The 72,089-nt window shown below is 34.1% G+C and overlaps 4 protein-coding genes across 7 annotated transcripts in view; 1 reads left to right on the top strand and 3 right to left on the bottom strand.

Moving 5' to 3' along the window:
* The first annotated feature begins 23,734 nt into the window (after nucleotides 1-23,734).
* On the top strand, nucleotides 23,735-34,427 carry LOC122307291. Of its 3 annotated transcripts, XM_043120069.1 has the most exons (10): nucleotides 23,735-24,079; nucleotides 24,279-24,364; nucleotides 24,787-27,765; nucleotides 27,854-27,940; nucleotides 29,311-29,463; nucleotides 29,816-29,979; nucleotides 30,062-30,209; nucleotides 30,682-30,804; nucleotides 30,927-31,014; nucleotides 33,766-34,427. In XM_043120069.1, exons 3-10 carry the CDS (start codon nucleotides 24,814-24,816, stop codon nucleotides 33,978-33,980), a joined length of 3,930 nt encoding a protein of 1,309 aa, XP_042976003.1. In that variant the 5' UTR covers nucleotides 23,735-24,079; nucleotides 24,279-24,364; nucleotides 24,787-24,813; the 3' UTR covers nucleotides 33,981-34,427. The 3 variants fall into 3 exon arrangements, with proteins under 3 accessions (XP_042976003.1, XP_042976004.1, XP_042976002.1); XM_043120070.1 differs by lacking the exon at nucleotides 24,279-24,364; XM_043120068.1 differs by having other exon boundaries at nucleotides 24,279-27,765.
* Nucleotides 34,428-43,756: 9,329 nt separating this feature from the next.
* On the bottom strand, nucleotides 43,757-49,049 carry LOC122307290. 2 transcript variants are annotated; one of them, XM_043120066.1, is made up of 4 exons: nucleotides 48,777-49,049; nucleotides 47,502-47,568; nucleotides 45,936-46,040; nucleotides 43,757-44,128 (listed from the first exon to the last, which is right to left on the bottom strand). In XM_043120066.1, exons 1-4 carry the CDS (start codon nucleotides 48,836-48,838, stop codon nucleotides 43,916-43,918), a joined length of 447 nt encoding a protein of 148 aa, XP_042976000.1. In that variant the 5' UTR covers nucleotides 48,839-49,049; the 3' UTR covers nucleotides 43,757-43,915. The 2 variants fall into 2 exon arrangements, with proteins under 2 accessions (XP_042976000.1, XP_042976001.1); XM_043120067.1 differs by having other exon boundaries at nucleotides 45,950-46,040.
* A 1,549-nt stretch (nucleotides 49,050-50,598) lies between these two features.
* Nucleotides 50,599-53,731, bottom strand: LOC122307289 (sm-like protein LSM5). Its single transcript, XM_043120065.1, has 4 exons — nucleotides 53,543-53,731; nucleotides 53,329-53,452; nucleotides 51,195-51,267; nucleotides 50,599-50,931 (listed from the first exon to the last, which is right to left on the bottom strand). The coding sequence occupies exons 1-4, from the start codon at nucleotides 53,577-53,579 to the stop codon at nucleotides 50,899-50,901; spliced, it is 267 nt and encodes an 88-aa protein (XP_042975999.1). The 5' UTR covers nucleotides 53,580-53,731; the 3' UTR covers nucleotides 50,599-50,898.
* Nucleotides 53,732-69,502: 15,771 nt separating this feature from the next.
* Nucleotides 69,503-72,089, bottom strand: part of LOC122308290 (transcription factor IIIA-like) — a 3,097-nt gene continuing 510 nt past the window's right edge. The window contains exons 3-6 of the mRNA XM_043121535.1: nucleotides 70,827-71,115; nucleotides 70,414-70,649; nucleotides 70,147-70,290; nucleotides 69,503-70,051 (exon numbers count right to left, since the gene is read on the bottom strand). Of these exons, the coding sequence (XP_042977469.1) occupies nucleotides 69,881-70,051; nucleotides 70,147-70,290; nucleotides 70,414-70,649; nucleotides 70,827-71,115 (840 nt within the window). The 3' untranslated portion in view covers nucleotides 69,503-69,880. The remainder of the gene's footprint in view (nucleotides 70,052-70,146; nucleotides 70,291-70,413; nucleotides 70,650-70,826; nucleotides 71,116-72,089) is intronic.

The following is a 72,089-nucleotide window of genomic DNA, read 5'->3' as shown; positions in this document are numbered from 1 at the left end:
GGAGGTGGCACACATACTTAAGATGATCTGGATTAATGAATCATTGAAGTTGCTCAATGTAAACTTCTTCTAGTAAATGTCCATGTAAAAAAGTATTAAATAAATCTAATTATCTTATATTCTACCAAAACTACACAGCCAATGCCAACACCAACCTTACAGAGATGAGTTATATAACAAGAGGAAACATTTAAAAAAAAATCGATGCCATCAATTTGTTGAAGTCCTTTTGCTACAAGCCTTGCTTTGTAGGGTTCACTGCTACCATCTACCTTTCGTTTTACTTTGTAAACCCATTTAGTCTAAAGGATGTTATGACGTGAAGGTCAGGGGTATAGAGTCCAAATATGATTAGCTAAGAGTGCAATATGTTCATCTCACATAGCATGGCACCATTCAAGGAAAGTAGCAACAGCATTGCACCACTCAAGGAAAGTAGCAACTTGAGAATAAACGTGACCTCAGGAATAGTAAGCTGTGAATGAAGGGATGTTATTGGATATTTAGAAGAGTAAAATAATTTGAAGTTGAGAAATTGTTTTGGACGGAGAAAGTCTATTTGTGTGCGTGTGATCATGCAGGTATGGAAAAGTAGAGATAAAAAAGATAAGAGAGGAGATGCAAGTGGTATTATGCCGGAAGATGTTTAAAATTAAGCATTATTTGATTAGGGAGATAAAGCAGTAGGTATGAGAGCAATATAAAAATGGGTAGATAGTTTGATTCATATGAGTTTAAATTTAAAATGGAATTAATAGATAAGGATGGAAGGGATAAGGATAAATTTAGATTGATGGAAGATGAAGGTTGCATGTGAGAAGGAGTTTGTTGTGGAAATGATTGCATAGGGTGCATGAATAGTCACCTTGTTAGCTGCTTTTTTAGAATATAACTAGGTTGGCCTTTGTTGGGAGTGTGTTCCATATGAGTCCAAGGGAGAGCTTGAGTCTTTCATAGACACTTTACTTCCAAATCTAAAGGGTTGTCAACGACGGTTGTGGCGATGAGGGAAATAGCTCTATGTCTCTGTCAGGCAAGTCTTTGGGATGGAAAAGAGGGAGAGGGACTGGGGCACGGGGAAGAGAAAGGAAATAAAAATCAAAAAATAAAAAGACTTAACTGACGTGGCTAAGTGCCACGTCAGTTTATGTGATCCATTTGTGTCCCATTTTTGTTTGTTGGCCATTTCTTATTCAGCGGTGTAAGCAAATAGTGGCGGAGCCACGTTGGGGTAAAGGGGGCCAGAAATTTGAAAAAAAAAATTACATATGTTAATTCTTTTAATTTAATAAAATAATATTAATTTATCATGTATTGGCCCCCCTATAAAAATTATTTTAGTCCCTCTATTAAATTTAATATGATATAAAAATGAAATAAATAAAATACATCTTATATAAAATAAAATACATATTTTTATTATAAATAAAATTAAAAAAAATTATAACTATAACCGGTAGTATTTCTAACCTCTTTTCATTTCCTAAAACATTTCAATCTCTATGTTATAACTTACGGCAATCTGTTAGACTACCATTTATTGATTTACATACTGTATTACCTTCACACATGGCACAATAATACTTCACATCTCATCCTTCACATTTTTTTCTCCATTTTCCAACATCATAACACCTATTGTCCTTTACATTTTATTTTCTCTATTTTTCAACATTAAAGCGATTCAAAAGAAGAAGAAAATAAGCAAGCTTTACCTGTGAGGCGTGACCACTGACTGACTGACCCATTTCCATTTTCTTGATTTCCAAAGGATCAAAACTTTTTTTAGTTCTCACCTTCTCGCATGACCGAATCGCGATTCACAACCTCGCTCTCGCTCTCGCTCCATTGCATTTCCAGACAAAAGGTTCACCTGAATCATCCATTTTGGCTTTTGATTTTTAAAGCTTCCACTAGAAGCCTTCTGATTAAATAGTCAAATTGTCAAATGCTTAAAACTAAAAAATGGCCTTTTGTCTCGGTTACTTTGTTAACTTTTTTTAATTTTTTTTTTTTTTTTCTAATCCTCGATAGTTGATACTAGGCCCTCATACTCACAGCCTCACTACAAATTCAAAATATTATTTATTTATTTAATAGATTAATACTTTTAGTAAATTAATTATTATTTTTTCTATATAGCAAACTAACATTTTGTTTTTTAGTAGATTAACAGACGTATTTGATAGTCCCTACCAGACTGCCAATTCCCATCTCACGGTCCCAAGTAGCATCATTTTCTTACACCTTGCTCATTTATCTGCACGCGGGTATGTCTTTTTCTTTATAAAAATTTTATATTAGTATATCATATTATCTATATATATTACATATATTAATTGTGTATGGTTGTATGTATTGATTTAAGTTATTTTTTTTATAACATTATGTGTTTTAATAACTTGTTTGATTTTCAATTTTAAATTGTTTGAAAATTTGAGACTTCATTGTTAAAATTTATAAAGTTTATCTAAGTTTCTAACTTTATTTTATATGTTTCAATTTGATTTTAGATTTAGATTCATGAATGATGTCTAAATTAAAAACTATTGATTCATTCTTAAAAAGAAAAGAAGTTGATCTTCCAAAAAATTCTTCTAAAATTTCAAGGATTGAACCTGAGAAAAATTCTGATCTTAACTCTCTAATTTTGGAATCTGAAGGAATTCATTTTACATCGTCAATACTGAATTCTAAAGAGATTGATATATCTTCTTTACAATAAGATCCGGAATTACACCCTTCTATATGGGATTATCCAATCAATTAGTGTGATGAAATAAGAAGAGCTTATTTATAGATGGGTCCATATCAAATGCGTCTCTCAAAATATCTATTTTCTAGTATTGTAAAGCAACCTTGTCGCTTTCAAGCTTCATGGTTCGTAAAATTTGGATCTTGGTTAGAGTATTCTCCATCAAAGGATGCTGCATCTTGTACCTTGTTATTTTTTTACAAGGAAAGCATCTCAACGTTCTACATGGGATGTATTTACTGTCATGGGATTTAGAAATTAGAAGAAGATTAATAATGAAAAATATTGTGCATGTTTTAATCATATTAGAAATGATCATTGTTCTTATCATAATAATGTTGTGAAATCTTTTAGCGATTTATTGAAACAATCACAACATATTAATAAAGTAATGATGCACAAAACTTTGAATAAATTCTCAACAATTGACTCCGAGTAAAAATATCTATTGATGTTGTTCGATGGCTTGTATATCAAGGATGTGCCTTTAGAGGTCATGATGAGACCCTTAATTAAAAAAACCAAGGTAATTTTTTAGAGATACTTAAACTCTTGGCTTTATATAATGACAAAGTTGGAAAACTTATTTTGAAAAATGCTTCTAAATCCTCAAAGTATACTTCACCCTAAATTCAAAAAGAGATTTTAGAAGTTATTACAAAAAAAGTAAAAAATAAAATTCGTGAAGATGTTGGGGATTCTTGATTTTGTATTATTGTTGATAAGGCACGAGATGAGTTCAAGAGGGAGCAAATGATTATAATCTTGAAATTTGTTGATGTTGATGGTTTTATACAAGAATGATTTTTTGATCTTATGCATGTTAAAGATACATCAACATTGATTCTAAAGAATGAAATATCTGCAGTTCTTTCTCGTCATTGTCTTGATATTCAAAATATTTGTAGATAAGGATATGATGGTGCTAGTAATATGCGTGGTGAGTGGAACAGATTGTAAGCATTATTTCTTAAAGATTGCTCATATGTATACTATATTCATTGTTTTGCTCACCAATTACAATTAGCATTAGTTGCTGCATCCAAAGAAGTGGTTTCTAATCATGAGTTTTTCTCAAATTTAAACTTTATTATAAATGTGGTGGGCATTTCATGTAAATGTCATGATGAATTGCAATCTGCTCAGGCAACACATATTGCACATATGATAGCCATTGATGAACTTGAAAGTAGAAAATGAGCTAACCAAATTGGCACTATCAAACGAGCCGGTGATTCTCGTTGGGGTTCTCATTTTTATTCTATTTTTAATCTACTGCAAATGTTTGAAGCCACTTTCTCGATACTTGAAACCATAATAAAAGAATGATTCACTTACTCTCAACGCGGGGATGCGAACGTTGCTTATAAAATAATTACCTCATTCCAATTCATATTTACTTTACATTTAACTAAGGAAATCATGGGTATTAACGATGTTCTTTGTCAAGTTTTGCAACAAAAATCTCAAGATATTTTGAATGTTATGAATATAGTTTCTACTACAAAATGACTTATTCAAAAATTGAGAAATGAAGGTTGAAAAAATCTACTTGAGAATGTTGTATATTTTTTCAAGAAATTTGATATTGACATTCCAGAATTGAGCTCTCGATATGTACAAGCTTGTGGTTGTCATCAACTAAATCACATTACGATAGCGCATCATTATTATTTTAAAATATTTAATGTTACTATAGATTTTCAAATGCAAGAGTTTGACAATAGATTTGGTGAAGGAACGATAAAGCTTTTGACTCTTAACTCAGTTTTGGATCCAAAATATGGGTATAAATCCTTTAATATTGATGATATATGTTGTTTTGTGGAAGAGTATTATCCTCTTAATTTTTTTAAGAATAAGAAAATCAATTTAAGGTTTCAATTGAAATATTTTGAAGTTGATATGTTTAATAATTCGATATTTTAAGATTTGAGATCCATTGTAGATTTATGTTGAAGATTGGTAGAGACAAAGAAATCAAATACATATTATCTTATTGATAGATTGGTTAGTTTAATTTTAACTCTTCCAGTGTCTACAACAACCAGTCAACAAGCATTTTTAGCTATGAAGATTGTTAAAACAAGGTTTCTCAACAAGATTGAAGATAAATTCTTAGCAAATAATTTAGTTGTCTATATTGAAAAAGAAATAGTTAAGAATTTTGATTTAGATTCTATACTTGATGATTTTGTTTATTTAAAAGAATGCAAGTTATAATTTTAGACATTCTGTATTTCTTTTGTTTAATATATTTGTATGGATATCTTTATATTATTTTAATGATATATTGTTATTGACATATTAAATACTTTTTTAATGCATAAGTTGTATTAAACGTATTTTATTTTTATTGTAAATCTTCCTATCAAATTATTATATGTCGTAAAAAAAATTATATAAAAGTAGAATAAAAAAAAAATTATATATATATATATATTGTTCTAGCTTTGTTTGGCCCCCTAGAGTAAATTCCTAGCTTTGCGACTGGAAGCAAATATAATAAAGTGAAGTTTGGTCCAATAGATCATATTGTATTATATTGATGGTATATATTTACAAAGGATGTAAATCTACCGTTAAGATAAATCAACTAGAGATTAAAAAAAAAAAATTTAAATACGATATCTTGTAAGGATAGATTTATACGGTAACCTTCTTCTCACTAGCCTTCTCATCATGATTATTCGAGTAATCCTTGGTATCTGATATGGGAGACTTGCGAACATTCCCCACAAGCAAATGGGTTTTCACAAACCATGAGCTTGGTCTTGAGAAAAGAAAACCGATTAGATGTCAAACCCTTGGCAAAAATATCAGCGACTTGATCATTGTTAGAAATAAATTTAATGCACACATCCTTATTAATCACTTTCTCACGAATAAAATGAAAATTCAACTCAATATGTTTTGTTCATGCATGGAATATATGATTAGAAGTAAAATCCATAGCACTAACGTTGTCACACCAAATAATAAGAGAAAATTGTAAGGGGATCTGAAGATCTCTAAGAATCGTATACAACCGGTAAAGTTCAACCACTATAAAGGCTAATGCACAATACTCCGCTTCAGTGTTAGACCGAGATAACACTAGTTGCTTCTTAACAGACCACAAGATAAGAGATGATCCTTGAAAAACACTATATTCTATTGTCGAACAACGATTATTAAGGTCACCAGCCTAATCTGAGTCATTGTAAGCTTGAAGAGTAAGGCCACTACGAGTGTAATATAAGCCATGATCAATTGTGCCCTTGAAATAACAAGAAACATGCTTATCAAAAGCCTAATGAGCAGAAGTAAGAGCATGAAAATATTGACAAAGTTGATTGACAGTGAAAGCAATATCAGGATGTGTTAAAGTGCAATACTGTAAGGTACATATAATTTTTCTATACTCAATTGTATTGGATAAAGAATTACCAGTATTAACACTTAACTTTCACTAGACACAAATGGAGCACTATATGACTTTTCCTTCACCGTACGTGCATGATGTAAAATACCTAATATATACTTGTTTTGGCATAGATGAAGTCCATGTGCATCCCTAGTAGCTTGAATGCCAAGAAAATAGCCAAGAGATCCAAGATCCTTTAAAAAAAATCTAGTCTTGAGCTTGATAATTAATGATAAGATAAGTAAGGCATGTGTACCCATGACCAATAATTCATCAACATAAATCAAAATATATAAGTAAGCTTTATCAAGATAAAATATGAATAATGATTTGTCCACCTGCGAAGCCACAAACCAGAGATTATGAAGACATTGAGATAGGTGAGTATACTAAGATCAAGGTACATGTGTCAAGCCATATAATGCTTTATGAAGACAACAAACGTACTCAGGATAATTTGGATTAATGAATCCTTGGAGTTGCACAATGTAAATATTTTCCTAAAAATATTTATGTAGAAAGACATTAAATACATCAAATTTATGTCTTATATTCTATCTATATCACACATCCAATGTCGAGACCAATCTCACAATAACGAGTTTAATAATGGGACTAAACGTCTCTGAAAAATCAATGCCATTAATTTATTGAAACATTTTTGTTGCAAGCCTTGCTTTGTAGCATTCAATGATGCTATCTACCTTTTGTTTTACTTTATAAACCCATTTAGTTTAAATGATGTTATGATATAGAGGTCGAGGGCATAGAGTCCAAGTATCATCAACTAAGAGTGTATGATATTCATCTCATATAACTTGGCACCACTTAGGGGAAATACCATGTTGAGAATAACACGTGGCCTCAAGAATAATAAGATGTGAATCAAGGGCTATGACTAGACATTTAAAATTAGAGTAAAATAATTTAAAGTCAGAAAATTGTTTTGGATGGAGACAGCCTGTTTGTGTACGTGTGATCATGCAGGTATGGGTAGGTGGAGATAAAGATTAGGAATGTTTATCTAAGCTGGGTAAAAATCAAGCCCAAACCATAACATGGATAACTAGGTTCCTGGTTATGTTTTTGGCCCAGTCTGGACCGAAACCCGCATTTCTAAATCGGAATGAACCCGACCCAGGTATTGAGTTTTACACCCAAAACTCGGTTGTAAAACCCGGTACCTAGGTTTAAATAACTTAAAACCAAATGCAATCCCAATTTTCAATTCCCAAATACACTGCCCACGATCCACTAGCCACTAGCAAGACTCCAATCCCAAATGCAGATGTCCTTCTCTCACTATCTCTCTCACACACAGACACCCACACCAAAACCCTAGCCTCCTCTATCGATTGAAGTTCCGCTCCATCGTCTTCATCCTTGTACCCTGATCGAAGTAAGTTTTTCTCATTCTCTCTCTCGCTCCATCATCTTACATATCTATTAGTAATTAGTTGTGAAACTAATTAGTGTATGTGATTAGTTTTTGGACTAATTTGTTTCAATGTTTCAACTTGTGAATATTCATCAAGTTTTTATTTTTATAAGCGTTACTTTAATAGATATGTAACCGTGAGCCAGTTTCTTCATTTCATGGAGAAATGTTAAAGGAAACTACCGTATGTAACCTCTCCCACAACCCCATTTAGATGGAATCATTATTGGGTAAAGGATTTTTATTTTGAGAAATTTTAAATTGCAGATTTTGCTCGTTTGATGGTGTTAAATTGCATAGAAATGGAAAAACTACCAACTGTTTGTGAAAAATTCTTAACGAAAATAATATTCCATAGATAGTTGTTTTTTAGTTTTTTATTTAACTATAAATTACTTTATTAAGGGGTTTTTCTTCTCATATTTTGCCTTTTTTTCATATATATGGTCAAAGTTTGTATATATGTAAATCTCTTGATTCTGCATACCCAATGGGAAAAACCTACTATGTTGGATTAAAATATTTCACTCATTGCTTCTAGTTTGAATAAGGGATTATAGTTTTTTCTAATAAGGAGTCATGGTTATTATCAAAATGTTTTCACGCCTTTACATCTGAAAATTAACAGGACTATTGCTTAGTTTTATATCTGTTCAGAACATTTCTTCAAATTGTGTTTTACATGATTGATAAGTGGCTATATCGTTGTTTTTCATAATTTATAGGAATTTAGGATTTTGCAATCGCATGTGTGTATACTGCGTGGATCAATGCATCCATTATTGAAAAAGTTTGACTAAATTTCACATTCTACAGTAGAAATGACATTTCTATAGCATTAAATAATTATCCTTTTGAATTCATAATGTAAGTGTAGGACATAGGTTGCAAAAAAAAAAAAAAAAAATCAACTAAGTATAACCTTAACTAGTTGGATTCTTTACTGGTAAATGATTTGCAGTGTATTTATTTTGAGTATGCAATTAGTATGAAATTGGTATGAATTTGTAAAATGTGAAATGGGTATGAATTTGTGAAATGTGAAATGGATATGAATTTGTGAAATGTGAAATAGATATCAATTTGTGAAATGTAAAATTAGGGAAGTTATTTTGGCTACTTCTCAATGGGAGTTCTCTCTCGATTCATTTCCTTTTCTTCTTTATTCAAATGCTGATCCTTTAGATTAATGTGTCTGGGACTGATATACACGCCATGAAACAACATAGTTCCCAAAAGCAGTTTGGAACTATTCTAAATTTTAATAGTTACATTAGTTAAATCTAAAATAAAAACTGTTGACATGAAGGATGCTCAGTTCCCTTACATCATTGTGACTGTGATATTCGTGTCATTCATACTCTAACTAACCTTCAAAGTTTAATGAAGAGTCTTACTTTGGATTTTTGTCTTTTTAGCATCTGTTGATTCTTCTTGTCTTGCCGGTGTCTGTGATAGCCATTGTACTTGTCGTAGCCTCATTAAATGTACAAGCAACTTTTGGTCTATGGAGATGAGCTGCTATATACCTTAATATATTTGTTAAAAATTTACTTTTAATCTCAATTCATATTACCTTAGAAAATGTTTCAAGATCTTGCACTCATTTTTGTGCTGGTCTTTAGCATGTTGAATTAATAGAAATCAAAATTTAGAATTAAGTCTTACTTGAATGATTAGTGATCTTACATATGATACATGCACTTGGATGATCGAGTTGAAGCAATTTCTTCTTTTCTTTTTTGGTAGTTTGGATCATCTATATCTCATTATATGTAGCGTCTTGGTTATCATGGGAATAGAATGATCAAAACATTTCTAGTTTAGATGTTTCTTTTAAGTTCAGAGTTTTGAATCTGAACCTGTTTGGTTTTCTTAAGTTTTCATTAGTTTTTTTATGTGAAGTTTTGTCTTACCATGTTATATTCTTTTCCTTTCTTTTATTATTTCTTTGTCATTGTATTTTAAAATAGAAAATTAAATGAAATCAATTTAGACTTAAAGCATGAAAGTCTCACTCTTTTTATGTATTTTATTTTTAATATTTTATTTCATTTGATTTGAATTAGCAGATTTGTTTATATGTATGTTTGGTTATTTGTTTTTTGTGTTTGATTTTTTATTCTACTATATTTTGTTACTTAATTACATATAGAAGAAGATTCTGTGAGTTGTAACATTGATACAACTTAAGGGTTGGTGGTGACTCATTTTCTCTTCCAGTGGATGTGGAGGAGCATGGGAGTCTTCCAACCCGTTCATCCATATATACAACAGCTTACCTATTTCATCTCACTTTTACCCAAACAATCCAAGAAAACACTTAGTAACCATTCAGTGGTTTGGGAACACTTTACGAAAGTGCTACCTATTAACTCCAATAACCCAAAAGTTCAGTATAATCATTGTAGTAAGTAGTATAGTTGCCACTATAAGAATGACACTTCTTCTATGAATCACCACCTTTATAATGTATATGAAAATTCCCCTCTTAGGATTAAAGGAGCTGGAAAAAGAAAATTCTCTAGTGGTAAGAGGGATGTGGAAGGAAGATTATGTAGCCCACAAGGTCTAGCAAAGTATGACGCTGAAAAACTTAAAATGTGAACCACTAGCTTTTCATTAAGTGTGAATTGTCATTTAGGCTAGTGAAGTACTTAGGACTTATTGAGTATGTAGTTGATTTAGAATCTCGATTTATTTTGTCATCCTGACTCACTCTAAAAATTGATTATATTAAGTTGTATAACGAGGAGAAGATATAGCTAAAGAAATTATTAGATGGTCAAAGAATTTGTCTAACCATTGATACCTGGACATTGGTGCAAAACATGAACTACATGTGCATTAATGCACATTTTATTGATTACAATTGGAGATTGTATAAGAAAATATTAAAGTTTTGCCAAATTCCCAATCATAAGGGTGAAACTATTGCGAGGGTGTTAGACTTGGGGTTGTACCATTGAGAGATTAATAAGATTTTAACCATTACAGTTGATAATGCCTCCTCTAATGATATTGTTGTTGATTACATAAGGATGAGGATAAAGGATAGTGATTGTACCATACTGGGTGGTGAGTTCATTCACATGCGGTGTGCTGTCCGTATATTGAATTTAATTGTTAATGACGGTTTAATTGTTAATAACAATAATTAGAGAAACTGTCAAATATGTGAAGTCTTCACAGTGAAGATTTTCCAAATTCAAGCCTTATGCAATAGAGGAAAATATTAGCAGGAGGATGCTTTGCTCGGATATTTCCACTAGATGAAACTCCACATATTTAATGTTAAGCACCGCTGTAAAACACAAACTAGCTTTTGAACGCTATTAAATGTATGTGGATAATGAATTCATGAATCTCAACAGTGATAATCGGAAAAAAGCACAAATTTTTGTAGAGTTACTGAAAATATTTTATGATGTTATATTGAATATTTTTAATTTTTTGTATGTGACAGTTAATGTCTATTTATAAGAACTGTGCACAATCAAAGATACATTAATTAATATGTGCATGAATAATAATAACAATTCTAGGACCATGGGCAAGAATATGAAAATTAAGTTTGAAAAGTATTGGGGTACCACAGATAAGTTCAACTTGATAATATATGTTGATTTTATGCTTGATCCACGATACAAAATGTTGTCAATGAGGTTTTGGTTTCGACGATGCAAAATGGATGAGTCAGGGGATAAGATAGAGGCCAAGGTTAAACTCTTGTTAATCCACTTAATTAAGCAGTATAACAAATTTCATGTGGCTAATGGGGGGAGTTCTAATGTGGCTCAAGGGAGGCCAAGCACTATTTCTACTTTTTCTAGTAGCTCGACTAAATTTGATATCAAGCTAGAAAAATACATTAAGGAGCAAGGGTTTATAGAGTTTAAATCAGAACTAGATAGGTATTTTTCGGAGGGATGAGCACACCAAAATCACCCAGTTTTGATATCTTGGATAAGTGGAGAGTTAATGCTATCAATTATCTTGTTCTTGCTGAGGTAGCTTATGATGTGTTAGCTACCCATATTTTCATTGTTGCCTTGGAGTTCGCATTCAATACTGGAGGATGCATCTTAGATCCTTTTAGGAGTTCATTGTCTCTAGAGATTGTCAAAGCTCTCATTTACATTCAAAATTGGTTAAGGACCAAACATGTCAACATTTGGGAGTTGGAAGAATACATAGGGTTGATAAAGTTTGAAGGTAAGTTTGAAACTTGAAATATTTTTTAATATCTATTTAACTTAGTTTATTATACATCTAACTCTTTTTTTTAATATTTTTTTAGATGATTATCTAGTTTTATCTTCAACCGAGACTGCTATGAGTCAGCCTTCCCAATCATGACGAAAAAAACTAAAGTAAGTGTATTACTTATGTGTGCATTATATTGCATTGTTGTATGCTTGTGTATTTGGGACATTACAATACCTTGCTTGATTTACATGTTTTTAATGGTGGAATTGTGCCCCAAATTCCATCAAGGAAGGAATAGAAGTTGGTAATATACTAATTTATGTGAGGGCTTTATTACTTAATCTTGTTTATTCTCTAACTCCCCCTCTCTCTTTCCTCCATTACTTCCCTCCCCCCTTCCCCCAACCAACAAAAGAATGATGGGGATAGCTACTTTTTCTTTGATAAGAAATCATTTTATTAAGAAGAGACAAATGCTTCAGTGATAAGGAAGAAGAGGTACTCCTAGAACATAGATTTGTTATTCTACTTAGGTCGCCATTACTTAGAGCTTGAACTGGTACTTCGAGTGACTATGACAGAAGCTTAAATAGAATGGATATTGATATTTCTCCTATTGTTGAACTACTTATGGAGTTTCAATTTTCTCAAAGATGCTCATGATTCTCTTGACTGCAGATGGCAATGTGCTCATAAAATAATTATCTGAATATCATTATATATTAATTTATAGTGATATATTGTTGTAAATCTTAGTTAGGTATTACTCATGTTTACCTTCCATGTACTTCTCTATGCCAATTATTATAACTAAAACTTCTTAGATTACCTATCAAAAGAATTTGTTCTTTTTACAGTGGTGCTTTTGATCACTTGTTACTTCTTGCAATTCATTCAAACAAACTATGTCATTCATATAAGCTTTCTCTATTGTGCTGCTAGATAGTTGGGGGTTCTGTACTGCATTGTAGTTTATCAGTAAACCATTCAGCAGTGACCCCTCATAATTCATGAAAAAAAGAATTATGTGTTACTATTTGTTCTGTTTGCTCAAATGCATACTATTTCATACCAAAGATAGTCATTTAAAGGTAATACCGGACACTTAGAGAAATTGATTGATCAAACTCAACTCAAATAAGTTGGTTGTTCTTTAACTTGACTAAAATTTATGCTACTTATTAATTACAGGGGTGCTAGGAGACTATTGGTGAGAAATACTCAACTCAAACCGCTCGTATATGAGGAGTTGTTTCATGTATCATGTTGGATCCCAATCTTTTGTTTGTAATGGAAAATGTTTTCTAAATGGTCAGAAATAACTAGTTTGAATTTCATACAAATCTGTTTTTTGCTTCTTATGATTGCATGTTTTATAGGAAACTTTAATATTATTCAACAATCCAAGAACATTATTGAATACATGTTATAGATAAGCTTGGACCAACAATGGCTACGGAGAAATGCATTGATTGCGTGAAGCAGACATATTATGTAATATGTATTGGTGGCTCTATGTAATTTATTTTTTATATGTAATTTCATATATTGTAATTGTGTTTTGTAATGTAAAGTATAAATACCAAATAATATAATATGTAGTTATTGCATTTTTTTTCATGCATTTACGTGATGGATATTAAATTTCTTTATTTTTAGATGCATTTAGTTAAAAAATAATAATTAATTTTGTATATAAAAGAATATGCTTCTCCAGAATTTTTCTTCAAAAATTCGTAATGGAATATATGCTTTAAGATAAAAACACAATACTTCTTAAAAGAAAACCTAGATTCACTTGAGTTCTAGCCCAGGTCATAACCGGGTGTACCCGGGCCGAAACCCAAATGAACAGTTCTAATAAAGATAATAAGAGAGGAGATGCAAGTGGTATTATGTCTAAAGATGTTTAAAATGAAGTATTATCCAATTAAGGAGTTAAAGTAGGTATGGAAGCAATATCAAAATGGGTAGATAGTTTGATTCATATGAGTTTAAATTAAAATTGGAATTGAGATAAATTTGGATTGATGGAAGATGAAGGTTGCATGTGAGAAGGAGTTTGTTGTGGAAATGATTGCAAGGCACCTTGAATATTTGAAGTTGGCATTTTGATGGAATGGTAACGGATGGTGATATCATTGTGTTTTCACATTTTTTAAATTTGAACTTTGGATTGGTGTTGCGTCATTATGGGAAGGATTTGTGTCAATGATGATAAAGAAATTAAAGGAATACTCATGGTAGTACTTGGCACGTGACAATCTATTGTTGGCAACCTTTGAAAACTATGGGAATGAGTGTTTATATCATATATACCTTGCTTGACATGGGATCAAGAGTCGAGACACATAAGCCTCAATGATTTGAAGAATTTTCTAGTGAAAATGCATTTTTTTACTTCTAAAAACAAGTTTCTTCGTTGAGTAAGGTCTCAATAAAGGATAATATGCACATCCTCCATGCTATGGCGATGTTTTCTCTTAGAAATACCATTTTGCTGAGAAGTACAAGGACATGTTATATGATAATATATGCCATGTAAAGACAGGAAATTATTAAATTGATGCAAGGTAAATTCACCATTATTGTCAGTTTGGAATTATTTGATTGAGAAGAAAATAAATTTTCAACTAAACTACCCTTGAAACTAACAAAACAATAAAATACATATGATTTGTTTATAAGAAGATACATTCATGTCAACCTTGAGCAATCATCCATTAAAATAACATAATAATAACAACCACTATTTGAAGTTATAGGAGATACCCAAACATCTGCGTGGACCAGTTCTTAAGGACTAGAGGAAACACGTTAGGAAGTAGTAAACAGTAATTGTTTACTTTTCCAAGTTTACAAGAGAGACAAAAAAAATCTAAACGTAACAAAACATTGTTTAGTTTTTATTGACACGAATAGGATAAAGGCCACCTTCACTCAGACCTCTGATAGCATTCGCCTCGCTTTTTGTGCTTAATAGAATAGTGAGAACCAATTAGGATAAAAAAAAATTAAAAAAAACCTTCTTTATCTAAGTAAAATTGATTAATGGAAAGCAAATTAATAGTCATAGCCGTGGGACAATGAAGAATATTTTTAAAGCGTAAAAGAGAGGAGTGTGGGGGTGGCTAGAGAGAAGGAACCAATACTCTTAATCCAAAGACGCTAACCATTACCAAGATCCTTGCTTTCTCTTTTGTGCTTCTTGGAAGATGGTGTTTTTGAGATATTTTTTCTGTAGTAGTTGGACCCACGTCTATTGTCTTGTGATGGTGTGTAGATTCCGTCCTATCTTTGTAATAATGGCTCTTTTTGAGGTTGTGGATCTTCCTAACACCAAGTCCTCCTATAGATCATCTAGGTTGGAAAATGGAGGCCAATTAATGAGATGTAATAGTTACTTGAAGTATGAAGATATATTCCAGATTTTGTAGTCTTTATGATATTGTATTGCATGTATTGTGTTTGACCTGTAGGAAATATTACAAGATGATCAACTGAATAAATATTGAAAATGAAATTTCAAATTTCGATTACAATCAAAATTTATATAAAATGTCTATCATCCATTTTTTGATTAAGATACTATAAATATAATTAAATGAGACGATTATCAATATTTAAAGCAACCCAAGATTTATAGAACGGAAAAAGATGATTGTAAGTAATTTTGCACACCAATATGTACACTCATCTAACGTGATTAATCAGAAAGTCATACTTTAATGAAAATGATGCCAATTTGAATTTTGAATATGAATGCATCAGTATTGATATGCAGATTAACAAGCAGATTCGCTTATACGTAGCAAAACTATTATAGAATAACATTATTCTAGGATAACAACACATGATCATGATTAATTTGAGAGAGTGAAAGCACAAATATATAATGCATTAAAAAAGGAGAGAATATTTAGCCCAAATGTTTTTTTTTTTTTTTTTTGGTTTAATTGGAAATGATTCATTCATATACATCATAATATTGATGATTAAGTTATGTTGGGCCATTTTGAATTGATCAGATTTGATGGTCATGAAACTTAATTAGCTTGTAATCACTCTTCATCAAATGGATAGTTTGTTTAACTAATTAATTATGTGGTGGCAATGATCTCCAAATTAGCTTAATAAGGTTTTCTCAAATGTTGATGTTTACTCGCTTAGGATGTGCCTAGCTCATTATACGTATCCAAAGTGGCTTGTTTACAAAAATACCTCCCATTTCTTAAGTTCAAAGTGTCTTGAGTCAGAACTCATGTGTGAACTAAAACAGATTCATTTTGAATCAAACCATAAACAATCATAAACACAAACACATATAAAGAGAGAGGCAAATGAAGAAGTGATAAGTGTTGATGTCGTGTTTCATATGCTTTTAGGCCAGGCCCTCGGCAACTTGGGCCTTCGCTCTTAAGCCTGCAAAGACAAAAGTGATTTTGAAGTTCGGTAACTGGGTGGAGCCTCAGATGCCTAAGTCAGTGGAGTTTGAATGAGAAAATCTAAGGCTAGATGTAATAAGCAGAACTTAGAGAGTCCAACCCCTATTGCAGTGCCTAAGAGTTATTATTATAACTGGGTTCAGGGATAGAAGCCCACACCCTGCGGCTGGGCGAAAGGACATCTTCCAGGAGTCCCTTCTGCTGGAAGACGTCCCTTCTGCCAGGCTTCATTTAACGTGGCGTAGTCTTCCTGGTGCATGCATTTAATGCGGCTTGATTTTATGATATTGCTTTAGAGTCTAGTTCTGTCAAGATGGCGCGTTCCTTTCCTTCTTCATTAGGATGGCATTCCGCGCCAAGGGGGGTGACCCATCTATGACTTGGGGTCTTGAACCTTGCTTATACGGGTTGAGTATCCTTGATTGAGTTGCCTAATGGCTCGACAAATGTAGGCCTTTGGGAGCCAACCCTTTAGGATTTGTGACTTGTGAGGATTCCCTCCATTATTGGGTTTGGGCCTATCCTCTTGGCCAGAGGCCCAGGGAAAAATTCCCCTAACAATCAAGGATAGGATTTGTGTGAAGCAATGAATATATATATGTATATATATTTATATATTTCATATTCATTGCTTTTAATAAATCAACAAAGCGGAATAATTAAGTAGCCAAGAGGTTTCAAAACCTCTAATCAAGGACACAATAAAAGGCTTATAAGTTGTTAATCATGTTTGTGTCATGCATTCTATTATATCTTTATAAAATTATATCGTATAAACTCCAAAATTCCAAATCTAATCGAAGCGAAATCCAAAGGAAACTTGAAATTAACTTGAATCCAAATTTTTTTGCATATATAGCCCTACTAGAGATCATTATATATAGGATATCATGATCATAGTCACATATGGCTAGGTCGAAGGTACGTACCAATCTTTGATCTCCTTATTTTTAGGTTGTAATAAAGGAATCTGTCTCAATGGAACCACATAACTAATTAATCAACACCTTAAAAAATTATAAAGATTAATTGAACTCTTACTATTTTCCTGAGGAGAATTTCCTAGCCACCATGTATTCCATTTCGTATGCTATATTTGAACATTTTTTCATTTTAAGTTATATATATAATGAATAATAATATATACAAGTCCGGCCCGTACAAATTTTTTATAAAAAAATAAATTCCACTATAAAAAAATATAAAAACCTCACTTTTTCTTAGAGGGATCTACTTTTTTACAAACGGCTTATTCGAAACTTGAGCGTTTAAAGTTTATTCCTAACATTACTCGTATATAATATACTATATCATCCTTATCTTTAATTTATTGTATATTATAGTGTAGGTGTCTTCGAGAAAAATCAAAATATATAACGGGGATACCAGGAGAGTTAAAAACTAAGAGCCTATTTGAGATTGAGTTTGAAAGTTTGAAAAGTGTTTTTAATTGTTTAAAAACTCTTTTTTTTAGAAATGATATGTTTGATAAATTTATAAAAAGTACTTTAATCACCTAAAAAAGCTGAAAATCTACTTTTTCAAAAAGTACTAAATTGAAACTTTTATCGAAAAGCTCTTACAGATAATTGTATATTTTAAAAAAATTAATATAACTAACTTTAAAAGTACTTTAGAAACATGGTTACCAAACAGTAAATGACTTTTTAATAGTAGAGCTTCTTATTTAAGTTATAAGTTATAAATCCTAAAGTTATAAACTATATTTCTCACCGCAATCCCAAATATGCATTAAGTGCCTATTAGGGATTGAGTTTGAAAGGTTAAAAAGTGCTTTTAACTATTTAAAAACTCTTTTAAAGAAAAAATAATATGTTTGGTAAATTTATAAAAAGTGTTTTAATAACCTAAAATGTTAAAAATCTACTTTTTAAAATAACACCAAAATGAGACTTTTATCGAAAAGCTCATGCAAATAATTGTATATTTTTAAAAAATTAATATAACTAACCTTAAAAATACTTAAGAGACATGATTATCAAACAATAAATGACTTTTTAATAATAAAACTTGTTATTTAAGTTATAAACTATAAACCTAAAGTTATAAACTATATTTTCCATCGTAATCTCAAACATACACTAAAACTCTTTAAAAATTCTTGAGAATAAACCAAACCTAGAGAATATATATATTCCTAAGAAAGGTTATTAAATTTCTTAATGACATCGTGATAATATTCCTGAACATCCACAGTACTTTTAGTCATTTCATTCTCGAGAATTTAATTGAATGCTGAAAGGTATATATATATTTGATTCTCCAAATTATCCAACTTTACCTCTCAATGATAACTTTTCATTAGATTGCACCATTGTGAAGTTGCTCCATAATTTTATATTGAAAAGATGATGGCATGCATGCAGTATATTTACTGAAATCCACAAATCTACAATAATGCTAAATGTAATTATAGGGTATACAAATATTATTCAGTCCTTAATTTGAAAAAAAAAATATAAACTCCGCTATAAAAAGAAAAAGGTGAGTTTCAAGTGTGCCTTATTTAATTTTTAAAAGGATTTACACGTCTTAAAAATTTCTTAAATAAGTATATTTATTAAATTTTAAACTGAATTTCTCTTCTAATTTTCAGAAGAAATATCCTCAACGACAAGTTAGCTGTCATCTATTACTCTATATATAATTCCAAAGTACCCTTCCAATAATCTTCAATCTCTGGCCGCTACTCTCTATCTTTGAGCTGGCAGAGCTTGAGCTTCGGCTCAAGTTTCGTGGCGGATCGGAGTACTCGGTCAACAGCCCTGAGATGATGAGAGAGACAAGGGCAAAGAAACACGTATATACGAAGTACGAACTTTTTGAGTCGGTGATGATCGATGGATGTTACTGATCCACGTCGAATATATGCATCATGGATGCATATTGCAACCTTTTCGTTGCTGCACGTAAAGGCATATGAATGCTCCTCACGTATTCTTGTGATCAGATTATGTTCATGAATGGATGAGCGAGATAGCTAGCTGATCATCCATTGTGTGGGCGAAATCGATCTCAAGCTGTCAATGATCTCTATGTATATTATATAATGTTCATAAACTAGACATTTTAGTGATTGATATGGTATATTTAAAATTTCGTTTAGTTACATAAATGAGATTAGATGATATATTTTAAATAATAATAAATAAAATATTATTATAATATAATTTTTTAATATTAATTTTGTATTCAGATTTAAAAAAATTAAATTATTTATTATATTTTATATAAAAATTTGAAAAAAATATACTGATAAATTGAGATAAGATGAGATGAGATAAAATTTTTAGTATTGTGTAATCAATCCAGATTAGAACATCAAGGGTCTATTCTGATTTTTGGGTCCATACAAGTATTAATTTTGGGTCTATTTCAATTTTTGTATTTAAATAATAATTAAATAATGATTGAATTAAATTTTAAAAATTAAAAAATATTTTATATTTAAACAATATTTAAGAATAAAATTCTAAAAAAGTTTCAAAAATTTTGAAAATGCTTATATTTGCTAAACAACCATGTGGGCTATGAGTATGGATGGGCAGCGGCGGTCCATATTTACTAAAGAGTAAAGAAAGAATGGGCAATTTGGACTATGAATTCTGTTTACTTTATTTTATATAAAGTCACAATGAATTACGATAGATTTGGAAGTAAGGTGAGACATAAAATTTTTATTTTATTTTATTTTATTATTATAATTTTTTTAAATTTTTACATTAAATATAATAAATAATTTAATTTTTTTTCAAATTTTAATTTAATTTTTTTAAAATCTTAAAACAATAATAATATTAAAAAATAATATTTTAAACTTTTATTTTAAATAAAAAAATTCTCATCTCATCCTCCAGACCTCTCCTATTCGGCTTGTTTGTTCGATGCAGACGAATTGCTTTGACAAGAGGGCTATGGTTGACGAGGGATGCCCAAAATCTGTTCATGGATATGATCCCTAATCATCAAGAGCCAATGTCTTTTAATTGAAATTAAAATGAAACCACTCTTTTGTCTACATAATTGAAACATTACCACACACATTAAAAAAATAAAAAATCAATATTCAACTCCAATAATAATATGACTCGATTTTTCAAATGAAAAACTAAGTTCAAAACCCGTCAAATAAAGAATTGAATGTGATGTACAATGATTGTAACATGCTTGTAGAAACGTGTTTAATCATTAGGTCCAACGTTGCTAGCGTTAGAAAAAGAGAATGCATAAAGAAACCCATCAACTTTAATGTTATCTGCAAAGTACATTAATTTCATCATATAAATTTGAAGAATAAATTACAAAGAATAATAATACTATTCTCTATATTAAGTTTTGTAATTCTTCCTTGTCTATTCTCTAGAGATTAAAAGAAAATTTGTACTTTTTTTTCTTGATATTTAGAATGGACAAAAGTATATTCTAAGAATAAGTTTAGCTACGACTCATTTGATTATTCTTTTGATAATTGTGCACTCACAAAAATGCCGAAGTGCCGTCCACGTAGTAGGCTTTTTTATTACTTTTATTCAACTTTTAAGACTAAAGTCAGAAATTACACCTCTTATTTTAACGTTTACTCCCACTAACATTCAGCTTTTCTTAGAAATTAACTCCATTTTGACATTTCGCCTCTTGTTTTAACATCACATCAGCTAATATTTAAATCAGAAACTAATCTGTAAATTAACTTCATTGCCATAATATTATATATAATCGTAAAATATACAAGTGACATACAGTTATTTTAAAAAAGAATAAAATTTATTATTAAAAAATTAATTTTCTTTTTATATTAGTCTCGTATTTATTCATTTTTTTTTTCAAAATGATTACATATTCAAGATTGTAAGTATCATTTCTTTTTTACAATTCGCGTCTTACTTTAGCATCACGCCACTTTACATTCTCCCTCCCATGCTCTCTCTCTCTCTCTCTCTCTCTCTCTCTCTCTCTCTCTCTCTCTCTCTCTCTCTCTCTCTCTTTAATCTTAAAAGTCTTTCTTGTCTCTCTCTTTTATCTCTCTCTCAACTATCATCATTGTCAATTTCCTTGGTAGCCCAGCTCAGTGGCAGTAATAGCAACAACAATAGCAACAATGGTAGGTGTTGTTCCAAGAGTATTACAAAATATGAGGAAGGAGGAAGAGAAGATGATGGATGCTTGGACGATTAGGAGGCTATGGCAAATACTTTAGCGGCTAAGGATGAAGACAAGCACAAAACCAAAACCCGTGTTTTGAATCACTCCTAAGCGCGAATGTTGTTCCTAATTGGTTTCTCCTCTAGAATGAGATGAGCATAGGGGGTGGAATTTAGAAGCCAGGGTGTCCTAGAAGTTTTGCATAATAGTTTCCCTTAGTTTTCAACCAATTATTTTGAGGGCTTTCAAACTCTTCCTTCTTGATAATCGCAAGCTAGATATTTGTCTCGTTATATATTTCTAAACAAAGGCTTGTTTTCCAACTTGGTAATCGTGGCTAAAAATTGGCCTTGCTCTATATTCTCAATCAAGAGCTTATTTTCTTCATGATCAGTAATTGCGAGTAGTGCCTTGCAGAAATTGCTTGAAAACATACCGTAACTTTATGGCATGGTTGAAAACCAAGAGATCTAATAAGGAGATCTTTGATCGGGCCATTCAGTGATGCATGAACTTGGAATGAGATGATTGGCATAAAGTGCTTGGTATTATCAACCTTGCTTTAATGTGGGGTGGAATAAGTATATGCATAAGTGTATTCATCTAGAATGATCTTTGTCACTTAGGAGCTCGAGCTCAAGAGTTCGTAAAGTGCTCAAAAACTAAAATATTTATTAATTAATAGCTTATGCTATCCTTCATGCAATTTCATGGTGCTCACCTAGGGTCAACTAGTGTTCCTCTTCGAGGGAGTGAGCCATCTTGCTAATCTAGTGCTTGCCTTGAGTATAAGAAATTTTGCTTGTCTTGTGGGAGTTGTTATAGCTCTCCAAGCGTTCGAGTTCTTTTTGCTCACCCTAGGGTTTGGCCACTCCTTGCTTGCCCCTGGGTCCAAGTACTCTTTTTTGGACACACTCGTATGAGCACTCCTTGCTCGCCCTTGGGTTCTAGCAATTTGCTCACGCCGGGATGCAAGCATTCTTTGTTTTCCACTGGGTCTGAGCACTTGCTTCTTGTGGTGTTTTGACAACATCACTACTTGTTTTTTTTTCCCTTCAAATTTTGAATAATTTTTATGAAAAAGAGTCGAGTACATGCTTTTGCTCGGGATTATCAAGCAAGACCAATTTTCACAAGAAACTCTTTGAGATAATCGAGCAAAGGAAGAAAAAAGCCCTTGCTTGGGATCATCAAACAAGGCCAATGCTCTTGCTCTGGATTACCAAGCAAGGCCCCCAAGCTCGCAACGATAAGAAGCATGAAGCTCGCCACTTTAGGGAGCAACATGGGAAAGCAAAGTGCTTACCCCCGAATACTAGGGAAGGAAAAAGTGCTCGCCTGTTGCCTCTAGCCGAGCATGATTGGAGTGCAACAAAGCTTGCCCCCATGTGAGTACTAAGGCGAGAAAAAGTGCTCATCCCAGACGTGAATTGAGGAAAACGAAGTGCTCTCTTACTAAGCGAGTATTGTGGAGCGTAAAAGTGCTTGCCTGTTGTCCCAGGCAAGCGACATTAAAGAGAATGAAGCTCGCCCTATGTTAGCACAAAAAAAAAATAAAAAAAAGAACAAACAAAGTGTTCACCCACCATGCGTGCTCTAAGGAGAGAACAAGTTCTCATCCCTTGACGAGAACCAAGTACAACAAAGTGCTTACCTACCAGGTGAATATCGTGGAGCACAAAAATGCTCGCCCACATAGAGGCACCATTAAAGAGAAAGTACTTGCCCTTAGGCCAAAAACATGAAAGAGCATGAAACTTACGCAGAGTATCGTGGAAAAGCAAAGTACTCGCCCCACCAGGAGAGCAAAATTTCTTGCCCTTGAGGTGGGGGCGAGCACCCAGTGACTATTATAGTATTATGAATGCTTGTAAAAACATGCACATCAATTTATATTGCTTAACATTGTTGATTGTAGATTTGACATAGTCTTCATTTTTCAATTTAATATTATTATTTCGTAAAATTGAACTGATTTTTTTAAAATTTAAAATTATGTATACGATAACGAAAAATGTAGTCAGGCTTAACTAGTATTTATTGATATTAAATATTTAAAGTAGTTTCATATATCATTGTTGACAAGTATGGTAAAAAATTATAAAATTTATGATAAAAGAACTAATATTTTTAAATAATAAGTGTGATATGATTTGGATTCAAGTCCCTGTAGGAAGTGAGATATTTGTGTATCCTATTATTTAGTTTAAATTGTAGTTTGAAAATTGAATCGAGGAGGAGGAAGTCCACGTAGGAGAGAGAGAGAGGGAGAGGCCGAGAGGGTGAGCGAAAGGAATATAAAATGTAGTTATATGCCAGATGGTATATACAGTTAGAAAAAAGCATTCTTTTCTCCGCTCCTCGTGTGTCGATCAGTCGATGGCGCTTAATTCTCGGCAATGTCGCTCTCCGACGACCCAGAGAGAACCTTGTATAGAACCCACTCCGCTGCCGTAAGCCTCGCCTCTCTTTCTTTTCCTTCCCATCTCTTTCCTCAGGCCCCAATCGCTCACATTCCCGATTCCCCATTCGATCTCATCCCGCTTTAATCACAAACAGAAGAAAGGAAAAAAGAACAGATTTCTCGCCAGCTTCAATGCGAGCTCTGTGTGCTCCAAAAACAGAACTAGAAACAGGGAGATACAGGGTACGCCAAAAATCAGGTAATTTCGTTGGACGTACGATTTTCGCTCTTAATTCTGTGTTTATGTGAATCCGTCTTGAATTTTGGAACGACCCCGTTTGGAAATTGTTTTCGATTCGTTGTTTTATCGGTCGATTTTGATATATTTATCTTGCACATGTTGATGGAGGATCGTGCATGATATTTATTAAGTTGATTTCAAATGATTGGTGTCTCAGGAATTTTCCTGTTTGGATCTTTGGCGCTACGCTGATTGTGACTTGGCCCTGATTTCTATCGAACACGAGGAATTGTTATTAATTGGGTATGGGTTTTACTTCTATTTCTATGGATGATCCAAGATTTATTTCATCTGTGTAATTAAAAAGCGGGCAGACAGCCTTGAGGATATTGTTGAGTTTTCTGGGGATTGGGTTTGTGCGGTCGGGTCGCTGACATACACATTATTAAAAATTTAATCAAGAATAAAGGAAACTCATGTACAGGAATTCTTTCAGTAACAATACTGCCCGCTGCGCTGTTTCAACAATTTTTTAATTGGCGCAATTGAGTTCTTACTTCAAAGATTGAAGTGAAGAATTTGATGATTAGGGAATGGAAAACGGTAGGCTTGAATCTGTGAGGAGGTTAGCTGATATGGAGGACAAACAGATAATCTATTCTTAATTTTGTGATTTGGAGAAGGAATTAGCTTCTCAAGTAGCTGAGAAACCATTAATTTTGCAGCTAAAGTCTTTGAAGTTGCTTGATGCAATGGCTGGAGAGGCGCCTGGCCCATCAGGTCAATGGATCCAGAAACAACCAACCTTGGTCATTCCGAATGTAGGGAGCAACGTAAATAAGAACTTCTCTGTACGGACAGGTGAAGAATTTTCAATGGAGTTTCTTCAGGACCGTGCTGCTGCTAGAAGAGTTCCTAATGTACCTAATATGGCTCACAAACGAGAAAAGAAGGTCTTATTCAATTATGATCAGAATGGACATCTGGTGTATGAGGATCTCACTGGTACTCTTGGGCTGAGCAGAATGGATTCTGAGAGTGCCTCTGATATGTCTGAGTATGCCTCTGCAGGAGGGTCTGTGAAGGAGCTTGAAAATGGGGCTTATGGTCATAAATCAAACAAAAACCACCAGGAAGATCGTAATAATGGACAGAGGTCAAGGAAGGCTAGCGGTGAATTGAATTGTAATGGGACTGGTTCTGGCCCAATGTCTTCTCCAATTTATAAATCTGACTCTCCTCATTCCAACAACTTTCCTGGGTTGGGAGCATCGGATGGTTCTCAATCTGGGAAAATGAAGTTTCTTTGCAGTTTTGGTGGAAAAATTTTTCCCAGGCCAAGTGATGGGAAACTTAGATATGTTGGTGGTGAGACACATATTATTTCGATCCGAAAGAATATTACACGGGAAGAGCTTGTGAAGAAAACTTTTGGCATTTGTAGCCATCCTCACACGATCAAGTATCAGCTTCCTGGTGAGGATCTTGATGCCCTGATATCTGTGTCTTCTGATGAGGATCTTCATAACATGATAGATGAATATAATGGGCTTGAAAGGCATGAAGGTTCTCAAAGACTCCGTATTTTTTTGATACCTTTGGGTGAATCTGAGGAAATATCTTCCCTTGAGGGAAATGCTATTCAACGGAGCAGTCCTGATTACCAATATGTTGTTGCTGTGAACGAGATCCTGGATCCTAGTTCTAGGAAGAACACCTGTGGACAGAATTTTGCAAGTGACCTTCACTTGAGAACTAATATGGACTGCTATCCAAGTTTTTACAGAAATACTCCGACTGCCCTGTTTCAATTGGAGAGAAAGGATGGTTTTAATGATTTGCATCCCTCTCAGTATTTTAATCAACCCCAGAATAGGAGCAGGTCTCCTGATAAATCTCTTCCTTTCTCTTCAATCCCACTTCAGGGGGAAGATTCAAGGAGTGCTAATAAGCAATTGTGTGGTGATAACCCATGCCAAGCTAGTAATGAGAGCAGCATTTCCTTTTTCAGTACTCAACAACCACCTGAGGACTCAAGCAGTGACAGTACTGGTTCCAAGCACCCTATAAAAGAGGCAGTACCTTTGATGAATCATCTCCATCCTTATAAACAAGTTAATGACAGCCAGCCCGGTGGAGGATATTTTCATAACCACAACCCCAGAAAAGAATTTGTGCTTCCAGCTCTTGATCACGATGAGGGTGAATTTGATGGGTTCTCCTGTGAGAAACCGATGCACAAGGAAAGGATATTCCACTCTGAGAAGCCTATCTCTCACACAGAAGATCCACTGGGTCTGTTTTCAGGATCTGGTGACTACATCGATTCTCATCGAGGGTTGCCACATGCATTTTCTGATTCAAAGCTGCATGAGAATGGAGGAAGCTCTGCTTTCTGTTCACAAGAAGGAATAAGCCCATTGTCCCCCTTGAATTTTCTAAAGCCTCAATTATCTCCACAACTAAACTCAACTGTCTCACAAGACAAACCACTGAAACCACATGAGCATGATGATCTTGTTTATCCTCATGTGCAATATAAGTTAGTGGAAACTGTATCTCAAAGTAGACCGGATTGGCTGAATTCTTCCACATGTCCCAAAATATCAGGGAGGAATGAACCTAATGATACGGGTAATGGCAGCATTGATGACAAAGAACAAACAGCTGAAAAAGACTCAAATAATTCTGGTTTCATGATACCAAAAAAATTTGAAGAAAACTTTTCAACCTTGGAAAGGTTTGGTCAAAACAATCCTTTTCTGTGTCTAGGTGGAGAGCTTTATGAGGAGAGATCTCCTGCTACTGGGTGGGGATATAAGACAATATTGCCGGATATGAACTCCAACCTATCTCCTTTTGGCATTGATACTTCTATGCAAGTGTTACAAGCTTCAGGTCAAGTGCTTCCTGCATCCTCGGCCGTTAATTTTAAGCCTTTTGTAGATAACCTGATGGAGCATCCCCAAAACCACCGACTGGAAAAAATTCCTCCTGAGAGCCAAAGAACTGCCAATGATGAGGATTGTGCTTCGACTATAACAGTAAGTGGCGTAGAAGGAAAAGGGATTTCAGAGATTGGGAATTATGAAGTTGCAGGCTTAGATCCAAGTGTCAGACAGCAGTATCACAACGCAGATTCTTCAACTGATCTTATGACTGGGTCATCCTGTAGGCTAGCTTCCCTTGAACCTCCATTGCTAAAACCTGTTACAAGTCACAAAGATATGGGTATCCAAGAGCCCATTCAAAGGAAATCTGTGGATTTGTGCCCATCTACAGCTCATGCTAGATGTGGTTTGAGCTCAAATTTGAATACACATGACGACACAATGACTCAAAATCCAAACAAGGATGCTTTGTTGCAGGCAGAGTTCTCTCTCCTAGATGAAAACTTAGTTATTTACCCCGATCAGAAGGTTGACAAGAGTGTGGGCTTTGCTGGGCCTGTTAATGAGAAGTCAAATGCCAAAGATCAATCATTGGCAGAAACTAAACCTCCAAGTAGAACTCATGATAAAAATCTGCAGAAGCCTGTTATTATTGTGGAAGATGTGCTTGAGACTAATCAAGCTGGCGTAGAATCTTCATCTGGAACTGCCCCATGCATACTGGATGAAACCAGTGACGATAATATCAATATTTTATCTCCTACAGGAACAGAGGAAGAAGGAAGCATGGGAAGCATAGTTCTAGAGTTTGAGGTAAGATTGCTTGAACTTGATTGGTCTGTGGTTCTGTAAATTTCCTATATACTAGGAAGCTTGAGTTTCTTCCTGCTTTTCTTTATAGGATGCTGTGGCCGATGATGAGGACAAGACTGAATCAATTAACGATGCAATGATAGCTGAAATGGAAGCCAGCATATATGGTTTGCAGGTCTTATGCTCCTGTCTTAGATCATATGGTTCAATATGATTATTTTTTAAGAAGCATCTTTTGATTGGAAAACCATATTTTATCATTTTATTTGCTGACCTAAAAGACCCTGTCACCACGACCTTGTTGAGGCAGTGGGGGACATTTTTTTTTCTGAGACCTTGACGTCTTGTAGGTTAAGTCAGAGACTAACACATATAAGGTGAAGTTTGTTGTACTCTGTGACGAAAGTAGTAAGTTGTCAACCTTTTTCAAGCTATTAATGAGTTGTTGAAATGACAAGTGAAAGGGATAAAATTGGTTATGGCCCTCTAGCCTCTTAATCACTTAAGTTGAAGGGCTTTAAGAGTTGAACTATAGAGGAACATTTTGCTAGCTGTAGGTGAGCTAGTGATCCACCTTGAATAAAAAGCGTAGTGCTCAACAAGGGAATAAAGTATTGTTGAACTCCAAAACCAACTTAAGTTGAGCTGTGTTGATTGATGAACCATGGGCTATGGATTTGATCCCTATCTACCCACCAAAGATAAAGGAAATTTTGTGTGCTCAAAGGTCAAGTAGAAGACTAGAATTGTTGCACAGGATTCTTAATCCCTAGCCAAAATAAGTGAACGAAATTCGTGAGCCTTCTTATCTTTCTTTCCATAGTGTATATAACTTGCTCCACCATATTGTATTATACAAGAGTTGTTGAATGGGAAATATATTTCTAATATAACTGGATGTCATGATTTAGAAATTCAATTAGAAATGTAAAAGTTTGGTATGCTAAGTTGCATTTAGACCTAAATTCTTTTCTACCTCCATTATAGAGCTTGCAAAATCGTGGTCATCTACCTGTTACGTAAAAGGTTCATTTATCCATTGATGCACATAAATTTTGTGCTAGATAAATTCGATCTTCCCCAAGAGGGGGATAGTTTTTCTTGGAAAATCTTGTGTTTGGTGTGACTTTGAAGGAGATTCACCCTCAAAAGGTAGAAATGAAGAAGTGTACTTGGTCAAGGATTTTTAAGTTTCTCTCGTGTAGGTACTGCATGGATGACTAAAATTTTGTTTTCTAGGTTCTCAGGCAATAGCTTAATAAGGCAATGGTCAATTGCCGGAATATTTGGACTTTCTGGAAGGAAGAAGCCTCTATTTGAATTCATAGTTCTACTGATATCTCTTTAATAACCTCTGTCCAGGCTATAGCCCAAAAGATGGGATTTTCTTAGTTGACTTATGATTTTATCCCTTCGGGGCTGACTGTCTGTGGATACTGATACAAGTATTAAAAGTGACCAGCTCTCTGAGATTTTCCCTACTTTATGTTTCCAATGTTATGGTTTCTACCTGCAACTGATTTTTTTTTTTTTTCAAATATACAGATTATAAAGAATGCTGATCTTGAAGAATTGCGGGAATTAGGATCTGGTACTTATGGGACTGTATATCATGGAAAATGGCGAGGAACAGATGTTGCCATAAAGAGAATAAAAAAGAGTTGCTTTTCAGGGAGATCATCGGAACAAGAACGGTTGGTAGGTACCTACTTATTTTTCTTCTTAATGGTCTTCCCCATACTCAAATAACAATAGTGAGTATGCAAATTAAAAAGTTAGTTTTTTTAAGTGAGATTGATTCTGGAACATATGGGACGTTGTCTATCATATAAAAGCTGTTATTTGGGTTGCAAATGGTTTTTGGTATAAAAGTTAGTTTTTCTAAGTGAGATTGATTCTGGAACATATGGGTCGTTGTCTATCATATATAAGCTGTTATTTGGTATGCAATGCTTATATATGCATGCTTGTCTGTGAATCCTTTACTCAATTTGAAATTGTTTTACCTATTTGAGCTAAACTTTAAATTGTCAATTGATGGCTTTACTAGACCAGAGACTTCTGGAGAGAGGCTCAGATTCTGTCAAATCTTCACCATCCAAATGTGGTCGCATTTTATGGTGTCGTCCCAGATGGAACTGGAGGAACCTTGGCAACTGTAACCGAGTATATGGTGAATGGGTCACTTAGGCATGTCCTACTTAAGAAGGATAGGTAATTTATCCTCCTATTAATTCTGTATATGTTCTTCCAATAATTATTTATACACATGTGCATCTTTGGATTCTTTGTGCAGAGCACTTGACCGTCGTAAAAAGCTTATAATAGCCATGGATGCAGCTTTTGGCATGGAATACTTGCATTCAAAAAATATCGTTCATTTTGACTTGAAATGTGACAATTTGCTTGTCAACCTGAGGGATCCACAACGACCCATCTGCAAGGTAAAATGTGACAAACCCTCCTTTTTTTTCTTTTTTTTAATATATAGGTAAAATAAAAAAAATTTTATAGAAGAAGCTAGGTGCAGCCCAACTACACAGGAGGTAGAAAGAGAAAACCAAGCTACAAGTTAGGAATGAGTCATGGATACTAGGAAATCATGAAAACTAGACCCATTGAAATTATTGCAGTAGCCCAAAAAAATTGAGTGTTGAAGAAGATTCTCTTGAGCTCGTCCAAGGAACGTTCCCAATTTTCAAAACATCAACCATTTCTCTCAGTGTTTCCCCCCAAGAGGCATGATAGTGACATGACTTGGCTTAATTGATTTCTGCTGGAAACCTTCTACTAGAAGCCATAATTTGATGATACTAACAAGTTTTATGTGTTTTTTTTGGCGGGAATATCCTGGTTGATTCAAGTTGCAAGTTCAGATTTACCACTTGCATTTGTCTATGGTGTTTGTTTTTGCAGGTTGGAGATTTTGGATTATCAAGAATTAAACGTAATACTCTGGTGTCTGGTGGTGTGCGAGGAACACTTCCATGGATGGCACCAGAATTGTTAAATGGCAGCAGTAGTCGGGTCTCTGAGAAGGTTAGTGGCGCCATGTTATATGTCATAGTGTAAAGGAAGGAAGAAATCATTTTTAGTTCTGACTCAATGTTAAAAGAAATGATTTGGTAAGGCAGTTAATTATATGGTATTGCTTTTAACAGGTCGATGTTTTCTCATTTGGCATCTCAATGTGGGAGATCTTGACAGGGGAGGAACCTTATGAAAATATGCATTGTGGTGCAATTATTGGTAAGTTTATGTTATTGAGCTGATTGTGAAATGCCACTCTACTTTTGGAATGCTTCAAAGGGCAATGAAATAATTATTTTTTGATTTCCTTGAAAATATTAACATGTTTGTTCTTCATGTAAAATGGAATTATTGGCAAAACTGCTGCAATTATTATAAATAGGGAATAAACTATTTGTTTAATTTGGAAAGCACTTCAGTTGGTGCAACTAGTAAACAATAAATTGACAATGCAATAAACTGACTGGAGAAGAAAAAATAGAAATAAAAAATTCATTTACGAAAATGTGGAACATACAATGTGTATACATACTCATAATAAATTACGGGCTGTGTCCCCTTCATTAAAAACAATGTATCCTCATGCATGTATGGTATCCTACTACAAATAGTAATGAGGGAGAAAGAGGCTGTGCTGGAAGTTATCAATGAAAAGGTTCATCATTTAACATTTTAAATATTAAATGAAGAAATGGGTGCAAAAAGTAGGAGATATTTAGCTAATTAAAAGTACATTAAAAAAATGAACAGGCGATTGGTGGAAAGTGGAAGTGGGGCCATTTTGGGAATTGGATTAAGATGGAAAAGAATTTATTGTTATAGGTTTTTAACATTGAGAAAGCTAATCTTTTCAAATGTATCAAGAGTTGAACTCAAAGTTGAGGCAGATGATATTATGGTGGTAGTGACTGGTTTTCTAGCAGTAAAGCAATGGTGAAGTGAGGTTTATGGTATGCTGTCTAGTTGTGTGGTGCTAAAGCTATGATATGTGAAAGAGATCTGGCACCGAATTGATGTGGAGAGCAGCCCAAAGATCTTAGTCTACATGAATATTTCCACCTTATTGAATAATATTATAGATCAGATTTCTGAAGGATGGAATGGGTTATCTAGGTTTATGTCTTGAATTAGATGATTTAATTTGTTTACTATGGTGCATTCCGAGGGAAAGCAACGACCGCAATCTTGAGGATAGGGAGCGCTCCCTAGAAGAATTTAGGAGTTTTTTCTTGAAGACTATTTACTTGGGCCATTGCTACAGTTTTTAATGGTCTCCACCTTCATGATTTCCTTGTATCCATTTCTAGTTCCTAACTAGGTGTATTCTTTTTTATAATTCTGTGTACTTGGGCTATGCCTATTTCAGTATTAATAAAATATGTTTTACCTATTAAACAAAATTAGACTATTTAAGTTTGTATTTTGAAGGGTTTAAGCGACTCCAGGATTTTATTTAACAGCAGGTATTTTAGGAGAGTTGGTTGGGGCAAGGAGTTGAGGAAAAAAACTGGAAAATAGGTTGGATTAAGGGGTTCCAATTACAGAGTAACAAGTTTGGTATGATCTGGAGCTCAAAGCAAGTGAGAGAAGGAAAAAAAACTCAGATCTGAGTTGGGGATGTGAACGCTAAACTGGGAACGTTAGCAGATCTGGCTTTGTGGGTTGACTCTAACAAAGGCTTGTTGTGCTGAGGTTTTTAAATGTGAGGATTTCAGTGTTCTAAGGATGATTACTCAGGCATGGTTGCAAGGTTTCAATTTGCTGGAAATTGAAGAAAAAAGAAGTAAAAGATAAATTTGGACATCACACCTAGTTACCCTAAACATCAACCTGGGTTTCCTCAACATCACCCCTTGAAAAAGGATCATAGTTGCAAAATTTTAGTAAAATTCTTTTTTTTTTTTGTCTTTTATTTGCTTGAAAGAGTTAAGAGTTCAGCTAGGTTTGGGTATTGAGAATACCTGAGGTATTATCAGAATACTTCACTACTATTCATTACTTTTCACTTACTTTTTACTACTATTCATTACTTTTCACTACTATTCAATATTCTATTATTACTTTTTCACTACTATTCACAACTCTTTTCAACACTTCAGTACGTGACCACAGGACTATCGCTATTAATCCTAGACTACTGAGAAAACTATTCATAAAAAACTTAATAACATTGGAGACCCATAATATTACCGTAAGGATGAAAACTATAGCGCATACTTGAATTTGTAATATAAAATTGCCCCTGATTCCTTAAGAAAATAAAACTAAAGTAAAACAAAACCACCTTTCTTCTGCCTGCATCTTTCTTGCAATAGTGTTTGTGGCAAAAGCTGTAGGGTGATGGACAAGGCATGGGGGCTGGGTTTGATGGTGGTGATGGTGGCTCAAAGACCGTTGTTACCTGCCAAAGCAGTGTATTGCGGTCTAAATTTGGATGCTATTTTAAACTTTAGTATTTTGCATGAAGTGGCCACTCTAAAAAATTGAACCTGTGTACTTGCACTTTGGGGTAGCAATGCTTATAATTCCTCATTTGCGATGAAGATGGTTTGAGTGGTATTGTCATTGGTACACTGATTGTGGAACTTCAGCCTGTGTCAAGTCGTCACTAGTAAAGCAGGTTGCTTGTGCTTTTCAAGTTAGAAAGAAAACCTGCATATAACTTAGCGCACCATCTATATTTTCATTGTTAATACCGATTTCTAATACTACAATTTTAAACACAAAAAATGGGCTACAAGATGTCAATATATTGGCTGGCTGGAGTTATTCTTCATACAGACACTTCCAACAAGTAAAATATCAATTTGAAGAACCTTTTCACTAGCTTATCTGACTAGAGGCTTGGTTTATTTCTGATTTTATAAGTTTCCTTCTATTCTTTCACCATACATCATAATTAAAGAATATCAACAGCTTTCTATCTTACTTTTAACTATGATTCTATGATTTGGTGTATTGTGAATCAAGGGGGAATTGTGAAGAACACTCTTCGACCTCCTATTCCAGAACATTGTGATCCTGAGTGGAGGAAGCTGATGGAAGATTGTTGGTCTCCAGATCCTGAAACCCGGCCATCATTTACTGAGATAACCAACAGATTGAGATCTATGGCTATAGTGCTTCAGTCAAAGGGATCTAATAATCTGGTGATAAGGCAAGGGAAACCGAACATTTTGTCATGAATGAATACATATGCGTCTTCTCTCTTCTTCAGGTACCAGGATTGTCTAGTATCTTCAAGAGAAGCCCTTGGGGTTGAGGATCAAGGCTTCAAGGATGAGCATGAGTACAGTTCGATGACCTATTGGTTCTTCACCTTTTGTCAATAAAGACATCTCCATTTGTTTATTCTTTTGTAACAAAAATTACTTTGGGTAGTAAATGAGAAAGAGTGCATAGGTTGTTCTCTGCTTAGTTTTCTGCGTTTTTGTTCCAAAAACATGAGTTCATTTGTACATACGCACTCAAAAGGCATAGAGTTGTGCTTTGGGTTATCTCCTTCATGTCTGGATTACGAGTCTGCCTTTTTCTTTCCCTCTCCATTTTGAGAGGTCGCCATGTAATATTGATATTATTGTGATATATAACAGTTGAGGCCAAAATATATGATGTTCCTTTCTTTTCCTATAGTTTGATGAATTTGTCTCTTTACTTAAATCTTGAGTGCAACTTTGTAATTTTGTATCATAAGCTAACACTTCATCTGATCCTCTCTTTGGGGGATTTTGACATTTACACGATGCCAATAATGTGCCAAAGATAGAATTAATTCAAACTGCAAGACTGAGGCCCATTTTGTTTTCACAAACTATCTCATATTATCTAATCATTATAACTTTTACGAACTCCTAAATAAAATATAAAAAGTAATTTAATTTTCTCAAATCTTAAAATAAAAATAATATTAAAAAATTATATTATAATAATATTTTATTTAACTTTCATGTCCTGGAATGTTCTCAAGGACGAAGTTGATTCCTTTCCCATGCAAACTTGATTTAAGAGCTACAGAAAAGAAGAATGAAAATTCTTTGGAGTAGTCACTATTTGGGTGAATCCATTGCACACATGACGTGTAGACTGGGTTCACTAAAACACCGAACCGATTTCAAGCATTAGGTCGCTCATCTCTCAACCTTAGTCATCCCCCCCTCCTCCCTCAAAGCCCTCCCAAAATTGAGCCATTTGTCTTCTTCCTCGAGGAGGCCAGGCCCATCGCGGCATCTCTCAGTCCCCAAGTCCTCCGTTCGTTCAAACCACCGACGCAAAGCCCTCAATCCAACGACACAAAGCCCTCAATCCACCGATGCGAAACTGCCCTCAGTCCACTGACGCGAAGCCAGCAAATCTGCGGGAGGGTAATCTGTGATTCTAAGGTTTAGCATGCACTTCTTTATAGATATATAGAATATCATAAATCTTTTGACTTTTTATTTCAATAAATCGAGATGAATGGCCAACCATATTTACTGCTTGAGCTAAAATCGCCAAATCATGCAGAGATTGTGGTGTTCTATTTCAATTTCTTTCCATTAATGACCACCAAATCATACAAATTTGAGAGACCTATAAATATTATGAACTTAGTTGATCTGGATTACAGGTTAGTTTAAGTGTTGAGTAAAGGAAATAAATGGGACATGTTTAGTATAATATAAAGCGGGGGCTACAAGTTAATTTAATGTTGAGAAAAGGAAAACTAATTCGGAAATGGAAATGGAAATGGTACCAAATAATTTATGAGAAAATCTTATAATCAGTCAGTCTACTCTCCATCGAAAAGCAACCTTCCAATAGATTAATGCCACGTATCTTTTTAATTGGAACTACAATGTGACCGCACATCAGGAAATCCCGCTCCCCCTCTCACTTGCAGCCCTTGTAGCCCATCGCAACCCCTGGCTCCCCCTCTCACACTCAAATCTATAGAGCTCCTCGCCTACCTCTCGCCCCCCTATCGGACAGAAACAAGAAAATCATTGTCGTCTGTCCTCCAACTCTCTCTCTCTCTATCGCCAAAAGATAGGAGATGCACTGTGTTCATTTTTGGGTAGATACAGAGAGGCTTGATTTTGCTTTTGGAAGGGGAAGGGGTGTTGACAAAGAGAAGATAGAGAGGCTACGCAGGAAGAGACTACGGCAACCTTTTTCCTTTCCTTTTTTTTTTTTTTTTTTTTTTTTTTTTTTTTTTTCTGTTAACATTTTGCTTACTAAAACAGGTTTGAAATTTACAACAGGTTTTTAACATTTTTTGCGATTTGGAAAATAGATATTGTAAAATTATTTGTTTTTCTTTTTGTAATTTAGTTTCATTGTTGGGAGACAAATGGGAAACTCTATTTGGAAAATTAACATTATTTAATTTTACTTTAGCAACTCTATTTGGTTGTTGAGAAAAATAGGAAACATAAAAAAAAAAAAAAAAAAAAAAAAAAAAAAAAAAAAAAAAAAACCCCAACCCCATATTCCTATGTCTAAATTAGACCCATATAAAATGGATTTACAAGCTATATTCTATTTCCACTTTTTTATTTTTTATTTTTTATTTTTTTATTTTTTTTTATTTTTTTTAAGAAAGTTTCCATCACTCATATCTTAGTGTCCTGAATCTCTTTGGTTTGGTTTTGACGAGCAAGCTCTCAATGGTTAGCACCAACGTCTAAATGTGCTACCCAGGTATTACTTTAGTTGTTGCGGAATGTGGATACAAGAAAAATCTATTCTCTCTTCAGAGACTGCAGAATGATAGGAACTTCAAAACATAAAGTGACAATGGGGATGAGAACTTCAAAACAGTATCTACAGGGTACAACCCATATGAAAAATAGAAATTGGAAGATAGGCTTCAACGATGAAAACATTTCAAGACTCTTGGACTTGAAATTATTGGGTGTGATAAACTTCAAAATCTTTTAAGTAGAGTTGCTGATGTGGCAATCTTTTATGGGGGATTGTTAAAGCCAAAATAATAGCCCAACCTCTTCAAAGCGGTTTTGATAATTTATATGCCTTCCATTATAAATGTTATTATTCATTTGTCATCTTCAATCAAGTGGTTTTCTATTTAAGTAGAAATAAAATATTTATTTAAATTACAATTTTTTTGTTTAAAATTAAGATCTTTTAGTTTTTCTATGGTGTCATTTTTGTTTCTCAACTTATAATCAAAATAATATTGCATTTTATGAGCTGACAGTGGCTTGTAATAATATAGCACCTCTCTCTTCTTTGTCAATGAAATAAAATGATAATTTAAAAAAAAAACATTGCTGCCAAACTATCAACACCCTCAAATTCTACCACATTTGATCAATTTTGCACCACCCATTTCTTTCACTTAAAGATATAGAAAAAAACCCTTTCATTTTTTAGAATTAAGGGTATTATAATTTTTTTTGTTAATCTTAGGACTAAATAGGTTATTTGAGATCTATTCAAAATCAAGAATAACTTTATTATCTTTATTTGGTTGTGTATTTAATGTATTTAATTTCAATGAGAATCTCAAATGTTATTATCTTTATTTGGTTGTGTTAATATTGTGAATAACTGTTCCTATGCTCTAGCTTGATTATGATCTTTGACTTTGGTTATTCATGATAAGATTGTTGGATTTATTTGCAATATTTTGTTTACACGACTATTGGCTTGGATGAGTGACATGAATATTTAGAAAATAAATAAAGATCTTCTCAAAGTGATAAAATTATTAACAAACTCTAGCGAAGTAGGTCTGATTTTGGAAAGAATAATTAGTATCCATTTAATGCAAATATGGAGTATTTTGGCTATTCCACAATATGAAATCCTAGAAGGAAATTGGCCTCTTTGGTACTCCCAGACTACCTTATTATGAAATCGGCCTCTTTACTAATCTGAACTTATGTGCAGTGTTTTCAGAATCATGAATGGCATCTACACAATCATCATCGTCTATTATTGATGATTTTGTATTGGAAATGCCAAGTTGTTGATGTGATTCGAAAGCACTACTAAAGACGTCACGCCTATGAAAAATCCTGAAATGAAATTTTTCGTCTGCCCAAACTATAACATGGTAAAGTAACTTATTATGTTAATTAGCATATTGAGTTTCATTTTTCACTGTTTTATCATTTTAATTAAATGTTCTTATTGTGTGCAGGAAGAAGCGAGAAAATGTGAATTTTTCATTTGGACGGATATACTTCATTCGCTAGAGGAGAACATTCGTACAAGAGAGATCAAAGTTTAGAAGATGTGGGATAACGTATTGGTGTGTGAGGATCAAGTTTGTAAAAAGGAAGTTAAAGTATGTGTGTGTGTGAGAGAGAGAGAGAGAGAGCTCTTCATAGGGAAAAATAAAAATTATTGTGTTTGTATTGAATTGTCATTTTTGTAATTATTTTGGCTTGGTTTGGGTAAATTGTATGTAAATAGCAAACTGGGATTGGATGGAGCTGTGACTAAGTGACAAACATTGAACAAATGTATTAAAATACATTGTTTATATTTATCTTCTCTTTGGATTTGAACTTGAAGCAACCAAACGAGATTATAATGTACCATACAAAGGCAATCCATGGAACGTTTGTTGTGCATAAAGTGATCATCACATTAATCACCTTGTTATCAAAAATCGGAAACGGGTTTAATTTTGATTGTTTTAATAAAAAAACCCTTATGCAAAATAAAACTTTTGAATTTACAATAGGGTTCTTAATAAATGCAATAATTCAAAGAAATGCAATAAATAGCTGAGGGAAGTTCCTTTTGGAAAGGGTTCCTAAGACAAGTTTCTGATTACCAAACTTCAACAAGAGAGGAGCAGATTCATTTTCCTTGGCCTTAGACTCATCCAAAGATGCATGCACAAAAAGAAGCATTTCAGACATTCAGAGCACGTGCAAAATAATTGCATATGATGTAAAGATAATTTTCCTAAGCAAATATTAGCACAATTACAATAATACCTATTAAAGATGTAGGACCTTATCCTTGCCGAATTTTTCTTTAAAGACTGTCCTGCCTTTACTTTTAGAGGGTGTCCTATCTGGACTTCAACACCTTAGAGAAACAAAAGCACACCACAACATTTATATGTCCATTAATATAACTAAATAGATTCATTATGCTACGAGTAATCACACCACAAAATGAATTGATTTGAGTGGATTCACCACAATCCACAAAACCCTTTTTTTGTGAGTAGCCACAATCCACAAAACTAATTGAAGAGGATACTAAAAATGTGACAAAAATTAACCTTCCACACATACACAAACTACATTATACCCTCTCCAAGAGTTTCAAAAAATGTTGCTTCTCATCACCATGGAGTTACAAGTGTGCATCAATATGGTCACACATTTGAAAGAAAACAACTATAATTAAAACAAGGACTGAAGCACGCTTTTTCTTTAACCAAATTGTTTACATCATGATGTCATACATAGTTTTTACTTATTGAAAAGACACAATTAACCTCATTTTCGGGTGGAGTCGATTGTGTAAGAATGTTTTTTTGTGTTCCAACACCAACCCCATCATCAAATTGGTGTTGTTGAGATCCCGAGGTGTCATCCAATTTGTTTCATCTATAAAGATTTTTCTATAAGTCTAAGTTCCAAAACAGAAATAGACATACATTATAATCAGAATATTAAGTATTAACAATGCAAAGTTCAATAATTATTACCGGTTTCTTTCTCTTTGTTGCCATATTTTCTATTAGTGGAACATTTTTCTTACTTGGGGGTCCTTCTTTCCCTCGAACCATGTTAGGGTTTAATATTTTCTTACCCTTATCCAAGACCACCTTTGATTTGACCTTTGTTTGTTCGAATGTTGACTCTAGTATTGAACTTTCACATTTTATCTTAAACTCATTAACAACACACATGAATGCACTACCTTTTTCATTATCTGAGGATATTTTGGTTCTTAATTGCAAACATCTTTTAACTACAAACTCATAATTCTGTGCATCTGATCTGTCCCGTTGGTCATCATAACTACTGCTGAGTAATGTGTATCTCCTCTTTAAGTCATTTCTTTAGTGATCCAAGACATATACATCTGATAGCACATTAATCTTCTTCAACTAACAAACTCTAAGTGCATGCCTACATAGAATCACCCTCGTCTCAAACAGTGCACACGTGCATTTTACTTCCACCTCCTCTTCGTTATAGTAAACTGAGTATTGGATTGTTTTGATGTGATCATTAATAGATATTTCATCCAAGGCATCTTATTTTAAAATGCACCATTGTGTGCTTACCAAACAATTACAACAACACATTAGGCCCAGTAACTCTTCTTGAACCTCTTTGAACTTTACATTTATATATAAGTTTTGAAACTGCTTCTCAATGTTAAAATGGGACACGCATGGAATAGTTTGGTTGTTAAAATTAAAATCCGCATTTGTCTCTATCTCAACCTTCTTTTTAAAAGCATTATCAAATTAGTCAACAAATTCCTTCAATGTCATTCCGGAATGAACATACCTATCGAAAAATGCATTCATGTTTTCCAACATTTGGGTCATGCTCATACTAGCCCAAAACACACTCTTCAAGTAAGAAGGAACCCAAAAAGACCTTTCCTCGTATAAGAATTAAAGTCATTTATTGCTGACCAGATCATACTTCCAAGTAGTTGACCCTAACTCTCCTCATATTCTGTGGTGGTCTGTGAGTCATATAATGCAGTTTAAATGTCAGTTTTCAACCTCGCATTAAATTTGGTGTGAGATCCTAACTTCTCTGGAAGTTTGTGCATTATATATTATAAACAATATCTATGACGAGTTTCAGGGAATATAATGGCAATAGTACTCTTCATTGCTCGATCTTGGTCAGTTGTGATGGTTTTGGGCACCTGACCATTCATGCAATACAACCACATTCAGAACACACAAAGTATGTGTGTCCTCGCTTGAAAACAATCTCACCCCTAATAGTATGGATTGCCCATAATGGTTAACACTAACAAATGGAACAAAAGGCATCTTGTACCTATTGTTAGGTACGTTGTATTGAAGGTTACAAAGTCTCTGAAATACTTATAAGCCGCTCAACTCTGAGCATCAACCTGAAACACATTCCATAATCTTCCCTCATCAACCACGTCCATGTTAGAAATGAAGACATTATTATGATATCTCATTCTTTTGAAATACTGATTAAGTGCTCTGCTGCCTCCTTTACCCAACCTTAAATGTCTAGTCCTATCAATGACATTTCGATAATCTTTCTCTTAAAATTGAAAATTTTTAAAACACCCCATGTCAACGACAAGAAAATAATAATTCTTGTTCATTCGTATACCGGCTCTATCATTGACCTCGAGACTCCTTTGACTTTATTCATCTAGACACTTATGAGATTGCAAGAGTCTTGTCTTCTTGGGGCTCACAATTATATAGTTGTGCGCATTTTCAATAGTAGTGAAAACTCATTTGCATTCTTGTTCAACGTCGCATGTACCTTTGTCTTAAAATCCGTTTTAGTTGTTGACCGTGGTTTCGAGATATTACTACTCTTAAGTTGGTACTTTCCACCACGAGCTCAACCAATGGTCACATACACATGCCTCCCATCATTATCTCTCCTAATCCTGAATGTCCGTAGACCAAAACCCTCTTACTTGGCATATTGCTGATAGTAGGTCGTATGCTCTTTTGCACTATCAAATTCCATACCGAATCGTGGTGCTTCAACTCATACCTCATTATCTGGGACAATAGTGATACCCTCTAAATCTTCATTTATATCGAAAACATTTTTAAAAATGGAAATATATGGATGGATTAGCATTAAAACAATATTAGCGTAAAATCCAGGCAAACAAAACTATAATCCGTCATTCTTGTTCAACGTCGCATTTACCTTTGTCTTCAAATCCGTTTTAGTTGTTGACCGTGGTTTCGAGATATTACTACCCTTAGGTTGGTACTTTCCACCACGAGCTCAACCAATGGTCACATACACATGCCTCCCATCATTATCTCTCCTAATCCTGAATGTCCGTAGACCAAAACCCTCTTACTTGGCATATTGCTTATAGTAGGTCGTATGCTCTTTTGCACTATCAAATTCCATACCGAATCATGGTGCTTCAACTCATACCTCATTATCTGGGACAATAGTGATACCCTCTAAATCTTCATTTATATCGAAAACATTTTTAAAAATGGAAATATATGGATGGATTAGCATCAAAACAATATTAGCATAAAATCCAGGCAAACAAAACTATAATAGCATCGGCGTCATGAAAACTTTCGTCAGTCATCCTGAATGAACTTCCATGATTTTGTTCAAATTTTGCACTAGTTGGCATAGTTGATGCCGAGGGCGCTTCTTGCCGCAGGTCTTTCGAATTACTTGGCGGAAGGTAGGGTATATAAGGTGGCATTTGCTCAAACAGGTATGTTGTTAGGCAAAATGGAATGACTTTAAAGAAATTAATATGTTAATATCTGGAATTTAAAAATTCAAATAAATATACCTGAAATAAATCATCAAATGGACTAAAGTCTACCAGATTACTCGACGAATGGTAGGACATATTTACATCAAAATGATGCTTCAATTATGCAATTAGTTAGATTCATAATGATGTAACTCAAATCTAAAACGTGGTTGTTCTCATTTCATAAAGCAAAAGAGTTTCTATAGTCATTTGTGTATCTTAAATGAACTTTCTAGTATTTGACAACACACCATTGAATAAAAGTTGCTTTAAGCTATATGTTGGCATGTTGCATATTTGAATATAAAAGAAATAAGATTTCAAGTAACAGAGCAATTGAAAAATTGCCCAAAAAAGTAGGTCTGATTTCATAATGACATTAGAGAACTCAAAAAAGTGGCATAATGTGGGATTATAAATTTCAGATTAAAGGTTCCAAAAGACATCATCATATTCTCCTAGTACCTTTGTATTTTATATCCTCATTAGTATCATCATATCTCTACAACCTTTGAACACATCTAGCTTTATGCACCATTTTGTATTTTTCAAAATCACTTTCAGATCAGACAATCATCCTCTCCATTTTAAGTGAAATAAATGGGATCTGTTTAGTATAAAATATGAGATATTTTACTCATTTCACTTGTTAACATATTGTGGAATGACCAAAATACTCCATATTTTGCATTAAATGGAAACTACTTATTCTTTCCAAAATCAGACCTATTTTGCTAGAGTTTGTTAATAATTGTCACTTTGAGATCTTTATTTTCTAAATCTTCAGGTCAAAATGCTTAAGCCCCAAATACATACACTACCATACTAATATATATAGCTGCAAAAGTACAAAGTGGTCCCTTCTATAAAATGTATTGAAGGAAAAAATTAAAAGCAAAAGCTTGGTCCATTCTCAGAAGTAGGATGAACCCAGTAAACATTCAAACCATCTAATAAGCCTGCTAAGTTGATCTTTATTTTTTTAGCTTCTCTTCTTCCTCTTCTTTTTTCTTTTTTTGTTTATCCTTTGAATCCTATTTCCATTTTGGAAAAGTCTTCCCATTCTAACCAATCAGTTTGTTTATTAATAAAGTAAGGCAAGCTAATAATGAAATTGAGAGGATCTTCAAACCTTATAATGCTGTTTTAAGTACACTTCACAAGATTTTGAGTTAGAAACTCACTCTCAAGCATCCAAACCAACAATCGTGTAAACAAAATATTGCAAATAAATCCAATAATCTCATCATGAATAACTAAAGTCAAAGATCTTAATCAAGCTAGAGCATAAGAACAATTATTCACAAAAATAACACAACCAAATAAAGATAATAACATTTGAGATTCCCATTGAAATTAAATGCATTTTATTTCAAATCATTAAACTTGCTTAAGCTCTTCCTCATAAATCCTACCAGGAAGCATATTTTACATAGTCTCAAAGAGGGAGAAAGTAACATTCAAATGAAAACACACTCGTGCATTTTTTTCCATGCCCTAAGCCACAATACCCATCTCACAAAACCCTAGATTCATCTATTTCAATACACAAAAAGAATGTCCAATACGGAAGGAAAAAGGGACCATGAAATGTTACCTAAGAAGATGAGCAGGGGCAACGGTGAAACAAAGCTCCACTAGAGTAGTGTCGCTAGATTCAAATCAAATTTGCTCCGTTCAACGAGCTCGCGGGGAGCAACGACATTGGGCAGAAGAAGGAGCTTCGCTTGGTGGCATTGACGAGAGAGACGTCATCACCGAGTGGCACTGGGTAAGACATTGCTGATGCTGGTTGCTGTCGAGGGAGAAGGCCAGGTCTTTCGCGAGATGATTTTGAATGTGAGTGAAAATAGAAACCAACTTTCAAATCCTATCAAAACATACGTTTTGTGTAAAAAAAAAAAATGATAGAAGCAGCCACGTAGTGAGTGCATTGTGTGTACTGCAAATAGTGGCTACCCTATAGAAGAACTCAAAGAAGAAAATATAGGGCATTCTCAAGACCATTTTTTTCTCAGAAAAATATAGTTGCAAGCACAATTGTGCACTAATTTATGCACCAATGCGATGTGATTGATCAGAAAGTAGATTTTATTGAAAACAGTGTTAATTTAAATTTTAAATGTGAATGAATCAGTATTGGTACACAAATTAGTACGCAACTGTGCTTGTATATAGCAGAACTCTTTTTTTCCTAAGCAAGCAAGTTTTTAGATAAACTAAAAGTTACATGATATAAGATTTAAAGAGGTGGAAGTCCTCAACAATCATTCCAAAACAAACAAATGCAACACTAATAAAAAAAGAAAAAGAAAAAAAAAAGGATCTGGAGCAAAAAAAAAAAAAAATAGCTCCCACCCATTTTCCACTGAGGGGAAACCGCTTGAGGTAGTTTTAAAATAGTCTGATAAACAGACTAACACATTGCGACTAAAAGTTGCAGCGAAAAGAAGTATGCTGCATCTTTTATTTTTGAACTGGCTATAGAAGCCTTCCACAACCGCTTTGTCTTGATCATTAGGGAAAGCAAAAACATAGGAACGCAACAACCAAAGGAAGCGTCAATACCTTGGCAAAAGACTTCCACTGTCTATGGTGGTGCGTGAGGTTCACGCGCCACACTAGGAAAAGAACTAGTGGTCATTTCTAGGAGAACTGAAGCCATTGATCTTAGTGGTGCTGTGCATGACGGTGGCAGAACCTCATTAGTGTGGCAGCGTGTGAAACTCACATGTGAGGCGCGTGGTGGTCTTTAGAGGCCAGTAAACAGCAGATCGACACTCCTAGGTGCTATAGATGGAAGAAAAAAAAAAAAATTCGGAAAAGAAAAGCATTATGAACAATCTGTTGGTGGCCAAATAAGAGGGAGGGAGGAGTCGAAGCTCCAAATCTCCTCTAGGCAGAAGAAAATGGAGGATGATGGCTGAGGTTGGTTTGAGAGAGAATAGCTTCTGAAGAGAAAAAGTGAAATAACAGACAGCTAGAGTTATTTTCAAGACCCATTTAAAGTGAACGTTCTTTTTTTTTTTTGTTCTTTTTTTCTTTTTTTTGCCTTTTCCACATAGCTTCTTCTTCTCCTCTTCTCTAAAGGATTCAAATTGATACCGATAGAAGCCTCTTTTTTATACGGGAATAACCGAGTAGCCATCTCTGCATTGGAAGTAGACGAGAATAAGCAATTTCTTGAGAGGGAATCTAAAGAGACATTTTGAGAGTCGACGATAAATAATACGTGAGCTGAATTGACCTGCAACTTGCCTAAATCCCCATTAATAATTCGATAAAGCAAATCTATACCAAAAGAAATAGGACTTCCACGAGGATAAGCTCAACTAAAGTAGTGCGTTCTAGAACCCATCTCTCTCTTCTGCAGAATGGTACAATATCTACTATGACAAGGAAACGGGCCTGGGCACCTTTGGTAGCATGCAAAACAAACTTTGCAATTTTCTAATACTTCTCTCCTTTTTTTCTTTTTTCTTTTTTTTTTTTTTTTTTCTTTTTTTTTTTTTTCTTGTTCATGTCAAATCTACCAAAGAAAGTTACACTGCAAAAACTTTCACTTTCTTTAACAATTTTTTTGCGGAAATTCCCCCAGAGAAAAAAAAAAAAACTTGGCATTCTTTCAAATCAACATGTACTCCATAAGATAATCTAAAAGCTCCATCGAGTCTTACTGAGGTCACTTCACCTTTTACACATCCCTGTACAACAATTGATACTTTGGTATTCTCTCTGAAGGCAGAGCGCAACTCACTATCAGCTTGCCTTTCATGGCCCCTCTGTACATTGCCAGCAAGAACGTTAAAGAGCATTATGCATACTTCTACCATACATATAACTAGAAGCACCAATCATCTACAATACAGTAGTTATTTGCATATCATCCTTTGGACGAGCAAGAACTTTCAAATCTTGTGTAACAAAACTTTAGAGAAATTATAAGAGAATCATTTTATGTTGACTTTTTCAATTATCTAACTTTTGTCCCTTTTTCAATATAAGGTCTCCCCCATATTTCTTGTCAAATTGACAATGGAAATCAATTGCAACAACTAATTATCTAACTTTTATAGGTAATTGCAATGACAAACCTTACACCCAACAATGACAGCATGACTAGTTAGGGCCATTTTTGGCGGTGCCTACCCAACCATGCTGCCAACAGCATTGCTGGGTAGGACGGTGGGTGGGCCCGCTGTAGTTGGGTAGGCATTAATATAATTCTACATGATATTTGTCATCCATTTGATGACAAATTAGATGGAGGCCTTGTATTAAAAAAGAGCCAAATTACAAAGTGGTTCGATGTTGAAAATCTAGATCTTATAATGGAAAAGGGTTAAAAGCACAGGGTGGTTACGCAATAATTTAAATTTTATGCAAAACAAGGAACAAGATAAAAGTTCAAAAAACTAAATAAATAAAAGAGCGTTCTACAAAGAGAAATAGAGTTGCAATGTTCCCTGAAGGAGAACTGGGCTGGAAATTTACCGTAGAGCAGCACATTTCCAGTCCCAGAAACGTAATTTATTTATTCTTCACCATAGAATCCAAGAACTACCTCACTTCTGCAATAAATCTTGTGAGGTCAAACTGAAGATCAAAATGCTTACACTAAAACTGCAATGCTCCCTCAAGATTTCCAGAGTATCCAAGTTTCCAACAGACCATATAGCAATGCATTTCTCTTCCTAGTATACAGTTTTTCCCAACTAGAGACTCAATTACGTTGTAGGCCACCTAAGAATGCCACAACAAAGTATTCCCATAATAAACCAGCTGGAAGGAAAATTTCCCCCTTGCCTCTTTCTTTCAATTTAAGCATTAAAATCTTCCACGCACTAAAACTTTTCAAGGACTCAACCTCCACTGCTCACAAGAAAATGTTGCAATTGGCAGGCTGCAAATAAGAGAACACACAGTTCCTGACTACTGCAAAATCTCAATTCAGAACTAGTGACTTAATCCTGTGATTAACCCTACAAAGAACTGGTTTAAAGGAAAAATTCTTCTGGATACCAATGTAACTGCTACATATTGCAATCACAAGAATTCCCATGATGTATTAAATTTCTTCATGTCCTGATGTAGATTGGAAGAAGCTTATAATGGTTTGAATGACAAGGCAGATAAGTTTCACGCAAGCATAAAAATGAAAATGAACATTCATTCCTATGGCAAGAGCAAAAAATGTACATAATAGAGAGTCTCAAAGTCATTCGGTTTTTGAGTTCGCTTACCTCTACAACATCAATGAAGTCCTGCTTCTTGTGAAATGCACCTACCCATTTAGTATGATCTGGAGTACTGCCAAAAACAAAAGGCTAAGTTTAAACTAGAATCTGAAATTTGAAGTCCCAGATTTCTAGATGCATGTCATCAAAAGCAATCTAAAAGAGATTCAGCTCAGAATTTACTCCTCAGAAACAAATTCTCATTCTTTGCGCGGTGCATGATCAAAGTCACAATATTAGAAGTACCTAGGATAATTACCCGTTGCAACCTCAAACGATTAGGAGTTTTACACTTAAGACCTATTAAAATTGATTCATTGCACTTCAAACTGAATCAAAACTGACACTTTGCACCCTCCAATAAGATCTAACCGTCAAGATTGTGCCACATCACTTAATTTCCATCCATCTTAACAATCTAAATTGAAGGACGGTGTGTAAGCTTTAGGTAGTTGGAGGGTGCAAAATCTACTTGTACCTAATGACCTACGTGGTTCATTTCGCGCATAACTAAAAGAAAATGGGACCACATAGCCCGATCAAATAAAAAAAGGAAATACTGTAACTATAAAGAGATTACAAAAAAGCAATCCCACAAATCTACATAGCTTGATGAGGTTCGTCATATTATAAAATTACTTTTATTGAAGAGTAGTTCTAACATATTATATGAAGCTACGTCAGTTTGTTTAATTATTTTTATATAATTCTTTTGTGTAATTCTTTTATGGATGTAACAGTACTAAAAAATCAAATATCACTGCGGCTCAAAAGAAATACGTAACAAATTTGTAAAAGGTCAAAGAAAGAGAGGTATCGGGGCAAACTTCATTCGAAGTTCAAGTAGGAGAAACCTAATCAATTGTTCGACTTACTTATATGAAGTCAATCCATGTGATCAAATTAGTTATACATATAATATATCGTTGAAAGATATTCTTTTTAAAGAGGGAGTACAGTGAAAACTAAGAAGGAAAACAAAAGGTACTCAGATCCATCTTCATGTGATGAGCGTTGAAAAAAAAAGAACAGTGGAAGGTATGAAAGTAATGTCAAAGTAGTTGGTATAAACTTGAATTTTGTTGGAATCGATATCAACGAGTGCTACATTAGCAAACTTGGACACCTCCCCAGCCGATTTGCAAAGCTGCATGCATAGGTTAATTAAAGAAAGCAAAATGCATCATCGAATTCACTCATTTGAGAATTCGTTCCGATGAAGAAATTCAATTCAGAGAGAAAGGGAGGGATGGAAGAAGAGGGGAAGAGAGAGATGCGTACGGCGTCATCGAGATGGAGACAGAGGGGGTCGGAAGCGCGGCCAAAACGGAGGACGAGGACATTGTCGATGGTGTATCTGATGATTGTGTCCACCTCTCGCTTTTTCCTCAGTGTTCTTAATACGTAACTCATTCTCTCTCTTCGCCCGACCTCTTCCTCACCATTCCACCTTCACTCCCGCGAATAACATGGGCAACCAGAAAGGCTTGAGAAAACAATTTTCAAAGGGTACCATGCATCCCTCTTCTGATTCTTGGATTGAAAGTTGAGTAATTACGCTTGTTATTTTACTTTATTTATTATGTTCCTTTATATATATATATATATATATATATATATATATATATATATATATATATATATTCAAATTATGATTTTAAACGTATTAAATATTAATAACGGGTATGCAAAGAAATAAATATTTTTCTTAAGTATATGTAATATTATTTTAAAAAAATATAAGCGGGTTCGGGTTGTTTGGATATTAAGAATTTTTCAGTATATTTTTAAATAACAATGAAATAGTCTGAATTAATATATTTTATTAGAGTTTAAAAAATGAGAGAAAAATTTTAATAAAATTATCATAAATTAAAATTTTATTTGAATATAATTTTTTAATATAATTTTTATTTTGAGATTTGAAAAGATTGAATTTTTTTATATTTTTTTTGATAATTTGAAAAAGTTATACTGATTAGATAATTATTAGATGAAAATATTCAAAATTTAAAATTGAAATTATTTTGTATTTAAGGGATATTTATAAATGAAATATCTGAAGTTTTATAAGAATTAAATATGTAAAATAAGTCTTATAAGGATTCACGTCACCTAAAATAGAAAGATGGATACGTGAATGTAAATTTTATATCACTCGAGTATTTATAAACATTGGAAAGTCCATTTTAAGATTTTATGTTTTAATAGAGAATTTAGAGACTCGAATCTGAGATATTTCACGAGCTGTAAATGTCAGGACCTTATTTTTATAAAGTAATATTACATACAGTCATTTTTACGTATTTCCTGCACACTCTACTGATATAATTGGCTGAATTTATTTTTTTTAATACACAACTAATCATATCACTATAGTGTACAAAAAAGTGTGCAAAAATGATTACACATAAAAATTTTGATTTTTTATAACATTATGAGCTACAAAAATTTGTTGATGCGTGAACTTTGAGTAACTTTTAATAAACCTTAGCAACTTGTGTATACACTTTGCCAATGGTCAAGGAAATTACGAGCATCGTAGTTAGCGGTTGAGAGAGGCACCGTCTTCAGAGGGTTTCAATTTCATTCATTAAAAACATCGTGAATTTAGTAGAATAAAAGGAAGTATTTCTTAATGCTTATTTGATATTATAAATCCGACTTGTTTTATGAGGACAAGAGCAATAAATTCTTCAAGGAGCTGTGCCAATTTCAAATGATTCGATCTTTACACCACCAAAAGACATTGAAAATGCCAAGAAAATAAGTCATCCCCTTGCCCATTTAGTGATGAGGTATTCTTCTTGAAAACCCACATTTGAGCTTATATTTCATAGAAAAATTATATTCTCAAGTCGGTGTGTAAAGCACACCAAGGAAAGTGCTTACATGACATATTTTGATTTGAAAAATAAATTTAAAATGTGAATCTGACAAATCAAATCTTATCATTTAAGTGATCTGAATAATGTGCTAATCTACACATCAGCTTGAGAATAGAATAACTCTAATTTAAAACTCCAAATTTAAGTACTAAATTATTTGTTTATCATAATAGGTAATTAGCCCATTGATTTTGACAGCAGCAGAGAAGGTCAAATAACATTTTGAAACAAGCCATAAGATATATCTGGAGTAAAGGTCCTGCTCAATGCTCATGGCACTTGAAGTGGGAAAAAAATAATACATAAAAAGTAGCAAAATACAAAAAACTCTACTTCATGATCATTTGAAAAACCCACTTCCCATTATCCTACAACCATGATAATTACTACACAACAAACTGGTGGAGAAAAAAAGCATGCTGGTGGTAAGAATTTTCATTAAAACAGAGTAATCTGACCCCAACCACAATAAAAGGGAGAAAAATCTCGAGAATCAAGTAAGGTTAACTGCACTCTCATTCTGGATCGGGCGAACCACCGGGAACGAGCTGCATTTCACACAAAAGTATAAGCACGGTGATTTAGATATCTAAAACATATATCCCTTCTTCTTCTTCTTCTTCTTCTTCTTTTCAAAATGTGGTAAGGCTACCTTTAGCATTAGTTACGATAAGCAAAAAGCAGCTAAAAACCTAAGACTTGCAGAGAGTAGTTTAAATCATAGAATTCACAGACTCAAGTGTAATGAGAGACCTGTGACTTTTGATTTATTTATGGCCAAAAAGGGAATAAAAAACAGTGTCGCACTTACAATGGCAATGTTGTTTCCATTTAGTAAAATCTGATCAAGCTTTGTTATCCGCCTCCCTTCAGCAGTGATCTCACTGTGTACAAACATAGAAGCAGAAAAACTAATATAATCAGGAAGAATGAGAAGATCCTTTCACCATCAAGATTTTTTATGATTAAAAAAAAAAAAAGTAGACAGCGCATAGTTGGAAGTAGCGTGCACGCACACAGCACAAACCCTGGAGGGGTGAGTAACAGAGGGCGGGTCAAAGCAACACCATTGGTCCATTACATACTAAACAAGGCATTCTTGTGAGAATATACCAGGAAAAAACATTAAGTGATTAGTAAAACCTTTGCCGTTGTCACTAAATGAAACTAAGTTTTCATATCTCAAATTTTTTTTTTTTTTTGGTTTGGTGGGGGCGGGGGGGTTTGGTGGTTCAACACCGATTCTATAAACACATTGGTCGCTGAAGTTCTTATTAAGACCATACAACTGTAGAAGATACAGAAAAGCAATTGCAAAGTGAAAGTGATATAGAAGAAGAAGATACAAATAAATATCATTTACATTTTCCAAATTATTTTCTGCTTTGTAAGAAAGCTAGTTCTACTTTTTCCATGCCTTCAATTTGTGTTGGCAAAAAATACACTTTCCATTACTAAAAATACACTTTCCATTGAGAAGAAACACTGGGAATTGGAATAGCAAAAAGACTGCTAAAAAGATCAGTTCAAAAAAATGCAACACACAGGCATCAATCCCACTTGGTCATGCATTTAAAATAGGAAAATGCTAGTATGTCTCCTCATTTTAACCAATCATGTATTTAATTTTTTTTTTAAATTTCTTTTTTAAATTTTTTTCTTTACTTAATGTTTAGGAAGTGACTTTTAGTATATTGGTGTATTTTTTTTTTAAATATTTAAATATGTTAAAAAAATGTAAAAAAGAAAAGACAAAAAAAACAAATAGAAAGGGAAATTTGTGCTAGTGTGCAATGCCCGGCACACTAGCACCACCCTTTAAAATAAGCCTCTGACAACAAAAAAAACTATACTTGATTTATTCGATAGCTTTTGTGTGATAATCTTGAATAGGAAATTTGAGAGCAAATGAACCCGTATCTCAACATAATATTATAATATTAGCTTTTCTGACCAGAAAGGCTTGGAGAAAGTGAACAAAGCAGCGAATGAAGAATCACCAATTCCCAACTTGGACTCTTTACAAAGAACAGTACATGAAGTTGAAAGACATGTCATGTGAAGGATGCGCTAAAATCAAAGATTTGGAATACGGCACAGTTACCTAAATTTTTTTCAGCAAGTCAAGTCAGTTACCAACCAAAAAGAAAATCAATATACTGTGGAAGAGAAAACATTACTGTGTTCCTTACCCTTGAAATTCAAAATTAGAAACATGTAACCCCCTAGAAAATATAGATACCAAGGTTCAGGAAAAAAATAGTACATGCACCCTCTCCCATGGATCGATCTAAAGATACCCAAAAAACTGCTTCCTTTTTTTCCTAGATGAGCATTTTCCAAATATTTGGACAAGAAATATTTCATCACAAGATGAAGAATCGGGTGCAACAATGAATTTATACAAGAGAACCACATGGCCCTAACTGAAAAATAAAAGGAAGGTTTTGCATTTACACAACATAGCCAATTAGGACATGACCCTGCAAAAACTCAAAAGCCAAGGGCCAGACTCAAAATTGCCATTTGGAATAAACATTACCACTCTATTAGGCAAGATCACAATGTATCTCCTCAACACAAAGGCGGCAGAGATATATGAGATCCGTTGTTTATTTGTTTTAAATCAGGTGTCCCCTTTCCCTCCTTTTCCTGTTAGGACTTCGATTCCTCTATAACAAAAAGAAGCATTTGTCTATTCAAATAAAAGCCTCAAGCCTGTGTGCTGGGCACTTTATAGATGATGGTACCAAATATCTGAATTTTGTTTGTTAACTTTCCTGAGCAATGGATAGAAACCTGGAAAGCTACTTATCACCTCTGTTACCTTGTCCCATGGCCCCGGTACACAAATAAGAAAACAATTCCCAGCCCGATTGGCATAAACCACAGATTAAATATAAAAAACCTAATACAAGACATGAGCAATGCGGTGAGGAACATACTATTCAGTAACGTCTTCGAGGACCATGTTGACATAGACGTCGAAGCCCCTGAGAGTACCAACGAGCTCCTTGTCTCCCTTCATTATTACCCAAATCTTCGACCCTATGCACCTATCGATTAGCTCTGCACATTTTCCACCACAGAACCCCCAAAATAAACCCAGTTATAATTTGGCCTTCGATTTTCTTGAGAGAAAAAAACAAAGATTGGGACCTGATGGGAGCAGCTGTGAAGGATTGTTGGCGGCCATTCGAAGTTCGAAAGCAAAAACCGGTGGCAGAACTGCAAGCCTCGAGATTAGCCTTTCGAAAGTGTGCTCTGGGCCGCTGGCATGCGCAGGAAGAACTTTCTTTTTGACAATAGACAGCGAGAACAACAGTATTGATATTTGCAGTGCGCAACTGTCGACGCTTTTTTCTTTTAAAATAAGCTAGTAAAAAATATAAAAATTTATGATAAATACGTGATATTTATAGTGTAGATATTAACATTTATGCCTGATTGGACAGTGACAGTATTTTATTTTAATTTATTTTATTATTATAATTTTTATTAATTTTTAAACAAAATATTATAAATAATTTAATTTTTTAAAATTTTTAAATAATAATATTAAAAATTAATATTCCAATAATATTTTTTTAAACTTTTCGTTGTCATCTCATCTCATTATTCATATCTCACCTTAGCTTTGAAAAAAACTAGATATATTCTACAGCTTTTTAAAATAAATAAGTGATATTTATATAATTTATGATTGTATTTAACATTATTTATAAATAATAAAATAGAACTTTTTATAAAAATAAAAAAAAATATAGTAGAAATAATTAGGATTACAAAAAATAAAAGTTTCTTGAAATAATTAGAAATCTCAAGTGATCCACAAGGTTTTGGATCAACCTCAAAAATACCATCAAGGAATGAATGCTAGGACCAAATGGTGCATTTACAGTTGCAAAATATTCTAATGAATGGCAATGTTTTACTTCCAAAAAAAAAAAAATTACAAAATTTTCGTGTTTTGAATCTTCTTTCCCTCACATGGCACCATTTTATGACCATATTTTTTTATGTTTGCTGGATCACTAAGATTATTTTTAGTACTTGCTCAATGTGTGGGTGTAATGTCCCTTTACATAGGTCAAAAATGTTATGTACATTCATAACAATCTCATAGAAAAACCATACACTAAGTCTTTGAAAATTTATTCTATTCCTAGCGCTCTTGCTTTATACCCACAAAATCATCATATGAGACATTAAAATATAAAATAGAGAAACAATAAATGAGTCAAAAACTCAACAATAGTATACCATACTATAAACTTAACTTAGTTTAACATTAAGTTTAATTTTGAAAACTTACCTACATCATCACACATACACACATACACATTACATATAGATCATTTATTAGTAACATAAGTATAATCAAACATAATCATGGTCATGTAACGTGGATGCATGAATGACTAACTCTATACATTTCCTATAATTCGTACATAACTTATTTATTTTGTCTTTCACTTATTTAGTGGCCATCATAACATGTGTGTATTGGTCCAATTATCATTGAACTTATATAACATATCATAACATAGGGTGAACTACATTTGGATCCGTGGCACCGCCTAATGTATCATAACATGTAGTTAAACATGCTTGGATTCATGTTATCATATAATGTAATGAAAATTACAATAAAGTTAAAATTGAAACAATGCTAGTTTGGACTAAAATACGAAAATCTCACTTTCTTTAAGGAGATTTAAGCCCTCTGCGATATACAAAATCTTAAATTCACTGGTGTAGAAGAACTTTTCTTGACTTGACTCTTTCAGGATACAACATCCTAATTGATCGTTGTATAACCCGAATCAACTCAGCACAAGCGATTGAGCTCAAAGTTCTACTCAAAGAATACCTTTCTTTTATTTGAAAAATACTCTAAAAAATATAATAGTTACGTACTTCCCTATATGAAAGAAAGACAACACCACACTAGGACGAACACATAGCCTCGACGGACACCCACGTTCATCAAAATTTAAACAATAACTTAATTTATTGCATTTGGTAACGTATAGTGAAATAAAGAGCTATCAAAGTAAAAGTTGACTGACGGTTGTTCAGTTTAGAAAGGTTCAGCTGGGCTATTGAATGAAATGATAAAAAGCAGTAATGTTTTTCAACAGAATGACAATTGAAAGAAAGAAATAAAATGCCAACATTAATACTCTAAACTGAAAGAATAAATCAGCCACCACCAATGGATATTTTAATGAGCTTTAACACACCAACGGCTAAAGACTATTAAGTTGGCAAACGGCTATAAGATCACCTTCTATATACGTACATGCACCCAAAAGAAGAGAAATAAAAATTGAATTAAGGAATTGAAGTAACGGTAATAATCTCTTAAACAAAAACGTTACTAATAAATATTATTTACCAAAAAATACCAACACATAATATATGGTGAACTACGCTTGACTTTGTAGTACCACATATCATAATATAGGGTGAAACATGCTTGGATCCATGTCACTCTAAAATAGCATAACTTACATGTGGTGGACCACACTTGAATTCGTGACTTGCACATCCACTCGTAACATAAGACCAATCTTAAAACTTGCTTGCCATTCATGTGTTTTCTTACTAACTTTTATAATGCATGTGAATATGTTGACTTCATGAATGTACATGGCATGACATATTTTGTGCGTGGCATAACGTTAAACAGATTGTAGTTTTTGAGTTCCAAAATGAACAGCTGACACTAATTTATCAACTTTTGACACTAGCAATCTCCCGATAGTTAAAATCACAAAAAACTGGATTTGTATCGTAATCTTAATGATTATAACTTAATTGTTAAATCTAATAAATTATTATGCCAATTGCAAAAGTAGAGGCAATTCCAATGGTATAAAGTGTAGTTTGCCATTTATTCATTACAAACAAAAACCAAACAAAACTAAAAGATACTTATTGTTATTCTGAAATGTTATTTTATTTTTTGTAGGCAACTATGGCAATAGTTATTGGAGCAATTTTAATGAGACAACATGCATGATAGGGTAAGAATGCTACTTCATCTATAATTAGTCTCAAATTCAACAGCGAGTAAATGAAGCGACAATTTCATTTTGGTTATGTGGAGGACAGTAGCACGCGAATTTTAAGTGATGTTGATTATTTTTAATCTGAACCTGCAGTATTTCTAACCAGACCTCAAGATTTTATGTTAAATTGTTAACTTTCCGTCTATTTACTTTAGTCTTATGTTTTTTTTAAAGAAATTTAGCCTTGTGTTAATCCGACTAAAATGTCTTCGGGTTTCAGGCAAGTCTATTATTTGCGATGAGGGGTTTGTGATGGGTTGGGGCCTGACCTCTAAATGGGGCACATATTTGGGTAAACATTTTCCAGCTCTAAAGTGACTCGTTGCTATCCCAATATACAACTAATTTGTTCGGATCTCTTCAGTTTGTTCAAATTAATTTGCAGAGAGCAAACGAGGAAAAAAGAGTCAGGTCGTGAGACACTAGTGATCTATAACAGAAAAGTATTTACAATAGAGAAAACTAACATACTCATAAAAATATTACAGATCTAACCCATAAAAATATTCTTCAAATAAACCCAAAATCAACAAAGAGAGAAAAAAAACAAACGAAGAAAATAATACATACCCGTGGATGAAAATGACGGCATGAGGATAAAAACGACGCTTTGATCGGCAGAGGAGGCTAGGGTTTCGGCGTGAGACAGAGAGAGAGAAGAGACAGTGAGACGAGGATGAAGACAGAGCCACAAAACAGAGATGACGGCACGAGGATGAAGACGACACTTTGATCGGCGGTAAGCTAGGTTTCGGCGAGAGAGTGAGAGAGATGAAGCCCAGGGGGCGGAAGCTGAAGACAACGAAAACCTAATGAAAACGGGTTGAAAACTTAAACTCTCGTTTTTACATAAACCCAGCTACGGGATTTTAAAAGCGGTACCCAGGTTAGACAACCCGTATCTGGACCAGACAGATCCGGATTTTGCAATACGGGTTTCGGCCCGGATTCAATTCGCGCCGAAACCTGGAATTGGAATCCAGTTATCCGGATTTCGGACCGGTCCAGATTTAAATCCAGCCCGGTTGAATAGTCCTAATTATTGGAGATTTTTTATTCATTTATTGATATAATAAAAAGGATAAAAGGAAGATGTAGGTGCCGTCTGTACGTTGAAATGATTTTATATAAAAATTAAATAAAATATTATTAAAATTATATTATTATTTTAAAATTTTAAAAAATTAAATTATTTATTATATTTTATATAAAAATTTTAAAAAAATATAATAATAATATGAAATAAAATACTTTTTATATCTAAACAAGACCCTCAAAATCAAAACGAATAGAAACAATTTTGACTTGCACAGCAACCTGCGGGCAATAGATTTTCAAGTGCAAATGAAAAGTGTTACCGATTGAAAGTGTTACAATAAAAAAATAATAATTTTATAAAAATAAATTTAGAAATTGATATTCCTTTATATAATATATTTGATCTATTTTAATCTATAAAAAAATATATATTTGATTTATTTTACGATAAAAATAAATTTATAGCATGATATATCATATTAAATGAAGTCAGTTTGTAAAATCTTTATATAGTTAAAACATTTTTCTTACTGATCTAGGAAAACACCAACAAAATAAAATTCAAAACCAAAGAATTAAGGTCAAGGAACTTGTTAAAAGAAAAGATAAATATACAGTTTAAAACAAGTTTCAACTCCTAGGTTTTTATATGTTTGGAATTTCAAAAAACTTAGGTCCTGTTTGGTTACATCATTCAGGTTGAAAGTCAAATAAAATATTATTATAATATAATTTTTTAATATTAATTTTATTTTGAGATTTGAAAAAGTTGAATTATTTATTATATTTTGTGTGACAATTTAAAAAAATTACATCGATTAGATAAAATAAGATAGTTTAAATTTGAAGAAATAAATGAGGCCTTAGTTCTGTTAAGGAAATTTAATAATTTGCACGTTTAGGTTGTCCTAGTTTTTAGGAGTGTTAGTAAGTTTATTTCAGTTTAACTAGTCAATATAAGTCTGTTTATCTAGTCAATAGGAGTTTGTTTTGAACGTTGGATAGTGTCTATTTTCATGTTGCATTCAGTTATGTATTAGCCTATTTATAAGTTGTTTGTTTATCAATGAAAAATGAGAAAAATATATCCCCTGCTTCCTACTGTTATTAGTAGTATCAGCGAAAGGTTGAATTCCAAGGAGAGAAAAAAATGAAATTGATGGCTTCCGAAAGTTTTGTATAGACAGTCATTCCACACTTGAGCATGCTCATGGAGAACTTATTGAGGTCCAAAGAATATTGGATGGTTGTTGTTTCTGAAATAGCAGAACCAACAGCAGGTGTTATGTTGACAGATGCGCAAAAGACAGAGCTTGAAGGGCTGAAGTTAAAGGATTTTAAAGCAAAGAGTTATCTCTTCCAGGCTATTGATCGCACAATCTTGGAAACCATTCTTTGCAAAGACACAACCAAGTATATTTGGGATTCCATGAAAAAGAAGTATGAAGGTACAACAAGGGCTAAGAGGCAATAGCTTCAAGCACTTCATTCGGAGTTCGAAATACTTCGAATGAAGTCAGGAGAATCACTTATAGGCTATTTTTCAAGAACGATGGCAATCGTTAACAAGATGCAAATCCATGGCGACAAGACAGAGGATGTTCTCATTGTTGAGAAGATTCTTTGATCTTTGACACCAAAATTTAATTTTGTTGTCTGTGCTATAGAAGAAGTTAATGATGTTGGTTTACTGTTAGTTGATGAGTTACAAAGTTCTTTGTTGATTCATGAGCAAAAAATTAACCAACAGTAAAAAGAAAAACAAGCAATGAAGACCTTATCAGAAAATCACTCTACACCTAGTAGAGCTGATAGAGGACGAGGAAGAGGCAGAGGTTGAGGTAGAGGAGGTAGAAATAACAATGATCTTGGGTACCAACAGCAAAATCATCATCATCAAGAGCGTCAATTTTAAGGAAGAGGCAGAGGACGTGGAGGCCACCACTCAACAACTTATAGATCAAAGTTAGCAGACAAGTCCAATGTTGAATGTTTCAGATGTCATAGGTATGGCCATTATAAATCAGAATGTCAAATTGATTTGAATAAACAAAGTGGAGATCAAACTAACTTTGCAGAAAAGGAAGAAGAGGTGTCTCTTTTGATGGTGTGTCACGTGAAGGAAGAAACTCAACAAAATATGTGGTATTTAGACACTGGCTGCAGTAACCACATGTGTGGAGAGAAGGAGGCATTTTCTGACTTGGATAAATCCTTTCACAGCTCTGTTAAGTTTGGTGACAACTCTAAAATTTCTGTTATGAGAAAAGGAAATGTAACAATCCAAACCAATGGGAATTCCACCCACACTATCGCTAATGTTCTTTTTGTGCCAGATTTAAATACCAACTTGCTTAGTGTGGGTCAATTACAAGAGGATATGAGATTTTTATCAAAGATGGAGTATGTTAGATTCAAAACGCAAAGCTAGGCTTAATTGCTCAAGTTAACATGACGGCGGATTGTATGTTCCCACTTTATCTCCACAACACAACTCATTCGCGCTTCTCGGCAAAATTAGAAGATGAGGCATGGCTATGCCACTTTTGCTATGGGCATATGAATTTTGGTAGGTTGAAAACACTGCAACAAAAAAGCATGGTGATGGAGATTCCTCAAATTACAGCTTCTTCTCAATTTTGTGAAGAATGTGTTGTTAGCAAACAACACCATAATCAATTCCCACAAAGAAAATCTTGGAGAGCGAAGAAAGCATTGGAGCTTGTTCATTCCGACATTTGTGGGCTAATAATACCACATTTTAATGGAGGTAAAATATATATAATTACCTTCATTGATGATTATAGTCGTAAGATTTGGGTTTATTATTTGCAAGAAAAATCTGAAGCCTTTATAGCTTTTAAAAGCTATAAAGCGCTTGTTGAGAAAGAAGCTGGCAATCCAATAAAAGTTCTTCGCACAGATTGTGGTGGAGAATATAACTCCCATGAATTTTTAAATTTTTGTGAGAACCATGGAATCAAGAGACAACTTATAGTAGCTTATACACCCCCAACAAAATGGTGTATGCAAGAGGAAGAACCGCACTATTATGAATATGGTGCGAAGCCTTTTGACAACAAGTGGCATTCCAAAAAGTTTCTGGCCTGAAGCAGTTAATTGGAGCACTCATATATTGAACAGAAGTCCCACACTTGTTGTTCAAAATATGACACTGGAGGAAGCATGGAGCGGAAGGAAACCTGCTGTAGATCATTTCTGGATTTTTTGGTGTATTGCCTATGCCCATATTCTAGATGAGAAGAGGAGGAAGCTAGACAACAAGGGAGAAAAATGCATTTTTCTTAGTGTTAGTGATAAGTCAAAAGCTTATAAACTATACAATCCTAACACCATGAAAATTATCATCAGCCGTGATGTGGTATTTGATGAAAAAGGCACCTAGTCATGGAATCAAAATGGTGTTAAAGAAAGTATTCAATCAGATTTTGATGATGAGGAGAAAGGGCAACAGCCTATGGAGAATGAGCAAGAAGAGGAAGTCACTCAAAATGTTTCAACTGATCAAAGCCCACTTGCAGCTGAATCACAAAGGCCTCAACGTGTTCGAAGAAGACCAGCATGGATGACTAATTATGAGGTAACTGAAGTTGACCAAGGTGATGACCCACTTAAACATTTTGCTCTATTTTCATATTGTGATCCTACCATCTTTGAAGTGGCTGTCAAAGAACCAAAATGGAGAAAGGTTATGGATGCTAAAATTACAGCTATTGAAAGAAATGACACATGGGAGCTATGTGATCTTCCAGAAGATAGAAGACAATTGGTGTAAAGTGGGTTTACAAGACAAAGCTGAATGAGAATGGTGAGGTTGCCAAGCACAAAGCACGCTTGGTAGCTAAGGGCTACAAGCAAGAGTTTGGTGTTGATTATAAAGAAGTCTTTGCTTTGATTGCAAGGCATGATACAATCAGATTGGTGATTGTTATGGCAACTCAAAACTCATGGCCTATCTTCCAGTTGGACATGAAATCAGCATTCCTCCATGGAGATTTGTAAGAAGAGGTATTTATCGATCAACCTTCAGGTTATGTAAAACTTGGCAATAAGCATAAAGTGTATAAGTTAAAGAAAACTCTATATGGATTAAAACAAGCTCCATGGGCTTAGTATAATCGTATATAAACTTATTTTTTGAAGGAAGGATTTAAAAAATGTCCTTATGAACATACACTTTTAATAAAAACTGAAAATGGAGGAAAAATGCTCATTGTTTGCTTATATGTAGATGATTTAATCTACACTGGAAATAATACAACCATGTTTGGACGTTTTAAGAAATCCATAATAGTTAAATTTGAGATGTCTAATCTTGGCATGATGCATTATTTTCTTGGTATTGAAGTGGTGCAGTCTTCTACTGGAATTTTTATTTCTCAAATGAAGTATGTGCGAGAAAATCTTGAACAGGTTTCAGATAAAGGATTGTAATCCTGTAAATACTCCATCTGAGTTTCGTATGAAGCTAAACAAAGATAATGGAGGCAAAAAGGTTGATGATACTCTTTACAAACAAATAGTGGGGAGTTTAATGTATTTGACAGCAACAAGACCTGATATAATACATGATGTAAGTGTGATTAGCAGGTACATGGAATGTCCTATAGAGATTCATCTCTTGGTTGCAAAAAGAATTTTCCGTTACTTGCAAGTATGGGTGGGCAGCGGGGGACCGCCCCCCACTACCCTCACCCCCATCCGCCCCGCCTCCACATGGGCGAACGAGGTACCCCGCACCGCACATGCCAGGGCGAGGTCCCCCGCCCCGCATGCAATACACTAGGCGGGGACAAGGGGCGGGCAGGGCTCAACCCCGCCCCACACTTTATTTTATATTTATAAATATATATTTATGTTTATAAATATATATCTATGTTCTACAAATTAAATATATATAAATATATATTATAATTTGTTAGACATGTTCACAAGTCTCACAAGTCACAAGAGAGTGAGACTTGTTCACAAGATTGCAAATAGCATGGGTACCCTAAGCCACCTTATATATAACTTCAATACCATATAAGAGTCTCACTTGAGCAATGTGGGACTCCATCCATGTCAAGAAAATACTCCTATTGTGATCATAAGGATATGATCATATAGAGGATATGATTTGACTGTTGCTTCACAGATGAGGATTAGGGGTGGGCAGCGGGGCCCCGGAACCCACTGCTCTGCCCCATTCGCCCCGCCCCCGCATATGCGGGGGCGGGGCATCCGCACACCCCGCCCCCCGCCCATATGGTGGTATCCCAACGGAGGGGGGGACAGAAACGGCCTTCCCCCAGTCTGTTTTTCCCCCGCCCCGCCCCGCCCCAGTTACATATATATAATATTATATTATATATATTTATATAATAAATAAGACTAATAAGTCTTCTTATATGAAATGGTGCCGTTTTGTACTTGACAAAACAGCGCCGTTTCATCTATAAGGTTTATTATTAATCCACTAAATGAAACGGTACCGTTTTGTCCATCACGAAATGGCACCGTTTTGTCCATCATAAAACGGCGCCATTTCATTTAGTTTTTACCCTAAGTTTAAACCCCTTCCCCCCCCCCTCCTTTCGCACACTGCCAAATCTTCTCAAAAGCTCTCTCTCTCTCTCTCCCTTCGCCCTCGTGTTCCCTCCTCCTTGTCGCAACCAATCGCTCTCATTCTCTCTTCTCTCTCGCACGACGCACGACGCTGGATGCACGCCGCACGGTACACAGTAAGTTAGCTTGTTCTCTCCTCTCTCTCCTTTCTCCGTTGATTTTTATTTTTTTTATTTTTTTTTAGTTTTAATCGGAGATTGGAGGAAGGATGGGTTGAATCGGAGATGGAGGATGGGATTTGTGACTTGTGTGTTATGCATTCGTGATCATCAAGCATGTGTATTCAGTGTTAGGGTTTTCTATTTCTTGCTGTGATTCTTTCAGATTTCAATCAATGGATTGTTTTTTTTTTTTTTTTTTTTTTGTAAATTTCATTGAAACCCTAGCCCCCAAATTGATTTAGGGTTTCAACTAAAAAACAATTAGGGTTTCAGATTGGAACCCTAATTTAATTTGGAATTCCAATCCAAAACCCTAATTTGATTTAGGGGTTTCATGGATTGAAACCCCCAAATCAATGAAACCCTAAATTGATTTGGGGTTTCAGATTGGAACTCCAAATTAAATTGGGGTTCCAATCCGAAACCCTAATTTTGTTTGGGGTTTCATTGATTGAAACCCCCAAATCAATTTAGGGGTTTCGTGAATTGAAACTCATAAATGATTGAAACCCCTAAATCAATATAGGGGTTTCAGATTGGAACCCCAAATTAAAACCCTAATTTTGTTTAAGGTTTCATTGATTGAAACCTCTAAAATTAATGAAACCCCTAAATTGATTTGGGGTTCCAATCCAAAACCCCTAAATTGAATCAATGAGACCCCTAAATTGATTTTGGATTTCATGGATTTTGGGTTTCAATTAATGAAACCCATAAATCAATCTAGAGTTTCGGATTGGAACCAACCGAAACCCAATTATTTTTTTTTTTTTGGGTTTCATTGATTGAAACCACTAAGATGAAATGGTTACTAACTTACTATCAACCCTAAATTATTTATTTATTTATTATTTTATATTTTATACTCTTTTATACATGATATTAAATACTTGAATGATATTATAATATTATATATGATTTTTAATAATTTTATGCATTCATGATGTTAATTGAGGGGTTTCATTGATTGAAACCCCTAAATGCCTTTTGGGGTTTCAATCGATGAAACCCCTAAAAAAAAATCCAAAAGATGTGTCGGTCTACTATTTGTATGCAGTTTTTGATGATTGTGTTGGATTGCACTTTGAATTTTTTTTTTGTTGGAGAATCAGGAACGTTTTCGGATTTCAGTGATAGCTTGCCTGCCCCAGCCAACACCTCTACCCCAGAACCTAACCCTACTCCTACCCTTATAACAAGTACACATTGCCTTGCCCCGAAGCCCACACAGGGCAAGAAATCTGTATCCATAGTTTGGCAACACTTTACGAAACTAGATGGTGGTGACCCCAACAACCCACAAGCTAAATGTAATCACTGTGGGAAAATATATGGATGTCACTATAGGAAACATGGTACATCCTAGCTGAAAGTCCATTTAGAGGAACAATGCAAGAAGAGTCCAATTTTAAAATCCTTGATAGAGAAGGGTCAATTTAGACTAGATTTTAAAGTGGCGGATGAGAGTAGTGGGGCCGGGGGGCCAACATTGAAGGGGTATATGAAGTATAATCCCGATGAGTGTAGAAAGAAGTTAGCTCGTATGATTATCATGGACGAGCTGCCTTTTCAGTTCGTGAAGGGTAAAGAGTTCCAAGAATTTGTCCAAGAGTTGGAATTGAGATTTCTACTTCCTTCTCATCACATTATGGCAAAGGATATTAAGAAGATGTACATCCGTGATAAAGATGTTTTGAGGGGCCAATTGGCGGGTTTGGTAGTTTGCCTCACTACCGATACTTGGACTTCTATCTAAAATATGAATTACATGTCGTTGACTGTGCATTTTGTTGATGTTGATTGGGTTCTACATAAAAAGATTATTAAATTTTGTCAAATAAATGATCATAAAGGTGAGACGATTGGGAAGGTCTTAGAGGCCGCAATAAAGGAGTGGGAGTTGGAAAAGATTTTGTTTGTGTCAGTTGATAATGCGTCATCTAATGATGTCGCCTTGGGATATCTAAAAAATTATCTTAAAAATACAAATAAGACATTCTTGGGTGGTGAATATTTGCATATTATATGTGTTGTACATATTTTAAATTTAATTGTGATTGAGGGGTTGAAAGATGTTGATGACTCGGTTGCACGAGTTAGAATGGCTATGAAATGGGTGAGGTCTTCTCCTTCTAGATTGGAGAAATTCAAAGTTGCTGCAAAGGCTGCGGGCATAACATTGAAGAAGGGTCTTTGTACTGATGTTCCTACCAGATGGAACTCAACCTTCTTGATGTTAGAGGCGGCCCAAAAATATAAGGCAGCCTTTCAATTATTGGGGATGAAGACATCCAATATGTCAAATACTTTGATAAGTACAGGGGATCATGAAAGTCTAATGATGATGATTGGGTGGTAGTTTCTACTTTCATTGATTTTCTTGGATTATTTTATGATGTCACATTGAATATATCTGGTTCTTTGTACCCTACATCTCATGGGTTTTGTCAACAAATATATAGGGTAAAAGAAGAATTAGAAGATATGCATAGGGGTTCCAATGAAAAGATGAGGGGGATGACAGTGACCATGATGCTAAAATATGACAAATATTTGAGAGATTTGACTAGAATGAATATTTTCTTATATGTGACTGTTATTCTTGATCCTCGTCTGAAAGTTTAAGGCTTGTTATATGGGTTGGGACTTGTTCACGATCAGGTATGGATTGAACTTATTGGTGAATTGGCCCAAGATACTCTGAAAAAATTGTATGATGAGTTTGATGTAATTAAGGGTGGTACTATATCGAAGACACATACACCGACCCCAACGCCTTCTATAGACACCGTGATCGAGCCTCCTACAAAGAAGCGCAGAATGTCGTGGACTAAGACCCTCGCACAGAATCCCATACTAGTCCATCAATCTACGGAGGTCATTTCTGAGTTAGACAACTATTTGTCAATAGATATGGTCCAAGATGATGATGATAATTTCGATATATTAGGATGGTGGAAGAATGCCTCAAAGAAATATCCCATCATTTCTGAGATTGCCCGCTGTATTTTGGTCATCCCTATTAGCACCGTTACCTCAGAGTCAGCCTTTAGTACCGGAGGTCGTATATTGGATCATTTCTGTAGTTCATTGTCTCCTACAACTATAGAGGCATTGATATGCACACAGAGTTGGACGATAGGAAAGGATATTCATGTTCCGGATATTTTAGATTTTAAGAAGACTGATGAGGGTGGTGATCAGTCTGGATTTGGACCACCTGGTAATTGTTTTTTATTTTATTATTTTAATTTATTTATATTCATTTCCATTTCATCGTTATTAATTTTAATATTAATTTTTGTAGTAACACATGAGACATCTAGCACCTCTGCAACATAAAAATGTGCTCAAGCCCGGGCCACCCCAACTATCACACCCCTTGACTCAAAGACAAGCCACAGCTGACAAGCCTCTTTAGAATATTTAATTTTTAATTATTTGTTCATATTTTGTATTCAATGATTTGTAATATTGATACAATGTCTCTTAGACACTTTTATGTTTGTAATTTTGTAATTATTTAGCCTTTCAATTTTGTAATAGCTTAGTTATTATTATTAGTTTATTACGTATTAGACTCTTAGACTAGTAACTTTTATTAGCCATAAAATTAATTACCATTCATAACACTTTTTTTTTAATCTGGTTTTTAATTTTTTTTTTCTTTTTACTTATAATTTTATGGGCTAAAAAATGAAAATGGCCTAGAAGCTTTTTTTGGGCCAAAAATACAATTTTGTGGGCCATTTTTGGTCCATTGCTGAGGTTTATGGGTCCAAAATGGCCTAGAAATTGCTCTAATCCATTTTTGGCCTAGAAAATACTTGAAGGGGGTGCGGGGGGCGGACAGATTGCCCACACTGTACCCCGCCCCCGATGTGCGGGGGCGGGAGACGGGAAAAAATTTTCCCATCTGCCCCATGCAATGGGGGCGGGGGGGTTCTACCCTCACCGTATGGTGCAGGTAGTACCCCTAATGAGAATAGGATTATAGATGAGGATACTCCTGCTATAATCACAAGGATATGATCGTAGATGAGGACACAGAGTACATCTGATTGTTGCATACAATCACAGATGAGGAAACCAAACAAAAGACACCCCAAAAGATTTCCCACAGAAAATTGGAAGACTGCTGCCACATTGCTGAGGACAAAACCGAGAGTTACATAAAGATCTGATTCGTTCTGTTTTTATTGGGATGCGATAGCTGAAGAGTAACATAAAGGTGATTCAAAATGGTGTTTACTAGCTTCAAAATGGTGCATAAAACCTAAATTTTCTGCTGCTTTTTAAGTGCTCTGATTCCAAAATAAAACCATTAAGGCAGATCTCTCTCTCTCTCTCAAAAAAAAAAAAATGGAATGGTTTTTGAACATCACATCAAGAAAACCCCAAGCACGTGACCAGATAAATGGAGCCTGATGAGTTCAACAATCTGCTCCAACAAAACATGTAGTTGGCATCTACATTACAATCTAAAGCTCATACCAGTTTTCATGTAACTAGAAACTAGAATGGATCTCATGACACACGAAGTAATTACAAGCTTTTAATAACTGAAATGAGAAAAAATAATTCAGAAAGAAAAAGAAAACTTATAGATAGCAGCTCTTGTTACCGCGTAGTCCTCTGTTAGATGCCTCACGATCAATAAATTGAATACAAATGAAATTCCTCTTGACAAGAACTGCGTAGCAAATCCAAAATAGAAATGGAAAAGAGCAGAAAAAAATAACAAAAACGATGCAGGATAAACTAAAACCAACATAAATCAAATTTCACAGAACAGGAGAATCCGTTTGCTTACTGAGAAATGTAATGAAAAGAAGATTGAAAATAAAATGTTAAATACTAAGTTTGCCGCTACTCTAAATACGATAAAACATATATTCCACTTGATGAAGGGACATAAGTGATAAGACGCCGATTCTTACATTTTTTTTTCAGCAACCAAACAGAACAAATTCGATTTCAGCGAGCAAGGATCCACACTTCAAAAGGGAAATAAAGCCTAAACTCCATCAGTTGACGAATGGAGCTGAGTTTCTTTCCTCATAAATATAAAATGAAAACAACTAGAGACAAATTACATTTAAAAAATTTCGTGCCTTTTCCACTGCATTCTAACCAACCAAACGGAGGATAAAGAAAGTAGAGCTAATCAGGGAATGCACAATTCAAAAGTATTTCATCATAAGATATGGAGAACTAAGAGCACTTCCAATGGATGTTTCATCCTATTCTTTAAAATACGTCAACAAATCTCATTTTTTCTATTTTACATACTGACTTTTACAATATATCATACATCAGCTTATCTATTTTTTCTTCATATCATTTTAATATTATATCTTTTAATATTTTATGAGAGAAAAAGTACAATAAGAGAGATTAATTTTAGAGAAAAAGTACAATAAGAGATAAAAACAAATAAAAATATGTTTACATTTGTGTACAATTGCTTCTACATCTAACGGCAATACTATACACAAATGTAAAATAGAAATAAAATGAAACATCTGTTGGATGCTAGTTTTAGACAACTTTTCTTTAAATTTTATATAACAAAATTTATTGTGAGTGCTCTAACCGAGTGTATTTGAAAGTGCGAGAAGGAGGAGGCCTTCCACATCTCAAAATGAACCGATTTGGTTAGTTTTAAATCCGACAACAAAATAAACGAGTCGGATCGGATGAACGAAGCGAATAAAATAGGAACAGGTAGAGGATGAGCTATTGATCGGACCTAATAGGACCCCAACTTCGCAGCAATTGAAAACAAAACCGAGGTTTTTTTCTTGAACAATCTTTTTAGAATAATGATTATCATCATCTATTTTATTATTATCCTCTAATCATCTTATATTATAGTATTAAATAATTAATAATTATTTATTATATTTTATTTATAAACTTATAGATGAGATAATTTTAAATAAAAGTTAAAAATTAAATAAAATATTATTTTTTAATATTATCATTATATTAAAATTAAAAAAAATTAAATTATTTATTATATTTTGTATAAAAATTTAAAAAAATTATAATAATAAGATAAATTGAGATAAAACACTTTCCAATTCTAAACAATCCATTAATACCACATCAAGAAATGTTAAAAAGATTATAAAACAAATAATAAATAGATTTTTCCATGATTTAGAGCATGTAATTTTACCTCCAACAACCCCTCCGAAAATGGAAAATGATTTTTATGCAACATTATTTCTCTTCTTAAATTTATCTGAAGCCCAACATCAAAAATCCTCCATGAACAAGTTCACTTCAAAACCCTTTAACTAGTTGCCTATCGAAAGCCACGGCCCAAAAAAAAAAAATTACAAAAGGTTCGGTCCAACAAACAAAGGTATATCTACACTAATTTTGTAATAATGCTGTGAATGAAGAGCATTGGAGAACCTAAGGACACACTAACTTGCAGTATTTGATAGAACGAACCTCATTATACAAAGATGCTAAAAAGCTATACACATCAATCCTAACGAGCTTGATATATATACCGAACTCCTATATATTTATAGTGGTAGAATCCAATCCACATCGTGTGAAAAGTGCCCGACTCATTGCTAATCCTCAGTCGTCTGAGCGAGCAACCAAGAAAGGTAGTCAGATCCCTCTTCCGATTGACTCGGTGGAGTGACCCTCTTCCGAATCAGCATTTCTACCGTTGGGTACTTCCTCTTTCGCCCACCCTTAGGCCTGGATTGATATCTCTCGTCTGATTCTTCAAAATCCCCCTGAACCAAAAACAGTAACAATCCCGACCATAAATGTTATTTTCAAACCATGTCGCAAAAGGATGTTAATCTAGATGAAAGCACAAGATGCTTACAAGTGTATAAACATGGTTCCCTGTCTTTTCATGATTATCTCTAACATGCTTATGTGCGAACCTCATGCCACAACCAGAAAAGCTACAGGCAAAAGGTTTAAGTTCAAGGTGGACGGCCTTCATGTGCTGACGGAGATTTGATTTCTACAAATATAAAAATACGCGATAAAAAAAATCAATAAAAAGCCATATAATTATTCGTATCTATTAATTCAAAAGCTAGAAAATAAACTTATAATGGAAAATCTCAATGGTGTAGCAGCTTACATTTGAAAAAGTTTGAAGACAACCCTTGTAATTGCATTTGATTCTCTCCAATGAACCTGCGGATTCATGTGTTCGCTGGTGTCGCTTAAAGTTCTTTCTCAGCTGCCTGGTGCCGCATATCTCACAAGTAATATGTTGGTGGCAGGACTGGATGTGAGCCTTAAGGCATTTATCGTTTGCAAAATAATTCATACAACCAGGCTCGGAGCAGAATGCCTCCACCGAGTCTAGTTTAACTGCAGCAGTAAAGGCATACATCAGAGATTGCCATCATTTGAACGAATATCTAAAATCAAGAAAGACTAATTATTTTCTCATTTACAGAAAATAATCCACACTGCCATACAAAAAGCAATGGGGAAATATCCGGACACATTTAAAGGAGTTGGAATCTGGAAAGCAGGGCAACTTGCCATGGGAGTCCTCATGCTTTTGCAGCTTTGACGCAAATCTGAAAACCTTTCCGCAACCTATTTCCTGGCAGATATACTGCTTCTGGCATTCAGCTTGAGGGGAAGAGCAATCCTCGCTATGGAATTCTTTCATGTGCCTTTTCATGTTGCCCTGGAATGAAAATTCAAGGCTGCATCTCTCGATTGGACACTTAAATAGTTTACCTTGGTGCTGAAGAAGATGACGAGTCAAGTGGTCCTTTCTTCTGTAACTGGAATGGCAATCATCAACTGGACAAGTATACGGCCTCTGCACCCAAATCAAAAGTACCATACATTTGTTAAGAGCTCGAGGATAACTGACCAATATATCTAGATGTACATGAACAAGAAGCCTTCAAACCTCAACTTGAAAACACCATGTGAATGAGGCTTGCTTGAAGGAGCTTCTCAGGAGGTCTCCCACCTGATACTAGTCCACTCAAGTCAGAAGATGAAGCCTCGCGCATTTTGGAGTTCTTTGTATGGGATCCAATGCTTCACACTTTAACATATACGTAACTATTCCTGCAAAATAATGCATCTTTAATTGACATGGAAACTAAATATATGCCATTAACAAGGTGCAGACGGCCACAGATGAAATTGATAGTTAAGAAAGAAAGCAGTAGCATCTCAGCAGTGTCTTCAGACGTTCCACCCCACCACTCATAAAACCCATATTTTGACACTTGAGGTTATTTCTGCCTACTGATTAGTGAAATATTCAAATGAATTGAGTTCTCTACCCAAAACAGAAAAAGAGGAAATGAGAAATTGTGGCCTACAATTGAGATCAAATTGGAACAAAATCCATCACGTGTTAGATTCTTAGAATGGAACACCATCATCAAAGTAAAAATTAAAATTCTTTCATCCTATCAGGTTTCGTTTTTTGCTTTTGAGAAACATTTGGACAAGTAAGTTCGTACTCTCTTAAGGTCATCCAACTCATGGAAAACATCATTACACACACACACACACACACAAATCATGCCGATTAAATATTTTATCCATTGAATTAATACGATATACATGAAGAGCTCCAGTAAAGAATACCAAACAATCAATTACAAAAATGGTTATTCAGCCAGCGAGAGATTCCTGAATCACTTAAGCTCATATAACCGACCAAACCAAACCCAACACAGAATAAATTCGAGCAAGCAAATCTAAAGCGAGAATAGGTTAATTGAACCACAACGAGAAAAATAGCATAAAAAAAGAAAAATATTCCAAAAATAC

The sequence above is a fragment of the Carya illinoinensis genome, chromosome 4, assembly GCF_018687715.1.
Source record: "Carya illinoinensis cultivar Pawnee chromosome 4, C.illinoinensisPawnee_v1, whole genome shotgun sequence".
In the NCBI taxonomy this organism is placed as follows: Eukaryota; Viridiplantae; Streptophyta; class Magnoliopsida; order Fagales; family Juglandaceae; genus Carya; species Carya illinoinensis.
The sequence above is the reverse complement of the archived record's forward strand: the minus strand, read 5'-3'. Positions and strand labels throughout refer to the sequence as shown.

What these genes read in the sequence shown, in the direction of transcription:
- LOC122307291 (XM_043120070.1), top strand. Translation starts at nt 24,814, where the DNA reads ATGGCTGGAGAGGCGCCTGGCCCATCAGGTCAATGGATCCAGAAACAA. An exon ending in CCAGCATATATGGTTTGCAG is followed by an intron (nt 27,941 to 29,310) that starts GTCTTATGCTCC and finishes TCAAATATACAG; the next exon opens with ATTATAAAGAATGCTGATCT. An exon ending in CACAACGACCCATCTGCAAG is followed by an intron (nt 30,210 to 30,681) that starts GTAAAATGTGAC and finishes TTGTTTTTGCAG; the next exon opens with GTTGGAGATTTTGGATTATC.
- LOC122307290 (XM_043120066.1), bottom strand. Translation starts at nt 48,838, where the DNA reads ATGTCCTCGTCCTCCGTTTTGGCCGCGCTTCCGACCCCCTCTGTCTCC. An exon ending in GTCTCCATCTCGATGACGCC is followed by an intron (nt 47,569 to 48,776) that starts GTACGCATCTCT and finishes TGTTTTTGGCAG; the next exon opens with TACTCCAGATCATACTAAAT. An exon ending in TAAAAGGTGAAGTGACCTCA is followed by an intron (nt 44,129 to 45,935) that starts GTAAGACTCGAT and finishes ATGTTTTGATAG; the next exon opens with GATTTGAAAGTTGGTTTCTA.
- LOC122307289 (XM_043120065.1), bottom strand. Translation starts at nt 53,579, where the DNA reads ATGGCCGCCAACAATCCTTCACAGCTGCTCCCATCAG. An exon ending in TTCACAGCTGCTCCCATCAG is followed by an intron (nt 53,453 to 53,542) that starts GTCCCAATCTTT and finishes GAAAATGTGCAG; the next exon opens with AGCTAATCGATAGGTGCATA. An exon ending in CTCGAAGACGTTACTGAATA is followed by an intron (nt 51,268 to 53,328) that starts GTATGTTCCTCA and finishes GTTTGTACACAG; the next exon opens with TGAGATCACTGCTGAAGGGA.